Source organism: Pseudopodoces humilis, chromosome 5 (genome assembly GCF_049639895.1).
Source record: "Pseudopodoces humilis isolate 2021_Gansu_Grassland_sample_001 chromosome 5, ASM4963989v1, whole genome shotgun sequence".
NCBI classification, from domain to species: Eukaryota; Metazoa; Chordata; class Aves; order Passeriformes; family Paridae; genus Pseudopodoces; species Pseudopodoces humilis.
The window spans coordinates 51,912,484-51,984,572 of record NC_142204.1 but is presented as its reverse complement, the minus strand read 5'-3'; the positions used below and the strand labels follow the sequence as shown (position 1 = coordinate 51,984,572).

At 38.3% G+C, this 72,089-nt stretch overlaps 1 protein-coding gene across 3 annotated transcripts; it reads left to right on the top strand.

The window, feature by feature from the left end:
* The first annotated feature begins 14,502 nt into the window (after positions 1–14,502).
* WASL (WASP like actin nucleation promoting factor) lies at positions 14,503–71,306 on the top strand. 3 transcript variants are annotated; one of them, XM_014249052.2, is made up of 13 exons: positions 14,503–14,883; positions 40,934–41,068; positions 42,346–42,432; positions 42,944–43,040; positions 47,876–47,899; positions 52,722–52,890; positions 56,121–56,163; positions 56,550–56,703; positions 57,504–57,521; positions 59,794–60,314; positions 61,452–61,560; positions 63,033–63,121; positions 71,217–71,306. In XM_014249052.2, exons 1-12 carry the CDS (start codon positions 14,770–14,772, stop codon positions 63,092–63,094), a joined length of 1,533 nt encoding a protein of 510 aa, XP_014104527.1. In that variant the 5' UTR covers positions 14,503–14,769; the 3' UTR covers positions 63,095–63,121; positions 71,217–71,306. The 3 variants fall into 3 exon arrangements, with proteins under 3 accessions (XP_014104527.1, XP_014104526.1, XP_005519281.1); XM_014249051.2 differs by lacking the exon at positions 71,217–71,306 and having other exon boundaries at positions 63,033–65,833; XM_005519224.2 differs by lacking the exons at positions 57,504–57,521; positions 71,217–71,306 and having other exon boundaries at positions 14,504–14,883.
* The last annotated feature ends 783 nt before the right edge of the window (positions 71,307–72,089 follow it).

Sequence of the window (72,089 nt, the reverse complement as noted above, 5' to 3'; positions counted from 1 at the left end):
ACTCTTCCTCAGATATAAAGCTTTGAAATTTGCTAAATTGTTTTTGTGGTATACAGAAAGAAACAGAAACTCACTCAGATGGAGCATCATGACTTGCTGAGGAGCTGACAGTGACCATATGCACTAAAAGGCTATTTCTGTCACACCAATTAGCAAATATGTCCCTGAATTCAGGCAGAATGTATCCTAGTCTTCTGCAGAGGGCCAGCACAAGGACCATATGTCATTTAAATGCCATTTAAATGCTATTTTAAAGGCAGTAGTAGGACTTCTCTGCTCCTTCACTCTTTCCATAGGGATTAATTTGGCAAATATAATTTTTATAGTTTTCAAAATTGTATTTTAAACTGAGGAAGTAGCACCATCTTGTGGATGAAAATGAAAGTGTATTTTCTTTAGAAAAGTTGTTTTTCACTTTTCTTTCATTTCCCCCCTCTTTTTTTTTATTTTATGTTCTTATAATTCTACAGAACAGCCCTTTGAGTCTAAAAAATAATCATTGTTTCAGAACACTTCAGCACAAAGCTCAGATCTATTAAGCAAAATATGCACAATATTATGAATACCTACCATGCCTCACAGATTTCTGACACATTGGCTAATGTCACAGAATGATTTTAGAAAAATTCTTTTGAGCTCAGATCCATGAAATTAAAAGAAAAGCTCAGCTAAAACATCTTCATCAAGAAAATAATGCCTACATTTGCAGTGGCAATGTCTTACTCCAAGAAGTGAGTCAAAATTCTTCAAATCCACACGCAGAAGATTTGTTTACATATTTAAGCTTAAAATTTAAGCCTCAAATAAATTATCCAAACTGGATTTCAGCATAATGTGCGGATTTGCCTTGATTCACAGGTTTTCAGGACCATTAGTAAAGAACCTGAAAGTTAAAAGCTAATAATATAGCTAAATAGAAATTTACTTGAAAACTGATACCCCTGCCTTCGCTCTTAGAATTTCCAAGTTTCAGACTTTTTTCTTTTAATACCTAAATTTCTTCTTTCAAAGGACTAGTCAGAATTGTAAGCAATCTACTGTAAAGATAGGAATAAACGGATATTGTGGAAGCTGAGTATTATCAGATTGTTTAATATGCAAACAGCTGTACAGCTAAGAGTAAATGTATAGTGCTCAAGCTTGTTCAAAGGCATGCTCATAATCACTGCCTGTCGCCTCAGTGGGATTCACCTCTCTTTAGATATCATCAGTGCAAATGTCTATACTTAAACTGGTCACCAAAGCTGGTTTTGAAGTCTCTAGGGAGTAAGGTGCAATTCATCTCACCCTGTACCACATCTCAGAAGTAGTTCAGCTGACTCACACTTATTTCTCTTCTTTGGTTATAAAAGGAAAATGATGTGATTAGCATAGGTGCAGAGAACTCCTGCAGTGATCTGCACACAGTCAAATGAATCCAACCCCCTGTAGAAGTAACATTACCAAGATATTTTGAGCCCTGTGGATGATATTTACTTCAGAACTCCAAATGACTTTAAACAGAGAATCTTAAATACATATTTCAAGAACAACCTCTAAAAATAAAAAACAAATTAAGAGCCATTAAAATAGCTTAATATAAGACTACACATGCTGTGCCAGGAGGTTGGCATTATCCATTGTGGAGAACCTACAAGGGGAACTATGTATTATAGCACCAGCTACTTTACATTTAGAGGCAGTTTCCATTCATTTTTGCGTTTGCTAAGTATATGTAGAAAGTGGCATTAACAAAGGTTATTGTGTGAATTAACAATAAATGCTCTTTTTAATCACTGAAATACAATGACACCACTTAAAAATAAGGTAGGAAAAATATAAAGAGATTTAAATATAGATATAAAGATATACATGTAGATATGTATCAAGTTGTAAAGGCAAATCGTAAGAAAATGCTTCAACAAAAACCTATTTAGCAAGACCTTAATTACCTAGAAAGTAGACAACACAGATAAAAAGTGTGTATTGCAAATCAGCCTTATTATTTAACCAATGAGAAAAGATACCAGAACTGCACAATAAACATTACTTGGGAAGCTAAAATGTGTAATTACATGTCCAATGTTTAAGGAAATGATAATTCCTAGCCCAACACAAAGCCCTGTAAGAATTAAGGAGTTTGCCTAGGCTCCCTGGCTCCATGTTTGTATGGAAGCAATTGCACAGACCAAAACCATTATGGAAATACTGCCTTAGGCAAGGCAAGATTCTGGTTGACCCTTTGGCCAATTACTGAATTGAAACTCTTTTGATGTTACAAGCATTCTGGCTCATCTAAATGCCAGCCACTCCACCCACCTTTTTATCTCCTGCTGTGCTTCTTTGATAGAAAATGTCATCAAGATTAGAAACTGCTCCTGCAGCATCCCGGGCCTGACAGCAAGTGTGATGCCTTTCCCCAAATCTCTGCTCCTGCCATTGGCAGCCCATCCTCACAGAATTAAGACAAGGGCATAATTTCAGTGGAAAATCCTCTGAACATTAAACTTTGCCTCATCAATTTGAACAGAATTTTGAGAGAGTCTGAGAGAACCCAGAGCCAGGTTTGTAATTGCAGAAAGCATTGCCACCATCAGTTGGCATATTGATTGCCATGCTAATTGCCATGCTCTCTGCACTTCCTTGATGTATCTGTATTAGAATGACAATACCTTATTACAGTTCCTCTTTTCCAGTATTTTTGTTGGGGCAAAGTGAGAGATCACTAGACACTGGAAACAAACATATTATTATTAAAGGGAAGCCATCAGAAGATTTATCCAGATTTATTTTCAGCAATATTTGTCAATCAAGAAAGATTTTGTTAACATTATGATAAAAATATGGCACAAAGCAGAATAATTTGAAATTTCATCATTTAATAATCATATATTTAAAAAATCTTAATACTGATTATCAAGTCTCTGAACCTTCACTGTCTGCCATTAAAGTCAAGAGAGGGGTAAGTCTTCTTGATAACAAACTAAAAAGAGATTTCACAGAATGATTTAGAATTTTAAGTCAGCAGTGGCTGAAAAGAAAGAGCTGTGTACTGAGCTATGGCTGTTTTCAGGTCTGGAAATATTCCCACACCTTTTCTTAGTAAAAATATCAACTACCTCACTGCAGGCAAGGCTACACACTGGAGAACGAGTCATGTTTGCAGTGCCTTTAAAGTCTCATACATCTGTTGAAATGCACATGCACCCACTACAGATCTCTTTGATTCACTGTAAATGTTTACCATAGGAAGAGACATTTATAGGCCAACTGCTTACAAAACTCACAAATACATCAGGACTTTGAGAGTGGGAGGTTTTCCACATGACTTTGGATTCAAATAACCTTGCATGACCAGTAGTGATTTCAAAAATCAATGTGAAGAAGCAGAGCTATTCAAAGCTTTCCAATAAATTGCACCTTGGAAATCCTGCCTGTCCTGAGGCCCCGGGCTATAAAACCTCATCCAGACAGTAAAGCCACATTAAAAGTTCAGTTACAGCCTTTGCTGCTGCAGATGTTCCAGTATAAAATGCATTGGAAAGGCCAAAGACAAGTGATGCTCTACAAGATTGTTGAAAGTAAATGGTTCTCTCATGAGAGTTTTCCTTTACCCAAGTGGACAGGATGCATCCTTGTTGGAACAGAAATGCAGGACAAAACAAATCAGTGATTATATTTGTACAAATGATACATACATATATACATATAATACATACATACATATACATGCACAAATGCTCCAATCTCTGCAATACATGGCAATTTTAATGAAACCAACTGTAAATAGCTGTGCTGCTCTCTGGATTGTGGGCTGGCATGGGACATGGAGTGATACAGACCTGTAAAGTGCCTGTTTTGCTGGAGGGAGAGAGGTTATGGCTGGTGGGAAATTACTGCTAATCTTAGGGAGTATATTATGGCTGATTAATTTTATGGACTACATTGGTTAATGGATTGTTTTGTTTCCAAATACTTTAAATCTCAGATTGCTGACTCAGAAGAATGTGTGGTAACACAACTCACTTCTGAGATTCTTTACTGGGTTTTGTTCATTTGCTTGTTCAAACTTTTGGCATAACTTTAGCTATTCAGTTTTACCAAGAAAAAAACATATGTACAGCAAAGCACAAACTTTGATGTTTTATTAGTAGCTGTTTTTGAGGGAGAAGAGAAAGTTAGAGCAGCTGATCACTAGAAATAAATAATAATTTGTTTTAACAAACAAGAAGTAACATGTAGATGTTGACAGAAATTATTGCTACAAGACAGAAAATGTTATTAGCAACACTCTTGAACAGTGGCAGGGCCTCACTGCATTTCTTCTGACACTCCTGTCTTCTGAGAAACACAGTGCCAAGCTGCATGGGGTTTGTGTTCACATGTAGCTTGCAATCACCTTGCCATGTCCTTCCCCAGGAAGATACCACCAGTGCCAGATCTTAAGTGATCTAGAGGTTGTGATAGCAGAAGGGTGAAAACAAGAAATAACTTGCATAGCACCATGTGTCTGACATGATATCAGAAGGGATTATATTGGAAGTGGTGTTTTTTAAGCTCATGTAGCTGTGAAGACTTTGAGAACTGCTCTGAGAGTTGCCGCCACCAAGAAGCATCCATGTTTAAAAACATCACCACGAGCCCAGCCCAGCAACCATGGCAGCTTCACAAAACTGTGGCCACACACTGGCATTTATGAGTGCTTGGATTCAATCAAAACAGGGATGTTATGCATTCCCAAAATACCTGCTGGGGATGATTTCTCTATTGTTCCAGAAAGCTGTCCAGCATCTTCATATATCCTCTTCTCAGCATTCTTCCTGTGCATCATTACAGCATCACCTATGATCTGTAGTCTTCTCCTTCATGTGTGTGCTCAGCATGCCAAGTGGGTTGACTGGCATTACATTTGCCAGTTATTGTAAATATGGGAAACAGTAATTTCCCCTATGCCTTATTGTTTTTGTGACAGGAGTGATGTTTGAAATTTTTAATAATTTTTGCACACATTTAAATTTTTCACTTATAGGTTACCCAGAGTTTATAGGGGAAAACCCAAAATTAAGCCAAACTAATATTTACGGGAGACAAAGTTGAAGAAACCACAAAATAAGTTTAGAGGACCTTTTTTTTTCTAAATTTTGTACATTCAAAATGCAGATCAGGAAGCATTGTGATAGTTATTTTCATTTTACTGAAATACTTGTTTCAAGTGATGTTTACAAGAGCAATATCCATCCCTAATATGATACTGAAAGAAACCCAACTATTTTTTATTTATGTGGCTGTTGCTTTATTCCTGTAGGCAAATACCATTTAGATAATTGCTGCTGGCTGATGGGCTCTGAACCATTAGATATCCTGTTCTCCTGATGGGATACTATATGTGTTCCAGCCAGGCAGATCCCAACCTTATTGCTTCTCATAGCTACATAAACTCTCTACAAGCCATTCTCTCAGATACTGCACCTTCGTGCCCCCCCCACTCAGTGAAAGAAATTTATCCCTCAGCATTTATTGAAGTGTATTGTTTAAAAGGATTGCATTTAAATTTCTATAAAGGTTGTCAATCCTATGCTTATGACTCACAGTGGAAAATTCCTCCCAGAGAGACTTTATTTAACCAGTGACTTCTAGATTCAGAGAATGAGCAATATACTGCAAAGAGAGGTAATAAACTTCCCTTTCTTTTAAATTAACCAGCAATCAGTTCTGGCTTCAGAAGTTTTATTACTCTTTATTAAATGCAGTGAAGATTGTCTGTTATTGGAAAACGTGAAATAGAATGAAAAAGCTTTTTGACAAGATCCATTACACATATTTTATCATGTATTTTCTATTCAAAGCAATTTCACTGCTGTAGACTAAACAGAGACTTAAATTAGTATTTGACAGATTTGTTTAGAAGCTACTGTTCTTCAACAGACCCCCAAATCATTATTAGTTTCAGAAAACTTCAGACAGAAGGATTTAAAATTCTTTCCATAACAGTGATTTGGTTTATTATTACTTTTTAGATGGCAAGATATCTAAAAGACAAAGATGAACAGAAAAACTAAAGGGATTTTCTGAACTGAGTCCTGTCCTTTGGTGTTAAAAGCAACACTGTATAGAATCACTTTGTCTTGAGCTCCAGCTTTAAAGCAGGAAAATCTTTTTGTCTCCGCTTAATTTGGCTGGAGACATGTTATAGACTGTCCTCAGAATTAGGAATCTGTACATTTCTCTAGAAATGTATCTGTTATTAATTTCTAAACACTTTTCTGGAACTAACATCATCTTTTACTTAAAAAAAAAAAAAGCATTTCCTCCCTGTTGCTCATAAAAATCTGAAAAATCACAGTGCAGCCAGTGTTGATTGTTATGAAATTACATATAGGAACAGGAATTATATCAAGTGAACAGAAATTATACCTATTCATTGATCAGGAAGTATACTATACTTATAACTTTTATATCTTTTCTTTCATCTTATGTCATTTTGTTTTGCCATACCTCATCTCCTCTTTCCTATTCTCACAGACATATGCTATCTGTTCTCTGAACCTGTTCAAATCTAAATTCACTTCTAGAAAATGGACCGAGAGAATCACACACATTATTCCTAATAAGGTGCTTTAGGGCCTTGCATAATGGCACTAGTGCCTCCCTGGCTTTAGCAGGAATCTCTCACCAGAAGGCCCAGGGACCTGCATGCACCTTTCCAAGGCCACATTGCCAGGGCAACTCCAAACGCTCCTGGATCTCCCCTTCAGTCATTCTCAATCCAGACACTTAAGCACTGCTGTTTTTCTACTCAGTTTCATCTCGTTTTTACAACTCATCCTCAATGCCATTGTGCTCCTTCTAATATTTTGATCCTCCTCATATTTGAACACAATAAATAATGGATAAAGACAGCTCATACTGCAAAATTAAGCAGAATGCAGGTTAGGGGTTGTATCACATTTGAAATAAACCATACATGGTTATATCGGCAAATATCCAGTATATTCGAGAACAGTATTAAGAACTGAGTAAGTTATTAGTTAATTTTTTAAAAACCCAACAGTATAAATATGAATTGATTTCTGTCTTCTCTTTTGAAAGTTTAGAGTTTGTGCATTTATCTTAGTCCATCTGCTTTATACCGTTCCTTAGGCAAACACTGGGTTATTTCAGTGTGAAGGAAGACTCTGCATGACACAGGCCCAGGAAATACTCTCTTTTCATCCTTGACCTTGCACCTGGAGAGAGCCAGAGAAAGGAGAAGTATAGATTCAGTGCAGCAGTTGAATACACCTAAACCTGCTCTGGAGATTGGAACTATGATTCAGTCATACTTGCACAGAGATTCTGGGTTACAGAACACCATAAAACTTAGACCATTCATATTCCCACAGACTTATGTAACATGTATAACAATAAGCAACCTAGAAAAGCAAGTTAATTTATTTCCTATTACATGCTGGCAATCTAGATGGCATTCACAAGCAGGAGAACATAGCTAAAGGCTGCCTCTTCTGCCACTAAATGTTTCTCATGTTTTCTTGTTCTGATAACTCAAACTAGTAGAAATAAAATCACCTATCAAAAATAATTGTCATAATGTATCTTTATGGGAATAACCTTATATTGCTTATATATGAAATACACCTCAGCCTAACACAATGTGTAGGCAGAATTAAAATAACATAAAACTCTTATGGAGCCTTATTCCATTTGAATTGAACAAATTACTTTCTACTACAGTTAAAAATGGCTTAGCTTTTAGGAAGTTTAGTGAAAAATTAACACCCCCCCCCCACCTTAAGCAAGCACTGCAGGCTATGCTTATGGAAAATTATCCTCACGTTAATCAGCTATACATGCTGACAAACTTGTTCTTTTCTGGTTGCCTAGCTGTCTACCAACCTCCTCTGGCTCCCCGCCACGACCTCTGTGAAAGAGCTGCTACAGCAGTAGCAAGTATGCTCTCAGAAAACCTTATTAGCTGTGCTGTAGCTTTTCTAGTTATTGAACAGAAACTTGTTGTACTTTAGTTATTGTGACAGTATTTTAAATAAAAGTGCTGGGTTTCATCTTTTAAATAGACATGAGAAAAATCAAGGTCAAGAAAGCTAACAGGTCAGTGTTACATGTTACACTGTAGCAACAATCTACATTTCAAAATGGTAGGTCTGAAGCTGTCATATATATATAATGTCATAAATATATATATTTAACACATGTAATGATAGACTTGAAGAATGACAATATCAATTAATAAAAAAGTTACACATCTTCCAAAATTTATTTGTCATGAAGTATAGAAACTGAACTAAATTTCACTACTTCAGGATGTTTTATTAATTTTATTTATTAAATAAATATTTATTTAATATTTACTAAAGGCTGGTTAGTTTTAGGAGGGGGACTGCTGTGGATGTTCTCCAAGTTTAACAGCTCCTCCCCAGATCAGCCACTGGGCTCTCATATGTACTTAAAAGGCAGCTGGGCACTAAAACAATACAGGGCTTCAAGAAGTGCTATGCTACACATATACCAGCATTTTAGTTATAAAAAGTCAGGTAGGCATTTTCTTACTGCACAACTTCTCCTTCAGGAAGAGTGGTGAGCATGAGCCAAGTAGATATCCACATAAAGCACTGACACAATTTGTATGTGCCATCCTAACACACCATGGGAAAAGTCCTTAATTGAAAATAATAATAGGGGAGCCAGGAATGTACCAATTAAAATAACCTGGCTGTCTGTACTAAATTCCAGATATTCCTAAGGTCTTTAAGGAAATTTAACTGTATTTACTTACTAGAACGCACTCAAAACCAAAAAAGTACTTTTAGACTTAATTATCTCAGAAGTGAAACAACTGCACAAACTACAGATTTTCTTATCGATGGATCATATGCACTAAGCAACATAGTAGTTTTGAAAAAAAATTGATAGTTTTCATCCATCTTCTCAAGCCAGTTTGAAGCATGTTCAATTTTGTTTTGTTTACATATATTAAAACTCCTACAATATACATCTAAGCTTTTAGATTTTTAAAGTATATTCTCTTTTCCCTATAAAAACAATATAATTCACTGTACCAGTTGCTGTAGTTGGCCTGCAGCTTATATAAGTAACCTCCCCAAACACAAAAATCAGGCTGATCAAGATATGCATGTTCTCAGTCTTGCTTTATGAGGTGGAGCCATACACCTGCAAGAACACTGATGCATAAAGACTGCTCTCTCTTTTCCCCCTCCTCCCCAAATATTTGCATCAACTGGCAAAACCCACATGTAAGCAAAAAAATTGAAGTATCAGAGACAGTATGATGCAACAGAGAAACCCCATGTCTGGACCCAAATCTGCCCTTTGACAGAATCTCAGTCTTTGACCTCTTGAAGAGCAGCAGCAGCAGAGCAGGACTGCCAGGACATGGCCAGCCCTGACACATCACAGGGCTGCAGCAAGGATCTGCTGGTCTGAGCTGCAGCACAAACTCAACAAAGTAGCTCATGCCTATTCCTTAATGTTGTTATGTGCCAGATAAAGAACTAAAGAAAAGAAGAAAATTTAAAAAAAAGAAATAAAAACTGTATAAAAGTTATTAAGTCATCCATCAGGATCCAAAAAGCAATTGTTGCTGAGTTGCATTACATATTTGCCAGTTGTTCATTGACCTGTTGGGAGTAAACTATGGACCTGAAGGCAGATTTTAGAGGGCAAGTACATACTTTGTTCTTAGCACTTACAGTAAAAAGAGTGGGTTTTCCATGCACTTGCCTGTGCTTCCCTCCTCTCAGTAAAGACGAGGCTTCCTGGTCAGAACCATGCTGATCAGGGTGGGAGGTCAGTCACGCTGCAAATAAGAACTGACGTTTCAAAGCCAGAGCAAGATTTTTGTTGTTAAGAAAATGTGCTCTAACAACAGATTTGCAGATCACAGTAAGGAAAGAACATGTTTCTTTCTTGTTTTTTTTAACTGGTGAAGTTCTTGAGCTCCATGGTGGCTGACTAATGGCTAAAGGGGAATTTAATTACATTGAATTCAAAAATTGTCAGGAAACTTACAGGAAGGAATAAATATTCCCATTAATACCTGCAAATAAAACAAGATTAACTTATTTACTCCACTCATGGTTATTGCTGAGTGTAAAATTCAAGAAGTCATACCTTTGCTGAGTTATAGACCAAGCAAAGAGAATAAGAAGAGTGTTTCAACAAACCCTGTGCCAATGAGCTCTAACACAAGGCCAGATGCTACCTGGGCTGGGGAAAGAAAAATGTTTTCCTCTGATTTACAGAGCAGCTATAGAACTGTTGCTGCAGGCAATGATCAGTAACTAAGAGGAGAGAGAGGACACCTCAAATTCCAGTATGTTTTTGGTCCATCTTCCCCAGAGTCTTGAAAAGGAGAGCAATATAGTCTGATGCTTTAGGCCAAAAAAAAAACTGCTGAAGAGCTCTTGAAAAGATCTGGATATCCCCATAACTTGAAAGTACAATTCTATATCCAAAGTAAAACCAACCTTATCCTTTGTTGAGTAAACTGGAAGGGCACAAATTGTTTTTCTTCAAGTAAGTTGTCTGATATCAAAAATGAGAGCTAGAAAAGATACAAATTACATATACAATGGGCAATACAGGAAAAGCTGGCACCTAAGACAGGATTCGTGCAAGAAATGAAAGAACTTATTGTACCACAGCACTGGTTCTCAGGCTGCAGCCTGCTCACTCTTGCGGCAAGGACACTCCGCTGCACAGACTGCCCACCAAGGGGGAGGCTGCTTCCTACTGACACATTTCCACATCCACATGGAATCAGCAGAGGCTTTACTGACCAATTAAAATAAAACTTAATCGTTGTCTTTGGCAACATTTGTTGCTAAATCATGTCATTTTTTTATTGAAACCTACAGCATACCAATTCAGTATAGAGAAAATAAAACACCACAGGTTTGATCCACACCTGAAACAGATAATGCAAAATTTCTGAGAAAGGAAATACTGTGACTGAGTCAAAAATGAACCCTAACTTAATAGATGATTCAGTCACCTCCAGGGGGTACCTCTCAGGGCTGCGATTCCTCAGCTTTTAAAGGTTCAGAACACAGAGTGAAAGTGAATAAGGCTGTTATCAGTCAAATAACTAATAGGTTATCTGACATCAATTCAATAACAGCACAAATCAATCCTCTTCAACAGGGTCTCTGTTGAGAAAAATATGATTTACTCAAAAAAGAGAACTTGTGTCTTCACAGCTGCAAACCCACTTCCAGCCACAAAGACAGTTCCTCATTTTCAGTTACCACATGCGGTTTTGCAGTGAGCAGACTGGTGTTTTCTACAGGCCCAACCAAAAAGGGTAAGGCAGCCTGCTTCACTTTTGTTCATTCCCAGTCTGCCCTGTTGACATACCCCTCCTGTGTGGTCACAGCAATCATACGCTCTCACTCCTGATCTCCCCCAGCTATGCTCTTGTGGTCACTGCAGTGAGGTTTGCACTTGTCCCAGACTGTTCCACTTGGCACTGAAAATAACATGAGATGGAAGAGATGGTAGGAATTTTTTTTTTTCCCCATGGGAAGGCATATTCTCTGTTACCCTTGCTTCTTCTTTGGTGTAATCAACTATCTCTTCATTTTATGGAAAACCAGAAAACCAAACCGTGACCTAAAACCAGAACTGTGACAAGACAAAGACTTGGGAAATGCAGTGATGATACTAAAAAAATAATAAATCCTTGGATAACTATTTTTTTTCACTTATATAGTTCAATCATTAATAAAATATTTAAGGTATGATTCATAGCACTAGAAAAATGAACTTTAGGTAGAAAGTTTTCCTCACATTCCATTTTCAATTGTAGAATGTTACTTCTGAAACTGTGTGAATATTTAAACTGTGAAACTCAAAGTATGAACTATTACTGTAGAGGTTCACATTTAAAGACAAAATTCAATTTTCTGTCAAAGGTAACTCTGATAAGGATAATAAAATCTATTTATAAAATAAATATTTATAATATAGAGCTTTAAAATCACGACACTTACTTATTTTGATACACATTATGCAATTTCCAATGTATTTCAGTACCTTAGTGCTATTAGCTGGCATCCTGATATGGAAAAAATATGAAAGAGCAGCTTCCCAAGAAGCTCATAAACATCAGCAATGGGTAACACAATTTGAACCCTAAGGATTGCAGTGAGAAATTCAGAACACAGCCTCCAATAAACAGCAACTGCCGTAAGTCAACAAGAGCACTCCTACATCTTCAAAATACAGACAGGTAACTCTACTTGGTGGCTTTCCTTGAGAGAACTTTGCGTCAAATTGCATGTTTTATGCAGAAACAGCAGGTTTTTGCTGAAATTACTGCAAACATATAGAAGGCAAAAATATTTTTTCAGTGGTTCCCTTGGATGTATTGACAGATATTGGTATTTCCCCTTCCCTTCAGGACTCACTGCTTAGCCATGGTATAAAAACAGAAACAGCTTTTGAATAATTAATGAAACACAGGCACTGAAAATAGACCTTTTCTTCCCTTTCCTGCCTCCCCTTATTAAAAAAGCAAACAAAATCCTAACAATAGAGCCTGAAGGTTAAAAGGCCCTTAAGAATAACCACCAGACAGCTGGTCTGAAAAGAGCAGTATGAAGCAAAATGCATCGCCTGTAACATCCAGGCAGTATGGCGAGATCTACACATGAACAAACATCAGAAGTTTTTAAAAAGAAAAAATAATCAAGGAATACAAGTGATTAGAAGATGAGGACAGTACCAGCATATAGCCATTGGACATGTACTATATTTCTTGTTATTTACACCACCCACAAGGGAGGCATGTAAATTTCCCCAAGATGGCTTCAGGATACAATAATTGTCTGGTCTACAAAATAAAAAAAAACAAAAACATACAAACAAACCTCAGAAAATAAAACCCACAAAAAATCCCACAAAATGCCATCTTGTAAAGTGCTTCCAAGTGTTTTATCTTTTTACATATGTTTGCAAGGAAAGAAATGCTGCCAGTACTCTATAGTTTAAGCATTTCCCATTTCACTAAAATACACACATACTTACAAAGAAAGTGTGTACAGAAAGTGCGTAAAACTGAAGAACCTAGGATTGCTGAGGACTTTGGAAGCACTTGGTTCCTACTGGTTTTCCTTTACAGTAAGACTCAAGTCACTTCTGAGAGATCTGCAGATTGAGGAGTCTTGTATATGCATGCATTTAAAACTATTTTTATGGTGTAAAATCAGGATTTTCTTCTGTATTCTCCCTTCCTTACACTTTTAGACACAGTTACAAGCTCTTAAGTAGAGGCAAGACCTGTAAGTAGAGCAGAAGGGGTTGCCATCTTGTCCCCACCCGATATTTTGGAAGATACTAAGTCAGTACAGCATCATATAAACACTTGTGTTCCCAGGTTTTTCTCCTGTCTTCCCTGGTTTGTTTCCTCTTGTACTTCTTCAGTTCTTTACAATGTACAGTAAATGATAGTGTGGGACTTTCCACCTTTCACCTAGCACCTTCCACACAATTAATTTATCAGTGGATGAGACACACTCTTCACCTAAAACCACAGTAAACTAGCAAGGTGCTTACTTTGATATCTCTTTTTCACCTTTGCACGTGAGAAACATGAACAATTCTTTTGTGCAGCTGAAAGCTGAGTATAAGCACCAGTGCTTTGGGTCTTTGGTTTTAGAAATGTCTTCAACCTTCATCGCAGCTGGTTGCTGTCACATAGAAACAAGCAGGCGGAAGAGAAATCTGGCTGACAAAGGCTGTTGATTGTATACGTGATTTCTCCTCAGCAGCTGGCCCCGGAGAGTGAAATACCTACTATTCACCTCAGACTATGGCAGGCAGCGTTCGGCCGGGGGTGGGTGACACCCCCGCCCGGCCTCCCCGCTGGCTGCGCACAGTGACACCGCGGCTGGGCGAACTGCGCGGGCAACAAGCTTCCTTTCTGCCACAAAACGAGAAAAGACTTTTGGGTTACAAATTACACCGGGTTCCACTGACAGCTGAAGGGCTTCCAGCACACGCTGGTTCCCGCATCGCCGCGGGCGGCCCGGATACTCGTGCTCATGCGATGTTGTCCGGGCCCCTTCGCGCTCCGGGCGATTCCCCCACGAACCCGGGCTTCCCATGACCTCAGTCCGGAGCACCGGGCGGCACTGCCCCTCACGGCGCCCCGGAGGTTCCCACGGCTGCGGGACAGCGGCCGCGTCCCTACGGCGGCGACCGCTCCTTCTTTTCGTCTTCTTCTTGTCTTTCTTCTTCTTCGTGCTCTGTTCACCCTCCTCCTCCTCCCGCCCCCGCCGCCCCCCAGTGCCCAGCACAGCCCGGCCCGGCAGGTACCGAGGGGGCGGGCGCGGAAGGCGACGCCCTCTCCTTCCCCCCGCACGGCGCATGGTCGCGGCGGGCGCGCGCTCGCCGGGCTCCCCCTTGGCTGCCGCGCGCCGTGGTCTCGCCCGCCCCCGCTGCCATGTTGGATCGCGCGGCCGCCGGGGGCGGGCCGGGGGTGGAAGGTTAGGGGGGGGGGGGGTCGGGATCGGCCCCGGCGCGGAGCGGCTCCGGCGGGGCTGTACCGCTGCCCGGCACCCCGTTTCACGGCTGCCCACCTCCCCGGCACCCTCCCCGCCGCCCCTCTTCTCCTCCCTCCTTGCCCGGCCCCGTGAGGGAGGCTCCGCGATGCGGCTGCTGTGAGGCCCCGGCGGCGGCGGAGGAAGGGGAGGAAGGGGCCGCGGGCGCCATCGGTCGCAGGGCGGCGAGGGCAGCGCCGGGCCGGCCCCGGCCATGAGCGGCGCCCCGCAGCAGCAGCCCCCGCGGCGGGTCACCAACGTGGGCTCGCTGCTGCTCACCCCGCAGGAGAACGAGAGCCTCTTCGGCTTCCTCGGCAAGAAATGCGTGGTAAGTCCCGACCGGGGGGCGAGGGGACTGGGGCACCCCCAGCCGCCCCACTAGGGCGCGGCGGGTCGGAGCCCGGGGCGGGCGGGGGCGTGTGAGGACAGCCCGGCCGGGCGCTGGGAAGTTGAGGCTGCGGAAGTTTCATCCCGCTCCACTGCCCCGTCCCGGCGTCGGGAGGGGGGCGGCCCTCGCAGGCCTCGCTGCCCACCCGGCTCGCCCGCAGCGCCGGGCGGGGAGCGATGAACGGCGGCGGCAGCGGCCCCTCGGCCGGCCCGGTCCGGCGGGGCTGCCGGCCCTGAGCGCAGGGCCCGGCCTCGCTCCCTTCGAAGCCGGGCGCGCCGGGTGGCTCCGAAACCGCCTCGGGCACCGGTGTGGGCGCCGTCTTTCTGCGCCTCGCTGTCCACCGGCATATTGGAGCTCCCGGGGGCCGGCGGGGCTCCTCCTGCCCTGCAGCCGACTCGTACGCTGCAGGGGGAACCGGCTGCAAAGAAGCAGCCTCGGGGCTTGGGGGGTAAAAGTTCCATTGCTCGACAAGGCTGGGACGGACCCCAGGTGCACCAGCGGTACAACAAAGCAGTGTTGGACGAAGTTGTAGGAAGGCTCGTATCAGTGCTAGGCCTGCCTTGGTTTAGGCTGTACTTTCTTAGCCTAAACAGCAGCTTCGTGTACTCAAATACTGCATATTTTTCTATTTCTATATCAGTAAGTTCGATTTCAGAATACCTTCTTGCATGTAACATGAAACTGTACTAAAACTACTTAGCTGTATTAAAGAACTGTTTGAAAGCTTCAAAAGATAACCACTTCCATTGAAAAAGAAGCTGCTTTTAAAAAAATCATATTTTTTAAAACAATGACTATTCAGGTGCATTGTGTCCGGTACCTAAAATACTGTTGGGCACTTGCTGTAGAGCTATGGAGGGTTTTCATGAGCTTAAAACTGTGACTTAAAGCAGGATATCCGTGTAGTCATTCTGATTCCACATAACTTTGGACTTTGAAATGGTATTGTTGATCAAACTGACTGTTGCAAGGAAAACGTAAGATGCAGCAACTGAACAGGAAGTAGAGAATATTTATGTTGGAGTGGGTTAGATAAGATGCTGTCACAGTAACTAAGTTGTGTGTCCGAAGGTATGTTTTAAAAAGTATAGATTTGTAGAAATGCCTCAGTTACTTTGAGGCAACATTTCATATTTTCAGCTTCTTTGCTGAGAAAGAAAAAAAAAAAAAAAAACAATGTCAACTTTAAATATAAAAAATAGTGCACGTATTCATGTCTAAATTGATTTCCAGTTTTTGCTTTTCTATAACTTGATATTTTTCTTGTCAGGTGAATGAACTTTTGATTTCTATACTCAACTGTAAAACTCACCTAGTTAAGCTCCCAACTTTTCTGCATAAATAGTATATTGAAAGCAGACTGGAGGTAAATATCTTCACAGTATCTGGGTGTCATGGGATTGATGGCTTGCTTGAAATTACACATTCTTCTGATTTACAGTGAATATTTGATGACTTTCCGGTTGAGGTTCTTATAATTGTGGTCTGTTGTTTACCTTTTTCCCCAGCCCTTTATGCTCTCTTAGTTAATCATAGGCTTATTTTAGTACAGTTGAGGTTTTCTGTTCAATCTTGAGGACTTGAGCATTGAAGGTCTAGAGGTATTTAACCAGGCTTTTTTGGCTTACTGTGTAGCATTAGCCAGAAATTGAGAAACAAGTGAACAGATAAAATATTCTGTCCCTTGGAGGGCATTGTCTTAAGGAGAGAAGTGGAATGAGTACCTGGAGATGGTAACAGCCTCGGCTGTCTAACTTGAAACCGCAGTACCTGTTTGAGCCCAGTAGGACTCTTGGGACTCTTGTCCTTCTAGCTTGACTCAACATTAACTCAAAAAGGCTGATAAATGCCTTTTTGCTGTAATGCTTATGATACTTGATCTCATAATATCTATATTTGAATTATTCATTAGTGAAGTTTCAGACTGTAAGTGCTGCTTTTTAAGAAAGGAAAATTTTGTGAGTTCTGTAGGGTGCTGAATGCTTGGTCTTGCAATCACCTGAAATATCTGGGCTGCCTTGCTGCTGCAGGTGGTGTTTCTGTCACTCTGGGGCATGGAGAGGCTACTGGATATGATGTGTATCAGCCACATTGACATAATTTTGGGTTTTGTTTGATTAGACCTCGTGTTTAGATCACTACTGCAATGAACAGTAGAGGAAACACCAGAGGAAAATTGAGATATTAAACTATGCTCCTAGATACTCTTTGTAGTAATAATTTATAGAGTTCTTAATGGATGCCATCATGCTGCTATCAGGCCTGAAGGGCTTAGTTAAGAAAGTATGTGGTGCTCTGAATCTGATTTGTTTCAGTCTTTCCTTTGTTTCTGACTGGTAACAAGGCAGTTATTTTGAAATAACATTGAGGATTCAACTATCTGAATTTGTTCTATGGAAAAGCAAAGGAATTTATCAAGTAGTATAACTTCAATTGAGTACTCACAGTCTGTGAACTTGGAAATGGACATAGTTCCAATGGCATCTTAAGTAATGAAGCCTGATGGAAAAATTTCCTGTGAGTGGGGGAAATGGTAAAGAGCCATCACTCTGTGTGTTGCTGAGATTGATACCATTTTGCAGACTACTACCGGTACTTTGAGAAACTTACTACTAACCAAATGTACATACAGAGGGTAATTGACCTTTTTTTTCCTACTCTTTTTTTCACCTTCCACTTGCTGAGCTGTAAAATGTTTATCTGAATCTATAAGCAATTAAAATACCTTTGCCCATGACACATCAGGCTTTCAAAGCCAAGCCACTGGCTAATAGTCAAAGCTGTAGCTATAGTTAATTTGGTTGAAATATGAATCCAACTATAGCACTACTTACAGAATGTATCCAGGGTAAAGCCCTTTAGGACTTCCATTGTTTAGTCATGTAACTAATTTTCATTTGGGCTTGTGACCTTTGTTATCTAGGCCAGGTGTAAAATCGCTATCTGTAAAAAGCTTTCAATAACTTCTTAATAATACCATAGAAATAAAATTTATGTACACTTATGCTAAGAGGAGCTATGAGATTAGTTTTGTGCATATTAATGATTTTTTTTGTGTGTGATTATGCCCGACTTAGGTGTTTTTGTGAAAGTTCTGGTTAGTTATAGATCATTACTTTAAATAACAATGAGTTTTGTAAGAAAAAGTAAATGCTAGGTGTCCCTTTTATAATCTGTAATAAAGAAGTAGCTTTTATGATTTGCATGATTAATATTGGTCAGATATGTCAGTAATGAAAAACTAGTTTACTCTGTAGAAATAATTTTGAGAGGCCTTAGGAAACAAAAATACCCCATGAGAAATATGTATTTGGTAGCATTAGAAGTAGATAAAAATGGAGTATAGATATTTTATGCTGCTTAGAAGTAGGATTCAACACTTGGGTAAGTTTTAATGAATAAGGCTAGGAGTATGTTGTTCTTTGTAAGATCTTGCCATGGTTCATATGGTAAACAGGAAGGTTGCAGAAAGAGAAGTGACACAGCAGTAAGCTAACTAAGAAGACTGTTTTGGCTGTTTTTAAAAGTGCATGTGACCAGAATAAGTTTGTATATCAGAGCCAAAGAACAAATTGCAGTAATAGTTGAGATTAAACAAAATAGAAACTTGAATAGCAGTTATAGCTCTTAATTGATAAGAATTAAATGTTTTATCAGGAAGGGACTTGTAAGATTACTTGTGCTCATGAAAACAGCATGAACTAAGATTTGAAGGTAGACTACAGGTCTAAGTAATGGGCAACTTCATGTGTCTGAGAAGTGTTAGGACTCCAGTTTGAGTTCAGGCTGCAGTCCGTACATCCAGAAAACATTGACGTTGCAGTTTAAAAGACTTATCACCTGTACAAGTAGGGAGAACTGAGTCATTAATTCAGTGGTGGTTCTCTCATCCTTGCATTTATTTTTAAATGAGATGTAGAGGGAGAAGATACAGTGTAAAGGATGGGGTCTTGTCGAACAGGAGAGTATTGAGAATTACGCCTGGATTTCTTTTGAGATTCACCCTCTTCTATAAAAGACATGTAACATCTTTAGACACCTCACTAGTATCCACTAGAGAGTTCCCTGAACAATTTATCAATGATATCTTCCATTCTAGAGGGAATGACAGTGGGGTTTTGATGGCTCCTTTAAACCAAACCTGTGCCTATAAAACTGATCTTCACAGTAATGGATTGTATCAGACTCTATAGAGCAAGTGGTACAACCGTCATCCTTATCGTAGTGTGTTTCTTGTGCTCGTTTTCCTCACAGCTTGCTGTTGAAGTCTTTACAGCATAGTTCACTGCTGTAGCTTATTTACCCATGGATGATAAATGTTTTGAGACTGCTTGGGAACAGTCTAGAAGGCACTGTATCTCATAGTATGCGTTTGAGACAAAACATCAATTCACAAAGTGTGGGATATTATTAAGGAGTAAAAGACAGAAATGTAGGTGTTAAAATCCCATAATTTCAATAAACCTCACTGTCAGTTATCTGAATCTCCTATTAATCTGATTTTAGGATAGAAACTCAGTTAACAGAAGTTTTTATCTTTGCTTTAGTGACTGAAGTTACATATCTCCTGGCTGTTCTTGTACCTCATGTGCTAGACAAATTGTGTCTTGGTATGAGGAGTGAGTCCTGGTACAAGTTTGTCACTGTGTGTCTGTTGTGAAGCATTATGTATTGCTGAATGAAAGGTGATCTACTAAGATAGACCTGGAACCTGGACCTCACTCTGCTAAGGCTTCAGCATTATTACATTCTCTTCTGAGCATCTTTGTTGATATATTTTGTCTGTTTTGGAGGCAGTCAGGTGCTGAAAGTCTCTCAGCATCTCTGTGGTGAATCAGATGGTTAATTATGCTACTCATGCTCCTGATAAGTGCTCTGGAATCCTATGGTATACATAACACAACAGGATGAAAACAATTTGTAGTCACAAGCTGTTGTGTTGTAACACCTAAGACTCATATTAAGTAATTTAGAAGAGGGCAAAATTTTAATATAGGATTCAGATGAACAGTCAAGTTTTGACTGCAAGTTTTTCACCAAGATGTCTATATAGCCCTTGCTAAAGAGAATTCCCAAGGAAGAGGTCGGCTCGTGTTAGAAGATAAAAGATTGAGTTTGCTATTTCATGCGAATTTGTAAATTTAAAGACTACTTTCTTCTTCCTTTAATGGAAAAATGATGTGATTTCTTGGCATTATCTGCTTGTAAATACTGTTTTTATTTTTTTATAACTCGAATGTTTTTTCTCTCTGATTATTTCTTCTGGAGTTCTGAAAGTTGTAGTACTGGCTGAACTCGTCGCAAGTGAAGAGTGCAAGATCCATCTTGTAAGAACCATGCAGTTTCAGGCTAAAAACATAATAATGAGGAATGCTCTAGTTTTAAATCTTGAATTTCTTTTTTTGAAAGAGTTCTGGTACTTCTGCCTGAAAAATATCACCTGTTTTTTCCTTTAGAAGTTTCTATGACCCTTATTGCTCTACTTTTAATAGTGCCTGCATTAAGAGCTTGTGTATTGCTTTCACTGATAGCGGCTGCAGGTGCCAGCAGTGGCAGCAATTGCCACTGGCAGCTTCTAACTTAGTGCTGGAATGGGTGGAGTAAAGCATTGAAGGTATTTGTATGTGATAAGTGAGTGCCACCTAGGAACTCTGTACTAGTGTATTAACCAATGTGAAAAAAGGCCCAGTCCTGTCATTGACCTCTTATAGGCAGAACTGTCTGCAGAGTAGATGGGGTTTGTGGAGCTGTAAATGCTCAGTTTGCTGAGAAAATTTGCTGTTGACTTGAAGCTGTGTGCTAAGATTTATAGTATCCTCTCCTCCAGTGAGCATGTTTCATAGGCTTGTCTCTTGAGGAATCTTTGTAGTACAGAAATAAATCTTAGTATACAGGAGACTTATGGTTTCATTACCTAATACCTAAATAATAAAATACAGGAAGTAACGAAAATGTGTCACAGGCACTAGACAGAGTTGCTTATTGGTAGGTTAGGGTACAGTTTCCTGAAGAAAGGCTGACATTGTGTTCCTTATGCACAGATGGATTGTTTTTTATTGGCTGGTTTGTTTTCCTTGTAGCAGTAAATCTTGCAGAGTGGATTTAGTGGAACTAGAAGTGTGTCTTCATGGGTGGTTTTAAACAGCCCACTCTACTGGAACATGATTCAGATGCTGTCCAAGATACTTTCTCAGGGTATTTGCTTGGGTACACTGCCACCCTATCTTTTGTGGCTTCCAGACATGTTGTTGATGCCTGAATATCCAATAAAATGGGAACAGTATGTGTGCAGTTACCTTCAGGGGCAGTTGAAGTTAAATTTGAAGATCCTGAAGTGTATTGTGTTCATCACACGACAGGAGCAGTGTTCTAGAAGGTCCAAATAGAAAAAGAAAAGATGCAGTTCAAACAATCATAGGGACACTTCTTAGAAAGCTGCTCACTTGCTTAATTCTTAAAATTTAGTAGTGTTTTCTCAGACACTTCTCAGTTAAAGGTAGACAGTTTTGCTGACACCTCGTTGTACAGTAAATAACACTTAAGGCAACTCAGATTAGAATGTCTGTGTTAAGAATATATGATTCTGGAATAAGTTCATTAAATGAATTACTCAATTCCTGTAGACATAATGTTCTGTAGAGATGATCATTGCTGGCAAGGAAACTGTTGCTGCAGAGCTCCACAACACATTTGCAGATTGCTTCTCACTTTAGGCACTTGCTTTCATGCATCCCCACCTTGGTGAGGCTGTTTTCCCTCTACTGTTTATTTAGCTGTCCTTAAAATCCTCACTCTTAAGGCAGCATTTTCTTTTTAGGTTTTCTGAGAAATAGTGTTAATACGTTTTTCAGTTCTCCAGTGTGTCTAGCTTAAAGCTGAAAGATCACACTAAGGTTGTGTTTCAATTTCTGTAAGACAGTTTCACACACCATTTTCCCCTGCAGAACTTTGTGTAATTCAGAATTTCCCTGCATTCATGTCCTTTCCCTTCAATACAAATGTGTTATTTTGGCTTTATCTTCCCTTGTTCATGAACCACTATGCAGCATCAGGGTAGTGTATTTAGTGAGCACAGATACACTCCCATATAAGCATATTTTGCATGTGAAGGTACGGTGCCTGCAATTTGAGAAACATCAATCTAGCAAAAGAAAGTGTGACTTTTGCCTTTTTGAACAGTTTAGAAAACTGTTTTTCATTATTTGAACTTTAATTATGCAAAGATAACTCTTGCCTCTGAGATTGCAAATCCTTTTAAAAAATGCATTTACTTCAAGTATTACTGATGATAGTGGTTTTCCCAAAAGTTAGCCAGCACTTGCTGACATTAAGTAACAAGCCCTAGTATTTGTCTTGCTGTTTAGGCTGAAGAGCTAGAGTATTTGAAAGTGGGAATTCGGCAGTAAAAAAATCTCCCCTCTCAAGGCAACAACCAATTTATCTGTGTGTGATTTGTGGATAAGGAATGGTTATTAATTTGTTGTATTAATATTCTTCTGTGCTGGGGATAAAGGAAAGTAAGGGATCTTTTTACAACCTCCTTAGTACATTTTCTAACAGAAGCAGTAATTTATTGACTTTAAAAGAATTTTCTGTTTTAGCAATTAATTTAACCACTATTTCTTTTGTAAGCCCCATCCTGCTGATGTACCTTGTAGTCCTGCATAGTGACTCTGCCCTCGAAATCTCATGTCTCTGCTTTCATGATATTCTCCTTGTACTCTCTTAACACACGTGCTCTTTTTATGTTTTTACTAAGTTTTCTGTCCTGTCCCAGTAACAGGGTTTCCTCCTTTCCTGTTTCCCTCTTGCACCTCAAGTGCTTCCAGAATCTTCCTTTCTCCCTTCAGCTGCTCCTGCATGCATAATCTGCGCAAATATCTCCAGGTAGGACTGACTCTCCTCCTTGCCATTCTCCCCTCCACTCCCTTATACCCCCTCCTCAGTTCCTCAACTGTTTTGTTCTTGAGGATGAACAAAGGAGGACCTGATTTGTGTCTCATCAGATGTGTAGTCCTACCCATACGCAGTGCTGGGATAGACATGGCATGTATTGAAGCTCAGCAGAGTGCTGCACAAGGAGAGACATTAGGAGAGGAGTCAGTGTTTATGCCAGGCAGCTGTTAGCTGATGCAGACGTGAAGTGCACTTGAGCCTGAGACCTGGGCATTATACATTTCTCACCTATATTTATCTTCACTGGCCAAAGTCGTTGTTAATGTTGTTATAGGGAAGAGAACTTTTAGTGGATATGGGAAGGGTAGACAAAAACAGGAGTATGGTATTCCTCAGGCTTCTTGCACTGCTCCACCCTTCACTGCTGCTTCTCCAGGCAAGACCGGACTCTCCAGTTTGTAAGCTGCTATATTAAGAAACTGTATACTGAAAGATACAGCTTCAGCAACTCTGCAGGCCCAGATTTAAAACCACAGAATTGTTTAGTCCTGCTTTGACTGAACTGTAAGTTATTTCCTGCTCCTTGAACCATGTGACAGCTCTCTCTGAGCACAGCTAAGATGTGGTCATTCTTTCTAAGTAGACATTTTTTCCCTTTACTCCCCCTCAGTCAGACAAAGCAAACAGAAACATCACTTGGCTTATGACACTAAATATACACAAAGGCATCCAAATAAGCTCCTCTCTGTAAAACTGTGCTTGATTTTTGTGGTTAACTGAAAAGAGGAAGAAAGCTATGAACATCCTGTAGTGGTGTTTGTTCTGTGCAATACCACAGGCAAAAGCTTCCCCTTGCATTTGCAGAGAAGGAAGCAGTAGTTTCTAACAAATTAAATGCAGGGCTGTTTTCTTGTTTATTTGCTTTAGGTTTTAGTTAAGAGTACTTCAGGTATGAAATTTATTTTATAACTGGACATGCATTTGTTGGCATTTATATTTTTAGCAACCTGATAACAGTTTTAAAAATTTAGGGTTTGGGCTTAATTTTGTACAATGTTAAGTGAACCAGTATTTTTTAGCCATACAGTAGGTGGTGTAATTTTGACCTTTCTTAAACAATGTTGTTCTCTTTGTGTTACACTGTACTGTTAGACTCTGTTCGGTTTGTGTAGCTGGAACTTTAAAACCTGGTATAGCTTTAAATTTAAAGTGTGATTGCAACAGAAAATACTGGTTGCGCTTGGTGTCTAGAACTCAGTAGCAATTCAATACACCATTTCTTTATTTTAAAAAATAGTTTTGTCTTTAAGAGATTTGTCCCTTTCATATTCAGGTGCCAGTATTTCTATAACTGAGAGACTGATAATGCAACTTCTGTCTCTACTCAGGGCATGCCCTTCCTTGCCTTAGTTCAAGCATATAGATGCCTATAGTTGTGTTACCGTTTTGTCTGATAGGATGCATGGAGATGGATTTGGTGCTAAATGTTTTGCTGGGATATGTAGATCTCACTCCATGTCATGGCTCTAACTTCATCTTTTTGTGTCTGTTAGGAGCTCTTGCTTTGAATGCTTCAGTTCGTCATTGAGGCTTTTCCTTAGCAACCTCTTTGAACATCTCTGGTCTTTTCTACCTGTAAATGGCAAATCCTGTTTGTTTCTCTGTCCTCTTTTCATATTGTTTATGAAAATTGTTTGTTGAAAAATTAAGTATTCATGCTGCTACTCCAGGATTCACACAGTGTTACCAAGGAGTCCATCTCTCACAGTGGCCATACCTGTCTGGACCATACCTTTATGTCGCTGATAACATTTAAGCTTGGTGGCAGAAGGATGTATCTTGTCCTTTTTCTTACCTCTGGTCTGTCAGCCAGCTGTAGTAACATACTGATGGCTAAGAGACCTAAGTGGGGCAGTAGCATGAGCTCAGGCACTGTTCCGTGTCCGTCTGTGGTGTTCAATTTGTTGGCACACTTCCTGGCACAGATTTGAGTGCTAGCTTCTCAAATTAATATGTGTGGTTTTGAGATTAGAGTGGTGTAAATAGCTCCTTGTACATCATATGGGGTAGAGGCATCATTACCCAATTTGTGTTGTGTTGGGAAGAGAATTTGTTCCTCTATGCATATATGCATTCTGCACCATTTCCCATCATATCCAGAAAGTGGCCCAGGTCTTAGTAGCTCATATCTTCACAACCAGGGAAATCTGCGAGGGACAAAAGCAGTTCTGGGGATGGGGAGATACGAGTTGTCTATTGTCGTTGTCAGTAGCATGTAGATCAGAGAATAAGGGTCAGCTCTGCTGCTGTGCAGATGCCTGCTTTTACATTAAGTTCAAGTCAAACCTGGTTTTCCTGCCAGCAGCAAAATTCAGTATTGTCTTTCTCCTCCCAGAAATGGCTTTTGGAAACCTGAGAAAATGCAGGTGCCTAGAAGTTTACAGCAGATGAAAGTGTGCCTGTGCATGCAATCACCTGCTGCAGTGGACAAATTATCAAGTCTGTTTGATACTGATACTGTGAACACAAACTCAAGGTTTCTGATCTCTGATTTCAGGAGGGAAAAAAAATATTTTGCCTTCTGTAAGGAGATGTAGTTGACTTGTGGCTGTGCTTCTACAGAGTACATGAGGTGCAGGAGAGATGACTTCAAAGGATGCTGCATTTCTTTCACTTCGCTTCTCATTTGCAGAGGGATGGCCTACCAAGAAAATGTATCCTGTCTGAAAGTTTCTTTTCTGATGAGTACTTTGTGAGTAATTTAAGACAAGTTCTGTGCATCTTCAGAGCCTCCAGGGGTGTGCTTAATTCTCTTGGAATCTTACTTGGAGCTGCATTTTGGAGTGTTGTAGCAGTTTCCTGTAAGCATAGATGCAATAATTTGTTTCCTGGTTGAGCTCCAGAGACTGTTCTAGGGTGTGAAGTAGTGTAATTAGTGATAGTTAAATCATCACATACTCTGTCTGTTTTGGTATGTCACCTTAATCAATGGTTTGGTCGGGGGTATAAAAGTATGAGCTCAGGAGACTTTCAGGCCGAGGAAACTTTTTCAGTTCATTCTGTCTTCTGTGTCCACAAGATCTGCTAGATAGTGTTTGCATGCCTCAGTTTTGTAAACACTTCTTTCAAGTTTTTAGTTTATCATTTTTTCCCCCTTGAGTGTCTGGTTATTCCCTCTTTCCCTTCAGGCCATATTTTTTTCCCAATGTCACTTTTAAAAGTCAACACTGGCAGGAACAGGTCCTCTAGTGAGGCTTGGTGCTGTGCAAGCAGTTCGCTCCTACAACAGGTAGCATTTGGTTCAGAGCAGAAGGGAGATAACAATCTGTCATGGATTTAGAAACTGAGTGTTTTTAGGCTTTATTTCAGGATGGTGGCTTGCATGTCAATTCTGGCTGCAGTAATTGTTTTAGCAATGAAATGATGCAGTACCAATATCCATTTGACTGGAAATAACTTCTCCAAGGTCACCACATAAAAAAAATATCACTATGATGCAAGTCTGAATTAACAAAGGGTGTTGCATAGTTGGCTTACTCCAAATAAACAAATCAGCTGTGAATACAGATGTCTGCCATGCATCATCAAGGTTGTTCTTCAGTTCAGGTGCTCTGGGCGCTTGAAGTGCAGCATGGTGCCTGGTTTGTTAGAGTAACCTAGTCCTGGTATGAGCTGACTGACATGTCACTTCTTGAAGTCTGGAATTCTGCAGAGGACTGTTGGATTTGGTGCAGGACTGAAGCTTTTATGTAGGGATTGGTAGATTTAAAGATCTTAGTTCCACATAATCTAATAAAAAACTCTCAAGCTATGTATCATACTGCACATAACATGGTGGGTGGCAGTGGCCTTCTGAAGGATGCAGTTTTGTCTAACAGATGTTCAATGAGACACTTCCATTGGTGAAGCTGACTAGCCTTCAATTTATTCTGTAAATCTGCTCTGTGTGCCCAGGAATGGATACTAGATTATCGAAATCAAGATTTTTTATTTACCTCAGGCCCCCCACTTCCCCCTCCCAACAAGGCTTTCTCAAGATCCAGCTGTGTTACTCTCCATCACCATCTTCCTGTAGGAAACGTTTGTACCATGGTGTTAAAGCTTCTGGCAATTCATCTTACAGGTCTTTTGAGACCTAATTATACAGATTGTATGATGTGCATACAATCAACCATACTGAACTTCTAGCAATGTATTGCTATTACGTAGGTCCCACACCTGTGATAATTTACTCCAGGAAACTGGGAGAGGTACCCTATTTCTGTATTCATGTAAAGTCTCTTGAGTAGGCTGTAATTTTTCTTGAATTCTGTCTTAGTGTGGTAACCAGCTTGTTTTTTGTCTAAACTGTATACACATGGGAGTGTTATTATCTGTCATGCACTCAACATCAGGAGCTTTCTGTTTCTGTACTAACAGATTGAGGCTGTTAGGTGCTCAGAGCAATTGATGTAGTTCGTTGGTCACAAAGGAGGGGAGGGAGTATCCACACAAAACCTGGAAACCCAAAGTCTGCTTTGACAAGGCATACCTTCTTTCAGTCATTGCAATTTAAGGAACATCAGTGCCCTTACAGAGGAATGTCTTGTTTCCAAAAGTGTTACACATCTGAAAAAAATAATCACTATGTCACTAATAACTTCTATCTGTTCAATGATTATAAATAGCATAACATTTATTATGTACATTTTTATTATGTTAGTATGGTGTAACAATTTACTTGCTGATTTTATACTGTCGTAAAAGTAATGTAATTTATTGCATAAGTGGAGGTTTTCAGAATAGTGACAAACACTTCACGTGATAAGAAAGCAGTTGCCAGTTCTCCCAAGCAGCAGGAGCCAGTAACATTGAGCATGTTAGCTTCTCTCAGCTCCAGAACAGACTTGGAGACTTGCAGAAAAGTAGTTCAGAAACTGAAGCATGTAATGCTTCAAATATGATGCTTGATTAGGATAATAATACTGGCTAATTGGACTGCAATTAGTGCAAAAGATTGGTGATTGTCAGTGTTACAACTTCACTGTGATCACAAGCAAAGCTATCTTCATATCTTTTTCATTTAAGTTAAAATTCTGGCTCAACTTGTTGGATTTTATTAATTCAGATGATACTCACCAAAAAGATTAAAGATCAGTTTCAGATCAGATGTTTCTTTTAGCTATTCTTTGAAACAAATATTTTCTGTCCTAAGAGTTGTTAAAATATCTTTAATGTGTCCATGTTAATTATATTGGTGTGACTTTGTGCATTCTAAACTCCCATATTGGTCTAATAAATTTTGATTTTTATTGTAAGCTTTGTTTCTCACATGAGTCTAGTACTACTAGTACTGTTGTAAGTAGAGTGAAATAATTTTTATATTACTTGTAAGTTCAGGTGGGTACATGTAACTTTTCATGTAGCATATATGTTGCTACTATTGAACAATGTTCACAAGTTACAAACAGGAACACAGTAGTTATGGGGAGCTAACTATCTTCAAATGAAGATGAGGGTGATTTTGTTCTGATCATTCAGACATTAATATTAAAGAATTAAAAATTGAGAACAATATCACTGTATCTGTTCCTCCCCTTTTCTATGTGTACTACCACCTCTACCAGAAAGAAAAAATAAGTACTACGTGATATTTTAATTTTTTTCTTAAACTGGAAACTGGTGACTAGATTTGGACACTGAAGTGTTAAGTGCAGTGGAAAAATACATCTTGCTGCCTTCTTTCTACATTATTTTTCCTGTATAAATAAGGACTTTATCATTAACGTTAAATAAATAGATTCTTTACAGTTTTTGCTCTTCTAGGTGTGTTCAGTAGTGCAGGCAACTTCATTATAAGAAACATTCTGGCACTATAAGGAGTTACAGAAGAATTTTGGCTTCAGGAAGGAGCTTTCCCGTTCAGCAGCCCTCTTCATTTATTTTTAGATAGTGGGTAGCAAGTTCAGAAAGGAAATTGTCAACTCCACTGTTAATATCTGAATTTCAAAATAATTCTTAATCTGAACTTTTTATTAAGTCCTACCTTAGCAGAGATCAGTTTTATTAATTTCTTTTTTCACCCTGGAAATTGAATACTGCAAACTCAGCAATTCTTTCCTTAAGGCTGGGTGTTCTTTCCCTTTAATACACTACACTCAAATATTACCTTTGTTCTACTCATTTGGACAGTCAAGGGGGAAGAGTGTAACAAAAACACAAACTATTTTTTGTTAGGGACTTCTCTTCAGTAGTAGAAATTGAAGGTTTGTAATGCCTGACCTGAGAGTTTAAACACAAATCTTGAGCTGCAAAGGCCATGTTACAGTGGAGTTTTCAGTTCTCGGGGGAGTTTAGAGATCCAAGTAGCAATGCCAAAAGCTCAACTAAACTCTCCCTAGCATTTTTCAATGTAGCCTTAATCTTTTGTAAATGGACCTAGCTATATGGGGATGATGAGATTGCCCTTATTGAAGGGCTGTGACAGAACTAGGATAGAGTGCGTAGTTTTCAAAACAACTTTTTTTGTTGTTGTTGTTTTTTGGTGCATTGTCTTACATTTCTTTCAATGCTTACATGCTGAGACTTCCTGGATTATTACTGCTCAGAGGTTGTGGAACAGACCATTGAGAAATTCCAGGTACATAGGAAGTTTTGAGTTATACATCATGTGTGCTTTAGTCTTCCATCTTAAAAATCACAAGTTAAATGTACTGTGTAAAGAAGTGTGATGGTGACTTACCAAAAGCATTATAGTAAGTTTGTTGCTAAGAATTTGCAGTCATGATTTGTCTAGAATGGAAATAGATGATTTAAACTCTAAGCCTGTGATCTACATACATTTGGCCATCTAAGACCACCATTCTGTGACACTGCTTCCAAACCACTAAAGTTTGTTTACAGACGGGTGAATTTAAAGTGTCTTTTGGCCTCCACAGAACATTGGTAAATGTAGTGCAGGTACCTGCAAAGATGGGAGCCCCGTTGGGCAGTGATAATTGAAACTGTTAGCTGTAATAAATGTCATTAGACTCAAGGGGCATCCCTCATGGTAAAAGAATATCTCCATTTCCTGTCTAAAACAGATGTGAAAATTAGCCTGTCTTAACCTTTGCTGTTAGCAGAGACAATAATGTTGATACATATCCCACACCCTCCAAAAGTAATTTCTGTCTGTGACAGCATAATGCTTCTTCATCAGTAGTTATCAAAGCACTTTACAGAGGTAGAGGTCAGTGTCTACCTTCCATGTTATGGATAAGGAAACTGAGGCATGAGGGAGAAATAAACACTAGCATGCAACTTATTGTTGCCAGAACAAAATGAAAGCCAGCAGTCTCTTGGGCACTCAACTGGTATCTAATGTTTTATCCTGCAGTAAACTTTGAATATGGTAAGGGATCACAGAACTAACACATCTTCATGCCTTTTTTCCTTCCCCATACTGTATCTACTTTCTAAGACTTGTCACTGGGAATATCTATTCGTAGCAGACTCAGTTGTTGGTATATATTAAAAAAAAAAAACAACTTACATGCAGATACATTTTCTTCTGTCTGACTTGAATTGTCATAAATTCTATTCAAAAGGGAACTGCTTAAGGAGGAATTAATACATGTTGAATTGTGGCACGGTAAAAATGGGGGGGGGGGGTTTGCATCTCTAAGTACCTTTATGTAAGTGGATTGAGTCTGCTTTACAGGACAGGACACAAGTTGTATACACAATTGTGAGACCAGTTGCTGGCTATTATTCAAAGAGGTTTTACTTTTAATAGCCTTTTCTCACATTTCTTAATATTTTGAAGGGAGTTCTTTGTTTTATGTTGGCGTGTAATTAATGTACTCTTATAAAAGAGTTTTTAAAACAATTTAAGCTGTTTTATTTCAATCTTCCCTAAATATTGAAAGTCAAAATTCCATACTACTTTCTGTCTTCAAGTGTAAAGTTTGTAAATGAAGTTCACCTAAACATCATCTCTGCAAAGCAAATACTCATTTTTTAATCTGTTTTTTAACTCTGGACCTGAGAGTACCAAGTGGATGCTGAAAAGCATTTTCAAGGGTTCATTAATGAGTGTTCCAGAGCTGGGATAATTCATGAATTCCTGAGGTTTATGCTTCACATCCTTTCCTTAATCAATTTAACTGTTGTTCTACAGATTTTCACTTGTGAACTAAATGATACCTATTTCATTGAGTAGGTCAATAAGGAATGCAGTGGATCTAACTGAAAAAATGGGCCTGAATTCTAATGTCTTTTCTCAAAGCACTCTTATATCTTATATCTTTTATACTTGTATCTTTTATACTTGTATCTTTTATACTTGTATCTTTTATATCTTGTATCTTTTATATCTTGTATCTTTTATATCTTGTATCTCTTATATCTTGTATCTCTTATATCTTGTATCTCTTATATCTTGTATCTCTTATATCTTGTATCTCTTATATCTTGTATCTCTTATATCTTGTATCTCTTATATCTTGTATCTCTTATATCTTGTATCTCTTATATCTATCTCTCTTATATCTATCTCTCTTATATCTATCTCTCTTATATCTATCTCTCTTATATCTATCTCTCTTATATCTATCTCTCTTATATCTATCTCTCTTATATCTATCTCTCTTATATCTATCTCTCTTATATCTATCTCTCTTATATCTATCTCTCTTATATCTATCTCTCTTATATCTATCTCTTACATCTATCTCTCTTACATCTATCCTATCTTACATCTTACATCTATCTATCTTACATCTTACATCTATCTATCTTACATCTTACATCTATCTATCTTACATCTTACATCTATCTATCTTACATCTTACATCTATCTATCTTACATCTTACATCTATCTATCTTACATCTTACATCTATCTATCTTACATCTTACATCTATCTATCTTACATCTTACATCTATCTATCTTACATCTTACATCTATCTATCTTATCTAAGTGGGTTTGAGGATTTGCTTGTAAGAATCTGCATTTAATAAGGAACTAGCACCTACAAAATGTTACTGAGCAGAGAATGGAATGATTGGTGAGGGCTGGAGAAAGAGGACTTCAGTGCATGAAGGCAGTGAGTTACTGTAGAAGAGAAGGGGATGTTGTGGGAAGGAAGCTGGATTTTCTTGTAGCTGTATGGGCAGTGGAACAGGACAAAACAGGCAAACAATTTTATCCTGTGCGTTTCATGAAACTCTTGATTCTTGACTTGAATCTGCAATTTCTGTGTATGACCATGAAACACAGTTTTTAGAACTGGTTCGTCTATGTATCTTTACAATGGTCTGGTTGTAAAAGGTTCATCCTAGTCTTAGGAGTCTTGACAAATTTAAAATGGATCAAAATTGAAAAGTAGACCAGCATTTCGTCTAAAAATTCCCTAAGCTTTGGCAAGAACAGTCTTGCATGCTTTGAATCTGAGTGGTTCTAGGGAGAATGGAGAGGGAGTGGAACTGCAAGAGAAATATCTTTAATGAGAATTTCTGTTCCATGGCAGTAGACAGTGACAAATTTATGGAAAGCCCATAATGCAGCACATTCTCTATTTCTGTACGTAGCTATATGAACAACTTAAACTCCAGAACACAAGTAACTCTTTTGCTATGTGTGCTGTTTTGTGTCCAGCCAAGGTTTCAGCAGCACTAAGCAGTGAGGTGCAGCTCAGTGAGTGATGCTGTGCAGGTTAACAGGAAGTGATGGTTTTCAGTTTGCTCATTGCTGGAAGCCCCAGGTTGTGTACGTCAGCTGGTAAATGATCTGCTAAACTGAGATAGCTTGAAATATTATAATCCACAGCATTCTTACGGTTATGTCATACCTTATGAAGGCTGAAGTCTTCTGTGTGCTGAGGAAGACTTCTCTACATCTACAACTGAGGTTGTAGGATTTAAAAATATCTTCATGCTGTGTCCTATAAAAGAATGTCTCTCTTAATCATGTGCTGTTTGATTAGGCTTTATATGCTATGCTGTTTACCCACACCTTAATTGTTGGTCTTCTGTGATCTACCGTTGAACAATGTGAGCAATGTTTTGAAAAGGAGTTGGCCAGCTCTAACCGAACTGGGGGGTTGTGGGAGGTACTGGAAAGGCAAATGAATTTGTATCTGAAGACACTTGTTAAAGTGTGAGCTGTCTGTAACTGGCTGACTGAGGATTAGGAGTGAAGGATCTCTTTACTGGACAACAGCAGACTTAAGTTCAGACATGCAGTTTTATGGCTTAGATTTGTTAAACAGCAGTCCCTTGTTTTATCCCTTTTCTTGTTGTAACATTACTTAATGATCACTGATGCCTCCTTCACATCAGTAAACTTCATTAAGCAATATTGCAGCTGACTTGTCTGGTTTTCAGGGCACAAGCAAGACGGGGAATCTGTTCTTAGGTATTAATTTATTATTTTTTTTTTTAATTTTAGTCTCTTATTTCCTTGAATGTTTTGGCTATGTGTTAAGCAGAACTATCTTCTCATGTTTCAGAAGTGATAGAAAATACTTGAAGTGGTTTTGTTATTTCTAAAAAAAATTTTGTTCCTTCTGCTTTCAAATAAGAAAAAGTAGCATCTCTTGTACAGTGGCTTTATTTCTATATAGCCTAACTTTGTGTATAGGTGGAAATAAGTTACTGTTTTCTCAGCATCTATATATGCAGCATTTTTAAATCAGTGGGTAATCATGGGAAATTGAGATGAAAAGCAAGCTTTAAGCTTAAAACTGAACACTGTTGGTAATTGTTGCAAATAATTTCACAAGCAGTAGAACTGATGAGGCCTCTGTGTTTTCCACAAAATAAAATTTTACTCATGTGATTGGATATTTACAAAATGCTTTCTTTTGTCAGTTCCATCAAATAATGTGGAGTCTTGCTTTAGTTTTCCTGTCTTTGGAGCAATCAGTTGGTCTTTGGAAAACAGTGTCCTATAAATGGCATAAAAATTAGAAGATTGTTTCTAGCTGCTTAGCTTACTGAAATCTGCCAGCAAACTTCTGAAGTTCTGTGTATCTTCTTTCTATGTGAAGCTAGTTTAAAATAGTGTTGTTAACATCTGAAGGTATCTTTTTTGCAATACACAATTGTCTTTAAAGAAGAGATTCTTAATAATTTGCTAAATATATCTTTAGAAGCTGTAACAGCTTGTCCAGAATAAAAATTAGGTAGTAGTCAAATCCCCAGTGGATGAATGCTGTCACATTTAGATTCAGTTGTGATGATTCTGGAGGCAACCTGCTGTGAAAACATAAACTATGTCTGAGAGTTGCAAAATCTGACTGAGGAAAATCTAATTTTATAGTCAAAATGTTGTGGAGTCCTTGAAGAATATTTTTAGCACACATGTATGTGTGTGTGTGCATGCTATCAAGACAGCATCATCACACTTTCTTTGTACAAGATGCAGTAACCTAAATACACTGGTTTTAGAGCAGAACAGCCTAAAAAGACAGTTAGATACATCTATTGTACTTACTCTCTTGTCTGGTGCCCTAATCCTTGCAGTCCTTCAGTTGAAGGTGTCAGCAGTAAGCAAGAGTAGCCTGTCTTCAGCATCACCAGTCCTTTCTCTCCAATTTCTTCAAATCTCAATCCTTTCCCACCCGTAACTGAAAAGTAATTACAAATTGACATTTATGAACACTTCCTGAGCTTTTTAAAATTTGGTGTTGATGTTAATTTGTATTCATATTTTTCTGTTTGGCCTGAATTGCACCTGTATCATCATACTAGACACCCACGCTTGAGAAGTTTGGCTTACCTACTCTACAGGGCTAATAAATATTGTAGGATTCTGAATCTAATTAAACTCTCCTAAGTTTCTTTGAAAGTGCTAGGAAATCTTTCTGTCAACTTTAGCAAATGCCTCTCTAACTTAAAATGTTGCAATTGTTAGGGAAGCATATTTGCATGTTTTTTATGTGGCCTAATTAGTTGGGGGTAATTTCAACAGTGGCAGTCTTAGTCAATTTTTTTAAAATTGCCATTGGAGGAGGTTGCAGTGCATGCCTTCTGTAGGAGCGCATGGTGGAGAGAACGTTCTCCCTGGAAGTGGGTTATCAACCCTTTCTAGCTGGAAGGGAACATACTGTTCCCACATGATAGACTCCTCAATGCCAAGAAAAAAAGCTACATTTTTTCTTGAAACAGGACCACTGTGCAGAAGGAAAATTAAACTGCCAGAAAAAGCAAGTAGGGCTTGATTGTGTAGGGCACAAGTTTTCCCTTGAGAAAGAGGTGCAAGTTTTGGTGCCTGGTCCCTGCAGCAGGTTTTATGTTTCTGTATTGAGCGATGAGATAAAATGCATAGCTGTATTGAGCACTGCAGAAACATTTTTGGAAGCTCCATCCATATATTTATGACGCTGAAGATAAGGCAATTGCAAAACAACAGGGAGTTATTATCTCTGTCTAACTGCAATTTTGTTTGCATTGAATAACGTGAATTTATTAAAGCACCAACATTTAAAAGTGTAATTGCTAAAACCTAAGCTTATTTTGGATAAAAACCTGAGATTTCAAGTGCTGTCTCTGCTAGATTAGTCAGTGCTATATTTTGGTTGTTTTTTTCCTTCAGAATATTTGTCATCTGGAGAAAAAATGTCAGCCACTGAATTCTATCTAATTGCCTAATTTTCTGTCTGTTTTCTATAGAACATGGTCTCACTTCTGCTTCTTGTCTTTCTCATTCATGAGTCTTAATGATATTGTTCCCATATGTTCCTTCGTGACTCAGCCAATGCTAGGCTATTAGAGATTGCTTTGGTACTGAAGCTCCCTGCTGTTCTTGTGGTCAGGATTAAAGCTGGACCTTACCAAGCATTTCTACAGTGAAGTGGTACTTGATGTTAGCATGCCTCTGTTCCGGAACCCTTCACTCTGAGGAAAACGGTTACCACTGTTGTAGTGTCTGTGAATAGCAACAGACCTTTATTTTTGAACAGTTTCCCTAGAAGTGAACTGTGGGTTATCTTCCTGGTTTTGTACCAAAGAAGAAATGTGGGACCTAGGAGCACCCAGCATCATCGTCTGGTCAGGCTGACCATAGCATGTCTTAAAAATACCTGCCATAGGTGCCTTCACACCAGCTCTAGTATTGGTTAGGACAATGTTTCCAGATACCTGCTTTATGGAAAAGAGAATAGAAATACTGATTTCTGTTCTTACGGGGTTTGGATTGCACACAACTATTCACCATAGCTTGCTTTTTCCCGCAGAAATGTAAAAGTAACTAATTGAGCTGAAAGTCCTCAGACTGACTTAGTGAAGAAGCTATAACCATTGTATAAACATGGGTGTTTTCAAGAGGTTACTCTGCTTGGAAGCTACTGCTACTACTTGCATTCTGGCATCACAGGACAGTCTTCTTTTTTTAAATCTTTTTTTCCTGGTTTTATCTGTAAGACACTTTCAGGGGCTGGGAATGGTAATTTCAGAAAAGCAAGCCCTATCAGCTGTGATCAGCTTATGTGTGTATGCAGGGTTTTGCACCTTTATGAGAAGAAAAACATCACTCTTAGAATTGGGAAAAGGTTAAAAGTTAATGCTAGTGTGTCTTCAGTTGTATTGTCAACATGTGACACAACAATACTGAGCCATTAGAGAAATTAATGAAACCTAGATACATTTCTACAAGCACCCAGGTGGGAGTGATTAAGCACAGAGGTGATTTTCTAGCCCTTGAACTTAACTGGACTGCAAAATGAACAAATGAACTCTAGGCTTTCCATTACCCATTTTGGAACAGGAGCTTGGCCTGGAAGACTTACAGAGGTCACATCCAACCAAAGTTGTTTTATGAGTCTTTGATCTTTGCACCACAGCCTGTTGTCAACTGTATGTAAGCACTGCAGAAAACCATCCCAATGGGTCTTGCTTTCTGTTCTGGTGTATACTGAGGTGGCTGAATATCTTGCAGTTTTAATCTTGCTTGCCACTCTTTGTTGTGACTTTCAGCCTGCTATGTTTTAATGTCTGTCAGCCATAAGCCATGCATTGTAATGATTCTTTCTTGTAATGAGATGTGCCACCGTCTGTGTTGGCTTGCTTCACTGTTTTTTGAGAAACACTTGAGTTACAGCTAGTCATTAACTTGACAGGCCACTGTAGCAAATGTTCACACCAGAAGCCAATCAAAGTACACAGCTATCTACTGCCCAGTCAGAAACTATCAGTGGCTGCTGTGATCACATTCTGCAAATGTGTGATGAGTGGTTGTGGCTAAGTTTTGCAGGCAGAAGGTGTTTTTGTGAGCTCTTTGTTGATACCACATATCCTGTGGTATGGGTCAAAGGGTGGGACCAGCTCTTCCAGTGAGACAACCAGGGCACTGTTGACAGCACTGACTTACTGCTTCATGGCTCATCAGCTTGAAGGGTGTGTGACAGGTTCCTGGAATCAATGGTATGTCCTCCAGGTGGAGGTTGACTGTGGAAAAAGTAAAGGGAACTGAGCAGGATTGTTTTTCACCACCATGGCCATCAGTTTTTGGTGAACTACCTTATTTCTTTCCCCTATGCACCTTTTCTAAATATACAGCTATGTAAAAAGGACAAGGTCCTCACCAAAATGCTTAAAAAAAAGAAGTAGCGACAGCTTCAAAATCCTCCTCCTGAAAATACAGTAGTAACAAAGTAACCTACTACATGTCATAAAAAAATACAATCATTATAATGAATCTGTGGTCCGACCTACTCTGAAGAAATATTTACATATAAAAGAACCCATACTTTCAAATGCAAGATTCTCTTCAAGAATTCTGTGAGAAACTGAGCTGAGTATATTATTTGGCTTCAAAATAGACAGTGAATACTCAGTAAATACTGTAGAATACTCAAATTATGATATTTGTGTAGATGTTCTCTGATGCTGCAATTATGCAATTAAATTTTAACTTTAAAAATTGAATTTATGTGGCTAGGATTCATACTGAATAGTGGTAGATGAATTTTATTTTCTCAAGTTTTAAATTTCACTGTGAGTCTGTAAATTTCCAAATGGTGTGTATGATTACTTTTACCATCTTTGTTCCAGAAGCTGAACAGCAGAAAGCGTGACACCACTGCTCCACATAATGAAAATGAATAGGGGATGAAATAAAAGGAGCTGGATTTTATTGTCCTACTCCCTCTGCCCCTGGAAATACACTTTGTATTTTTTTCCTGTATTGCTCTTTTAACAAAAAAACCTGAGTGGTACAACAGCAGAATTTGTAACTTTATATTCTAACAAGCAAATCTTCAGTACAGCTTGTCGACACTAGGAATTTGTACAAAACTTATGAGAACTCTAAACTTGGTAGACCTCAAAACAAAACCTGTTTTAGATTCAGTGAAATTGTTTCCTAACTTGTAAATCAAACTCTAGTCATAGGGCAACCAAGTATACATTAAATATATTATGATTATGCAGAATGAGGACACACTGTGTGTAACATTCTTCTTTGTACTCATGATGTAGGTGTTGGTTCGAGGTTTTATAAGCAACTATTGAGTTACGACAGTTACTGGTTTACCCACATAATCCAGTTGGTTCTTTTGCAGTTAGATATGATAATGAGCAATGCATAGGGAGCTGTGTCTTGACACAGGTCACTGTGTCCTGTGCCTTGAATTTCAGTTGTATAATTCCTGCCAAGACCATTCATTTATGTGAGAAGTCCTGTTGGGTAGAGGTTAGTGGAGCTAACTCCAACACTTTTCTTGGAGTGTTAAGAAGGTTTCTTGCGGGGTGGTGAGATAGTTGCTGTGGTTAAATGTGAACTGTAGAATGGCCCATTTTGTTCCTGTGTGTGGTCTTGTGTCTACAAGGTTACCAATTTAACAATTAGACAATACTGGAGAAATGAGGGGAACTAGGTTTTTAGAGAAGCAGAGATTTTGAACAAAATCTGCCTGGCTGTGCCCAAAATTAGGTCATTGCCTGTTTGCAACATAGAGGGGAAAATGGCATCTCCTGGATGGCACAGAGTTGCAGATATAACTGTTTTGTTATGGTAGTATAGCTAATTCTTAGGTCCCTTTTTACTCATCTGACAAGTGCAGTTATGATTCAATTACTCATATTACTCTGTAGATTATAGGGAGAGAAGTTGTACTCCACACATAGTTGTAGAGCATTTGAGGAAGCAAATACAAAGCACTCTTTTCATCAAACAATCATGCTCTAACTTCTTCTGTAGGTTACCAGCAAGATAAGTCGTCAGTCTGGCAACTTCTGACGAGGTGGCTGCAAAGAGAAACAGAATTATATCTTGACTTGTGAAAGTTAGCATCACAGTGCTTGGGCAAAGTTTATGTAGCTTCCCTAAGGTGTAGCTGTCAATCTGACTATATTATGTTGACTCTATTTTAACAAAACTGAAGGTTTTTTGATTAAAAAAAACCCAGTGAAACTTAGGCTGTTTTAAGGGGTTTTAAGCCATTTGAAAAGTATGACCATGGTCACAGTGATATTTAGTAGATAATTTTATAATGCAAGAAGACATGCCTGCATTCTAGATGTCTACTGTTTTGGCAAGTAGTCCGTGTTGATGAAGGCAAAGTAATCCTTGTTGAGCAGGTAGGGAAAATGTAACAGGGAGTCCATTACTCAGATTAGGTATAAATCATCCAGAAAGGCCTTGGAATTATAACAGATCTAAGAAAACATCTGCTTAATATTTCATAGTGATAAAGGAAATGCAGCTTTTTGACTGATAATGAAATAAGTAGAGAACAAAGCAGGAAGCTATTATTGTGACCCTATGTTCAAAGGGCTAACAAACTGTATTCATATAGCATAAGTCTCATCCCCACTCAAAGGACATAGTAGGACTAGTTAATATCCATGTAAGAGTGACAAGGATGATGTGTAGTGTGATTTTTTTTTTTTCTTGGTACAAGAACGACACAAAACTAGTGTTGCTTCCTAAACTTCCTAAAGAGAGCATAGAGGCAAAAAAAGTGTGGCAAATATATATAAAAGCATGTGCAGCATGAAGAAATAACTGTGAAGCCATCAATACTATCTCTTAGTGTAATAATAACAAGGGATAATCAACTGAAACTAGCAGGTGGCAAAAGTCTAGATAAAAGGAGCTAATTATTGGCCCAGTGCATAAGAAAACTCTGAAACACAATCCTGTGTTGTTATGCTCAGAATTTCACATGGGTCTGAAGAGTGAATAGACAAATTCACAAAGGAAAAACACAGTATGTGCTGCTGTCCTGGGAAGCTTTGAGCTCCAACCTGGCATTTCGTGGGGATATGCTTCCATAGTTGTAATGGTATATTCTTGTATTCTTACCTCCTTTTGGCATCTGGTGCTGCTGGAATGTAGAACCTAGGCTAGATAGCCTCTGGTCTGGCCCATTACAGATCATTTAAGCTTTGTGTCCTTATGACTTTGCTTCTAAACAAACATTCTTCAAGGGCTTCCATTTTCCTTTCCTTATGGGACTCTTAAGGTAAAAGACACATACATACTAGAAAATATGCTCAAGAATGTTCTAGGTACTGAAGCAATCTGTGGAATAATCTTCATCTCTTACTAAAATCTCTCAGTTTGAAAGCAGGACAATTTCTGATTGCCAGCTGGGAATGAGCCTAGCTCATGTGAATTCTCAAACCATGCCCAGAAATTTTCGGAGTTCTCTAGTTGGCATAGGTTAAAATTGTGCCAGAGATCACTTAAACAATTAAGCAATGTATTCCAATTGCATTCCAGTACCCAGGAGTATGTCCAGGCACTGTGCAATTTACAGTTTCATCTTGAATATTGTGTTTGTATTGAGTTTGAAGTACTAAACAGATATTTCCTTGCACTGTAGAGCTACTCTGTGTTATAGACTGTTATAGTTACTGGTCTACTTCTTACAGGCAAAATCTCTTTGCTAAAACCTTATTTTCATGAAAAAGGATGAAAAGTTAATTTGGGTCCATAAGGTGAGTGAAAATCTAAAGCACAGGACTGATTTGGGGTCATTTAAACCTTACGGTGTTATCTACCTGGGAAATCAGCAAAATTGCTGCTTAGAACAAGGGACAAAACCAAGAGATGCTTTGAGAAAGGATCAGTTATAGAATTTATTATTTTTTTCCTTAAAAGTAATAGCTACCTTTTCTTTTCAGACGATGTCTTCAGCAGTTGTTCAGATATATGCAGCAGATCGCAATGCCATGTGGTCAAAGAAGTGTTGTGGTGTAGCTTGCCTTGTAAAGGACAATCCGCAGAGGTCGTATTTTATCAGAATATTTGACATAAAGGTAAGCATCTTTTTTCTTTTTCAGAGCCTTTACATTTGGTTGTATTAATTCTCCATTTTGAATTCAATGAGTATAGGTTGTTGGATATGCATTCATAGACATTCTCAAGTAAGTGGTTGTGCTTTAAGCAGTGCAGATGTTATCAATAGGCAATTGCACTTCTTCAGGTACTCAAAACAATTTCATATATGTCATCTGTAATGGATGAAATAAATATCTTTTTTTTTTACGGCTCTCAGAAGTTGTCCTCTACAGATCTGATTAATCACATTAGTGGAAATTAGTATAGTGTCACTGATAAGGATAGCTGTCTAAATTCTAGCAGGTGTCACTACTTTGGATGGTTTAAGAAAATAGATGCTGTCTTATGTATGGGTGGAAACAATCTTTTTGATCAGTGTGGTGGTGCATGTGAAAACTGCAGGATAAACAAGTTGTGAGTTCTGACTTTCGGGTGGGGTGGGTGGCTTTTTCTTTCATTCCCCCCTCCACAAAAAATACTCACACTGAAGATCTTTGTCCTATTATAATATTCCACTCGAGAATGGGAACTGAGAGACAAAGTGTCCAAGATGTGTTTTCATAACAAAAATGATGCTGAGAAACCTAAGCCCTACTGAATGTGCTGAGACTTTGGAAAGCTTCCCATTATCTCTGCAGCCAGGAAACAGCTCCTTATCTGTCAGCATTCAGTGCTTGGAGTCTCTCAGATTTGTTCGTGTTTGCCAGGTGGCCCTTGCATTTGACTTTGTGATTTGGTCACTTGATTATCAAGACTGTCAGAAATCTCTTCCTTGGGTGCTGAACTATAGTGTCATTTAAATACATGAGACTTCTTAAAAAGATGAGATTTTTGTTCTCTTTAAGTTAACTGTTTTCAAGTTAAGCCTGAGATAGGAGATTGGAAGCCTCCTTTATTGCTGTTGCTGTTTTATTGCTATATTCCTGTGACTGGTCACTATTACTGCTCTCAGTATCAGTGTTGCAGGGTTGTAGAACTTGAAAGAAGTTTTTGGAGACATCCAGGATTTTGAACCAACTACAGTGACCCAATGGAATAGACTTTCACAGCTCTTCCACAAGCTCTGGTGTACTTTGGTTTTGATACAGCTTATCCATTGGGTTAATAGCAAGGCAGATGTTAAACACTATGCTGTGTCCAATTCTTAATAGGTTCTATTGTAAAATTAGTTAAACTCTGCAATTTCATCTCTTTTTTTGCTTGTTTGTTTTCATCATATCTTCATTTCTTTTTTTGTTTGTTTTCTTCTTTTCAGGATGGGAAATTATTGTGGGAGCAGGAGCTGTACAATAACTTTGTATATAATAGTCCTAGAGGATATTTTCATACCTTTGCTGGAGATGTGAGTCTCAATGTCTTTGAATACCTGTTTTAAAATGCCTTTGGTTTGAACAGTATCTTCTTTTAATGTAACTGAGGTTATTAATTAATTCTGTGAATTATTTGTAAAAGCTTATTTATTGAAGGAATTTTTGTGATATCTCAACAAGAAAATTTAACATACAGTACAGGAGTATAAAGCATGGTTCTTAATTTTCAACTTTCTTTAATGAAACTAATTTCTGACTTGGAGATAATATTTATGACATATCATGTCAAATTAAAACACAAATTTTCCTTTCCTTTCCCCTCTTTGATTTGAAGCTACAAGATGTTGCTCATATCTGTTAGCCATGATCTTTAGAAACTTGATTAATAAACAGACATTCCTAAGATACATGTCACTAAGACTTGGTTCCAAATTTGCAGTGATTTTTTTCTTGTTATATCTTTAGAAGGGCATAAGACAATATTTAAGAAAGCCTTTAAAACATTATCTTAGTCATGGGGGGGGAAATATTAATGTTTTTCAGACATGTCAAGTTGGTCTTAATTTTGCTAATGAAGAAGAAGCTAAACTATTCCGCAAAACAGTAACAGATTTACTTGGACGACGGCAGAGAAAATCTGGTAAATATTCAAATTAATCTTAACTTCAGGCTTGTTTATGTTGTTTTGGGGGGGAGGCAGGAAGACACTGCTATGTCTGAAAGCTTCTGGAGGCACTACTGCCATATTTATATTTTGAAGTAATTATGCTATTAAACTGTGCTTCTTTCTCTATTGTGGAACTTTCCTGAAACAACCCACCTTGATGTTCTGTTCTATAAGTCTGTGTGTAAGCTGAGATCCCAAGGTTGTGATTTGAAAATACAGATTGGGGGAAACAAAAATTGTAAGCTGACATTGGGAAAACTAGAAATCTTTTTCTAAGTTGTTTTCATATTTGAATAAACCCTCTTTTAGCCCTGGGCTGTTTATAACTGGTCAGTTAAATTCAGCCCAAACGGGTTGTAACAAAAAATTTACCATCTGGTATGTTCCGTAGTTCATGAATTTTTGGCATTGATCCAACAGTTAGTAGAGAAATATCTTTTATTCAGAACTAGTGATCTTGGCTCAGGCCAAGAACAGAAGACATAATGTGCCTATACTGTCCTTAGCAGCACAGGACAGTCAGTGAAGCACAGCATGCTTTTTGCCAGCTGCAAGATGCCTTGGAAACGTGGTTAGTGCTTTAAAGGCAGCTCAGACTTCCTACAGATCTGGTCTTGGTCATTTTCCAGGGAACCCATTAACAACTTTCCTGTCTTGACAGCCATATGTCCATGAAGGGTAGTGATACAAAATACAGGCTTGGAACAAGCAGATGTGATCAGGCTTGCTGTAAGATGTAGTGTGGACTTGTGTGCAAGCTACAGGATGCATTTTTGTAATCCATTCTGGAATCGTACTAGCAATGCAGTGAGACTACTGAAAAAGGAGCAAGCCTTCATCCTGGAGACCTGCCCTTGCAAGTACTCTTGCAAATGTGCATTACCTGGATGTATTCACTTGGATTTCACCAAAGCATGGTGACTCAGGAGCAGAACACTTGATCCTCCAGCTTAAATGACTTCTTTAAGATTCCCTCAGCTCAGAATAAGTTCATAAAGTTTTATGAGAAGTTGGATCATTAAGAAGTGGCAGTTATGAAATTTCTCATACTCACATTGCAAAAGTAATTTCGCATCTACTGTTCCTGAAGTTTTACTCTATTACGTGTCTGAAACACAGTGCTACAATGCACAGACATGATGTGGGAAGTAGTATGTTTGCATTATTGGCCATAGCAAACTTGGAAAATAATGGTTCACTCAAACCTTCTGTTTGCAGTTTTTCTTCCACATAGTGATTTTTTTTTCCACAGGACCACATTAAGTTTTTCTTGTTTAGTCTCTGAACTAATATCTTGGTTTGTGTGGTAAAGGTCACGTTACTTCGGATATTGTTTTAACACTTCCACCTCCCCAAACACTTCCAACTTCAAGATAGCTTTCATTTAAAAAAGAAAATTAAATGGAAAACAGATAATAACCCTCAAAACAAAACGTTTCAGATTTTTCCTTGTTAACAGCTGCAAACCAAGAATTTAAAACAGTTACGAGATTCCTTAGTCAAGCCACCAGATGGAGTTCTGTATTTGTCCTTGTGACTAATTGCGCTTCTAAAATAACAGGCTTTACACTGTTCAAATCAGAGCTGATTTGCTGTTGGTGTTTATGCTTTGTTTTTTTACAAATGCTTATATAAAATCTATATTATATATAGATTTATATGATACCAGAGTTGTATGTAATTTATAATATTAATACATCTTAATTTCTTACTGAGGTAACAGTCTCATAATTTTGATGCTTTTCTGTTTTAATGGGATTTTTACGTTAATACTTTCCAAACGGTGTTTCATTTCATAGCAGTGCCACTTGAGATGCTTTCAACTCAGCTAAGTATCCCATGTGATCATTTAGCTGCCTGTTATGCCATTCAGGGCTTGCTCGGAGACTTCTCCAAGAGTTTTATGGAAAACTTAGGTTGTTGAAAGGTAGCAGTAACAGCAGTTCTGGCTCACAAAGCTATGACTTGGTGCTGAGGATAGTATATAAAACACTGTCTGACAGCTAAGAGGAGACACAACAGTGTTCTGCTCTTCCTCACTCAACATGAGATGCACTCCAGTATACAGACAACCCCTGAGTAAGTGCATCTGGAGTTCCAGAGAGGTGAAAGTTTGGCTCCAAGCAGAAAATGTATAAAAGCTTGTAAATATCAAGTAGAGAACAGAATGAGGAACAAAGGTAGAGAGAAAATTCTTTATCTGTTGTCCTAATCTTTGTAATAGTGCAGGGTTTAATCTAGATAAACTCTGGTTTGGGTTGGCCTTTTGATTTTGAGGCTTTGGAGGTTTTGTGTTTTCAGTTTTGAGTTGTTGTTTTTTTTTTCTTTAGTCAATTAAATTCTTAACCTTAGGTTAGAAAAAAATTACTGTAATACATTAATTTGTCTGTAGATTTACTTAAATAATCTCTCCATTTACTTCTTAAACCAATCCCAAATAGGTTCCCCAGTAAACAGGATGAACACAATGTGTGTTTTCTCAGGGCTTGTCACTGTAGTACACGCTCGGTTCAGGTAGTGCACATAGATATCATTAGTTTTTATTTTCATTATCTTGCCTCAAAAATGTTAATGTGTGTAGCAGAGACAAGTGCCTTCTCCCCATGCTGAGCACTCATCCTTGAAAGGGAAACAGACATTTGTTCTTAACTGCAAGTAGTTCTTTCTGAAATAGGAGGCTTCTTGACTAATTTTTGTGTACTGCTTGTAGCTCATGGACGGGAGCTCTGTTAACCTTCCATGAAACTGCTTCTTTCTTTCACAAGCTTTTAGCTCCTGAGTACCTTCATAATGGACTAAATAAGTTTCAAGGTAGATACTTCATTTGGAGAGGGATTTGCTCTGGTTTTTTTCTCTCATCTTTGGTCACAGCTTCTATTTTTGTTGCCTGGGTGACAAGGACATTTCTAACCTGCTCAGCGTGCATTGGATTCAAGTCTTGGCAGAGATTATTCTCATTTCCAGGAATGCTCATTGAAGGGAGCTGTGTTTTTTGTACATAGGCAGCTGCTGATATTCATCTGTTTTAGATCAGTAGGCATGTTCATCTTCAAAAACCGGAAAATCTTCCACTCTGGTCAGGTCATCTGCACTTCAGGAACAAAAGTTCGTACTTTCTTGTCAACAGTGGTAACCACAGAAAAGCAGAACTAGTCTCTTTGGGCCACAAATTAATCTAGCCAGTAAAAATTACAGGAAGTGTATATATATTTTGTTCTGTTTCCCACTATTTTTTCTCTAGAGCTATTTATTATAATGAATATTGTAAAGGATTCCCATGACTTGACTCAAGGCCACCTAACACTTCCTATGAATGCCTCTTGCTTTTGCCATCTTCCCATGCTATGACAGATGACTTGCAACCAGTCCTGCAGTCTCCTTTGCCATCTCTGTGTTGCTGACTAGAACTAGATTATGGTCCAAAGGTTGAATTTGGGGTTGATTTTTTTCTTTTTTAATTTATTTCTGGGGAACAGTACCAGATGTAGTTTCTCAAACTGAATCTTGTAGGAAGAGAGAACACAGTACTTAGCCAAAAAGTCTTTTATCTTTTTCTCACCTCAGACCCTCTACCTTATCCTGAGGCACCCTTGCAGAGGTTCTCCATCTCTATCCCTGAAACTAACTTGCTGTGACCTAAAAATCAACTGTCTTTGGAAGGCTTGTTCATCAAAAGTTGATCCTTAACAGGTTTTGGTCACTTCCCATGAAGGTTTTATAATCTTGACAGATTCCTTTATTCCTACCTAAAGATCAGCAGACTGGCATGAGACTGACTTGCATACTTAAGATTGTATTTTTTTGGTTTTAAGTATTCCTAGGACAAGGTCAGCACCATCTGTGGAGGTACTCTCTCCCTTCTTATGTTAGTGAGTCTGGAAAAATATAACAAGTTAACAGTTTTTGGGGCTTGCTGGAAAGTGAAGTGCCTGTTACAAATTCTGATTATACAACTCTTGGGATCCCCTGTTATTAAACTACAGATACAGATCCTTACAGAGCTGTGGCTTTTGTGGTAGTGAGATGATAAACTGCTTGCCTTTATGGCTGCTGCTGAATCCAAAGGTCTTTAGAGTGTGTGTATAGATACACAAATAGTGTAAATGTATACTGGGGGTGGATAGAATTAATAGTAACTGAGAAATTTTAAAGGGGAATTTATAAGCTGAGAATATTGAATATTACATTTTAAATCATTTAGCCAGATTCTTCACAGCCTGTGAAACACTGTGGTGCTGTGCATAGAATATCATAATATCAAGGAGATTCTAGTTCTTTCCATTTTGTTCAGTTACCTTGAATATCATAGGTAAAGTGTTTGCCCCTCTGTGTTCTGTTTTTTATGCATAAAGCAAAAATTAATTAAACTTTAGGTTCTGTGAGGAAACAATACTCTATAAAAGTGCTAATTACATTTCATTAAAATGAAAGAACAGTTTCATTCAGTCGACATCAGAAAGTATAATGCTTCAGAAATCTTACTATGGTAGGTTGTATTTAAAACAGACACTTTTTGAATATTTCACTCTACTTCATAGTTGAAGTGCCCGAAACCAAGTCAGTAACTATTACCTTGTGCTCCTGCTCAGTTTGTACGCTTGAAATCAGAGTCTATTATCTAAGATTGGCGTTTTTTTTATTCTGTAATACTTCTTTTCAACTGCACTAGTGGACTCTTAAGGATATTAATAGATTCTTAAGTTTGAGGTCAAGGTCATAGAAAGAAAGCTTCACGAGAGACTAAAATTTAGAATTAATTTTTCCTGTGATACCTGTGATTAAAAGGGTTTTTTTTTCTTTTTCAACAGAGAAAAGACGAGACCCACCAAATGGTAAGCTTTTTGCATGAATCGCTGCATTTTATTTTTTCCTTCTGCTTTCATTTATTGTTTATGTATAGCTTTGTTTCAGATTTGTTCAGGACAGTCATGTAGTGACAAAGCAGTAAACTGGAGGTTACAGTATTCTTTTTGTTTCTGTTCTTTGGTATTTGTTTAGTTGTGGCTTGAAAACTTTGTGGCTTAGCTGGCATTTGTAAAGAATGTTTCTGGAGGAACATATTTTGTTGCAAGTGGGAGAGAGGGCCCTTCAGTTTAAACTGAGATGAAAACTTTGTACCTTGCATTTGCTGCTTGATCTTCAGAATATGCCATGCACAAAGTTTGTCCATTTGTCTTAATGGCAGGCATAATAATGATGGATTTAATAGAATATAATATTTCAATTTTAGTGTATCTGGCTAAATATGTAACATGGTCTTTTGGGTTTATGTCATATGTTCATCAAGAATTATTTGAATCTCCTTGCCTCTCAGGATCATGTCTCACTAGCATGAAGATACAGGTTCCTCAGGAGATCCTCTTATTAAATTGTGTATCAGTTTGATACAGAACTTTTTTACCGTCCATTCTAAAATCGTGAAAAAGGCACATCAATGAATATCAAGTTTGGTGGTTTTGATTTCTGAATTCACACTGAAGTTAAAAAGGGATTTCGCCTGTCATATTTCTGTCAGTGATCTAGATCATAGGTCATAGTATGTATCTGTGAGTGTGCTGCTTGAGCAAGGGTAGAGTTGACTGGTCTTCTGAAATCTGCTTATGGCTTGAGGTCATAGCCTAAAAATTTGTTCTAACCAAGTCATTCAGGCGTTTCTCTGTCGATCACCAAAATAGGTAATTCATAACTAATCCTGAATTATGATAACTAATGATTCCTTCTATATACACAGATAAAACTTACCTCATATGAAATCCTCCTCAAAAAATTGCTTTTTTTTTTTCATAAACGCGCTTAAGTTTTGAGGAATGTCAGGTAATCATCAATTCAGGTCAGTCATTTTTAGTATAGATTAAACTTTGACTGAGCTGTTAAGTTTTGAAACACTTATAGTAATACCATATGTGAAGCTTTCTGAGCTTTCAGAAGGTTTTGACTGCTCTGTTCACCTAAACAGCACATCCCTGATAGCAATGTCTGCAGAGCAGATGAGAATTACATCAGTAGTGGTGATCATGTAGTAACACCTCCCACAAAAGATTTAGCCTTTGTCTCTGTTATAACACAAACAATTTATTGGTCTAGTTTTCTATCCTTGAGCAGAGTGAGATTTAAGAAAACTAAGGCTGGAAAAACTTTTGTGCTTAAAATGCTCTCCATAACTCATGCTAGAAGACCTTGGGAAATTTTTCTGAGAAAAATTCTCTCATGCTAAACTTAGAGTCATTGTCCCTGTGCTGAATTTATCCCGAGTGTTCTGTGGAAGGCAGAGTTTATACTCAGTGTTTCAGATTTATAATCACTTAAAAGGTTTCAGCATCTGTTTTTTAATAAACTGTTTCCCTGGGACATCCACATACTCTTTCAAAACCTGTCAAAACCTTTTCTGATTTTATCAAATTCTTTAATGCCTGGCTTCTATGCTGATGAAAAGCTGTGTGGCTGTGTCCTCAGTAGTCACAGATAAGATGTGGTCAGGGCATGGGTTATAGCCTCAGGTTGTTACACCCTACACACAGACTTCACATTTCAGTATTTGGAATTAAGACTAGAGCAGATACATAACTATCAGCATGTAACCAGAAGAAAAAAAAATGCACCTGTTGTAATAAAAGCTAGCTTTTATTTTACTCTCTATATGCAGTTTCTTTTCAGAAATTCTGTTCAGGAGAAAAACTAAAGCACCTCTTTCTTTCTTTCTTTCTTTCTTTTTTTTTTTTTTTTTTGTGCTGGGTCTTAATCCATTAATTGCTCTAAAACTGAAAAACAAGAACAGTCACATTTCTGTACTCACATGACCCATAGCTGAAATACTGTGAGGAATTTGGTTTTACTGGGGTTTGTTAGTCTGGGTTTTCTGCATACATTGAAGCTGCATGGAAAAAGCACTTGGTGTTTTGTATGACATTTTCAATGGTAGGGATTTAAGTGTTTTTTTTTGTTTTTTTGTTTTTTTTTTTTAGAATTGCAGGATTAAACTCAAATTGGCATTAACAGTTATGTAAAATGTTTTAGTCTGTAATTTCCTGGGATTTGTGTTCTACTCATTTGTAATAGCTAGGTCTCTTTATGCAAATAAAGAAGAATTATTGTGGTTGAGCTGACCTCATAGTGAAGTGCTGGATGAAATGAGGATTTGTCAGAGTATTAGGTTTTAAGGGAATCTTGAAGAACCATGTGGCAGAATTTTGTTTCAGCTGTTAACTAGAACAGTTTGCATTTCTTGTAGGGCTGTCTGTAGTCTGGGACAGATACCTAGAGAGGCTCTAAATAAAATACAGACTAGAGTTAACATCTCAAAATGTTCTGTACAACATTTTCTGGAGCCCCTTCTGAAGATGTCACAGATATTGATAACAGTGGATGCTTAAAGCCACTGTACTGTCAGGTACTTCCTAATGATGAGCTCTATATGCCTCTCTCATCTTCGTTTATTGAGCTGTCTACACCTGCTGGGGAAGGTGCATGTTTAATGATGGGAAAAATTTTACTGGATATAAATATGGCAGTTCTAGAGGAGTACAATTCTTTCCAAGGTTCTTTTATCCCTCGTGGACAGCTAAGGTCTAAACCAGACGGTAAGAAAAATTTTCATCTTTAAATTTTCAGTGACCTCGTGTATGAATATTATTGTTAAGGAATCAGGCTATCAGTCCTTGATTTTAGCTCAGCTGAATAAAATTTCTGTTTGCAAATTGCTGCTGCTTTACATACAACTGACCATGTTCAGTTAGTTCAGGATTTTATATACAAAAAGATGCATTTCAAAGACTATTAGAATTTGAGAGAAGAGTATCACCAACTTATTAACGTTATAAAGGTACCTGTTTCTTTTTTGAATGTCAGTACAGCTATTGAAACTGTAAATACCAATATAATAGGTGAAAATGGGCAGAATGTAACAGAAAATGTAATAGGTGATTAAAGTCAAGGTTAACTCCTAGTGGTTTTGTTCTGTACCAAGGAAATTAAGACTTTAATTGTCAATTAATTCTGAAGATTTTACTGAACTTTATTATTAAGTTTAGAGTTGATAATACTTGATGATTATTCAATTCTAATAATTTTAAGTGAAACACTAACAATGCAAATAGTTTTGTGTAGACTTCTGTTGTCCATTTATGTTTTGGTATTCTCAAAGGGCAGTTGTCTAGATCAAAACATTTCTAGATAAAAGCATTTCAGCTTAGCAGGAAACATTTTAGAATTTTTTTTTCATGCAGTTTCAATGCAGTTTTAATATTGTTCTTTAAGATTCCTACAGGAGTGTTGGAATTTTTATGATGTTTTAGATGTGTTTTGTCTAGCCCAGAGTCATGTTTCTGTTCTTGTTTCTTGTCGTAGCCAGTACTAGGTGCTTCCCACTGAGATGTGTAGCAGGTGTCAGCTATGTTATCTGTTGTGTTGTCTACTTGTCCTTTCTGGTTTTTTATATTGGACTGTGAACATAAGGCTTGTTGGTTCTTTCTGAATACACTTATGAAAAAATAGTGTCAAAACAAGGTTCAGGTTTATCGAAGTCTAATGAGACATTTTTTTATCATCTGCCCAGTAAGACTGTGTCTTACTTTAGTTGATTTGCTAACCACTGGGTCCTAACTCCACAGGGAGGTAGGGAATGTTTTCAAACTGTTTCTTGCCAAACTATTTTTAAATGACCTGCTTAATCTCATTCTTCCAAAACTGAAATTACTTACCATTTTTGTCGGTTTCTTTAAAAATACACCTGTGTGTATATGTATGTATATATATATGATAAATGCATAAATTGGCCCTTAGTATTTAAGTACTTCTATCACTTGCTTAAGATTAAGTTATCTTCTATCAAAGCCAAAAACCTGAGTGGAACATGTGCTAGATATGTTCATTTGCTGGTATTACACAAGTAACATGATATTAAAATGCTAAAATTGGCAGGAGTACAATTCAGATGCATTTAAAATAACTAGAATAATAATTCAGAATTATTTTAATTAAGAACAAAGTTTGAGAACATAAATGAAACACACAAATTACGAATTGTATTTCTATTGCTCTTTTTACTGTCTCTGAAAGCTGTTTCTTATCTGGGACTTTACTGTTTTGAAAACCTGTCAAAGAGTAAGACAAGAAATCCTGAGTAGTTCCACAGATATTGTCCTATATTTGAAGATAGTAGTGTGTCCAGAGCAGCCTTCTGAAGCTGTTGTGATGTTCAGGTTCTGTGTGTGCTAGCAGAGGGCATTCCCACTTGGGGCTTATTAGATGAAGATTCTGTCTCCTGAAAGATCAGTTTTATGTGCTACCCAGGTAATGGCCTGCTGGCTCTTTGGGTTTAACTGTTTATGAAAGTCACATCTTTGATCCTATCTAGGATGCAGCCATGTTGTATCTTACTTAATGTATCTCATCATTCCATGTGTTCTGTGCATGTGGCAAAAAAAGTTGTAGTTCAGAAAATATTCCTGTTGCTCTGCTCTAGCAACTTTTTTTTTTTTTCATCAAATATCTTAGTTTATGCATCTGACATTCAGAACCCTTCTGGATGCATGTGGCATGTAGAGCTACACCTAGAGTACAGGTATTCTACAGCTCAAAAACAACTCCCAAAGTTTGTGGATTGAGCATGGCATTGGTAAAACACAGCAGTAAAAATCCTGTACTTGACTTCCACAGGTCCAAATCTACCAATGGCAACTGTTGATATCAAAAACCCAGAAATTACAACTAACAGATTTTATACTCCACAAGTCAACAATATTTCATATACCAAAGAAAAAAAGAAAGGAAAAACTAAAAAGAGAAGATTGACGAAGGCAGATATTGGAACTCCATCTAATTTCCAGTAAGTATTTTCTTGAGTTAGAGTTTGGTTTTGAATGGGTGGGATTTTTTTTTGTCTGAGGTGGTGGGCTGGGGTGATGTTGGCATTTTGCTTTTCTGATTTTTTTTTTTTTTTTTGTGTCAGTTACGCTTGAAAGTGGCCAGCTCTTAAATCTGTGTAACCAGAACTAAGTAAATGCTAGCTTATGCACAGATGAAGATTTTCCTGCAGCTGTAAACAAAAAGTAACTTGCTATCCAAAATCAGCTTAGAAAACGCTTTTGCTGCATAGAGGTGCCTTATTGAAGTTATCAGCTCAGTGGACACACACATTCACCCTCAGTGGTCAACTCTTCAACACTGTGATTCTTACACCTGTGCATATTTAGCTGTGCATTGTCATGTGAAATACATATTTGGGTCCTGACTTGTCATAATTGCTGAAATTACTTGCCATCATTTCATCTTTGGCTTTCTGTTTACAAACTTTTTCTGATGTGTAGACTGGGACCTGTATCTTGTGATGAAAGTACAGCATACACCCTTCAGGAATTTTTCCTGTTGTCATTTCTTATGTATCTTTAATCTTTTGGAGTAGTTAGAGTGTATCACTTTAAGCTTCACTTTCATGAAACTTGGTTTTGATCACTTTACTCAATTAACTTTTGCTTTCATGAACATTAATTGACATAATAATCTTCTGCCTTTTAAAATAAATGTACTTTATTTGCTGAAGCAACAGGAATTTGAAGAGCTTGGGTTAGTTACAGGAGAGATCCATTTCTTTGAAGCATGAGAAAACCAGTGTGATGCTTACATGCCAAGTTAACGTCTTATTCTTTTGAACTGGTGTGATGCATCATTGCACTGATGTGTTTTCCCAGAATAAAATTCCATTAAAATAATATTGACATTACTAGTTACAGTAACATTACTGCAGAGTGTTTTGAGACAGTGCTCTGTGGAATGGGATAGTGGATGGAACATAAGAGGTGGGCTAAAACACTTCCCTAAACAGACTCAGCGTAGAAAATTCAGGCATCAGGCTTTTTCTTACTGATCTGAGTATCAGTGAAGTGCTGCACATGTGTCACACTAACACATTAGTCACATTATTGAATGGAAAAATACAGGAAAAGAAGGAAAAGGAAAACAAAAATGAAGAGTGCTTAGTAGCTGGTCACTGCTGTGATGATGTCTACTGATGCAGACTTGAGCATATGCAGACAAAATTTGCATTACCCTGTCAAAACCTCTGTTTGGAATTTGTGGAAGGGGTTGTGCAGCAGCATAGATAAAAAATTATTTTGAGACATTGTTTATGTATCAGATTGTGACCTAGAGAAGCTGAGAGTAAGATGATAAAATATTTAATGATATTAAAACAAAAGATGCATTTCAGTATCATTAAATGTAACATTAAATTGTAAATTTATTGTTACAAAAGAAGTCTGTTGAAAGTCTTTGTGGCTTAAGGTCTATTTAAGTTTCCTGTAGAGTGCAGCAGCTATGTGTCATCTTATTATGTAAGATACTTTAATTGCTGGTTTTGTACAAACATATGGAAACTGGTACTTGGTATTGTTGGGCAAATAAGCCAGTAGGATAACTTGTATCACTTGTGCTGTGATATGCTGTGATACTTGTGAAGACCAACATGGTCACTGTTTATGCCAGATCAAAGTTGCAATTGGTGGATAAAATTTTTAAATGCCTTCTATTAGACAGATGTAGAGTTTCAATGTTTTGAGAAAAAAAGCAACAATCTGTACTCAGCATGAATGTAATTTATTACTGTATACATTCTTCTAAGTAGCATAAGACTTGGGTTACCTGGTAGGTGTATTTGCACTGAAAAGATCTGAAAAAGTGTGTTACAGTCAGTGTGTACAAGTAATTTATCATTCTAAAAGGGTGAAAAATAAATGAAAAATAATGCTAAAACTATGGCATATAAAACTTTAGTGGCAATTAGGTGCACTAAATTCTGATTTGTACATTCACAGCCTCTTAAAAGAGCATCCCAAGTTGCATAGATGTGTGTAAGATTATATTATATATTTATATGTGGGTAAGATTATATTATTGGTAAACTAATGTCAACTTACATATGTCAGGTTAATACATTGTGATCAGCTGTGAGACCCTGTTGGGAAATGCATGTCTAATTTATGTGAAGCAAGCTGTAGTTTAGCATTCAAAATCCTGTAATTAACAAATCATCCCATATTCTGGTAATTTGGTAAAAACATTTAAGTAATTGGCAAAATGGGGACTTTGGTTTCCTTTTTAATGGCTTAATGTCACTTTAAACCAGGTCTTTTACTTTTCTTGCTTCTTAAAATTAGCTAACTAGTCATAGTTATACCAAAACCTAAACTGATAGTTTTACTTCAGTATTTTAATGAAGAAAACTTGTGCTGTTGATAAAAACAGACCCAAGCAAGAATAGAAGGTCTGTTGTGCAAGGCACTGTTTAACAGCAGCCAAACAGTCTTTGTAATTTAGCAAGCTAAGCCTAGACTTCATTGGCTACTAACATCTCACCTGGTATTTTTTGTAACTCTGAGTTGTACTTCCTGAAAACTGTATCTTGCTTCTAAAAGTCACTGTATGTGAAAAGAATCACAAAACATGGAGTCCTGGTAACATGATGGCCCTCTTTTCCATATCCAGTGGCAGTATTATGATGTAACTTGGAGGGGCACAAAACTCGTCTGTGTTCTAGCTGGTTATAGCATCACATAAAATATTATTTTAGTAGCCACATGAAATAGCTACTAGATGCTTAGAAAGATGGCAGCTGAAAACAGTCCTGACTTACCTTTGAGAGATGTGAGTGGGAAAGGGCTGATAGGAGAACACCCAGTGGTGATAGGGAGGAGGAGGTTTTCCAGTTGCATGGCACTGAAAAATTTGGCAGTAGGTCAAGGTCCAGTTGCTATGTAAAGTCTAAACTTCTTGATTTCTGTGCAGTCCTTCCATCATTATCTGTATGCACCACAGGGTAGCATGAAGCCCTCATGTTTTGCCACAGATTGTAACCTAAGGAGAGAAATTATCTACTTGGTCTTCTGGACATGAGACAAAAAGTGAAAGTAAAGAGGTTTTACTATTCCATTCTCAAGTGGGGCACTGACAAATAAGAATTGCTTAGAAGCTGGTAGTCATCTCTGGTTGTCTTGGTGTCCTCATATTTTAGTTAACAAGATCTTTTCTATGCTGATTAAATGGACTTTTTTGCTTTTTTAGGCACATTGGACATGTTGGTTGGGATCCAAACACAGGTTTTGATGTAAGTAATTTAATAAGTTACTGAAGATTTAAACTTTAGAGACTTTTTGCATTAAAGATTTGCATTAAGAAAAAGTTAACTGTACAATTACATAGTTGTAAATTGGGATTTTTTATGATGTGATGTAAACAGATGTTGGAGTAGAAGGGAATAGGCAGGAGGAGTGAGGGGGAAAAGATTCAAAACTTTCAGTTTTTCATGCAGGGTACTTACCCCTCCTAAAGTAGTACTTTCTGACTTGAAAAGTTGATTCAGAGACAGATAGGTCACCCTGCTGTTCCTTTTAACTATATGGTTTGTGGGCATTTTTTTCCCCTAATACAAATGATATTTTAAAAATATCTCCACATTCCAAGCTACTTAAAACTAATCTATCTGACTTGCAGGTGAACAACTTAGACCCAGAACTGAAAAATCTGTTTGATCTGTGTGGGATTTCAGAGGCTCAACTAAAAGACAAAGAAACTTCAAAGGTCATATACGATTTCATTGAAAAAACAGGAGGTGTGGAGGCTGTTAAAAATGAACTGCGCAGACAAGGTGGGATTCTTTTTATTTCCACATAAAAATTAACAGGGTATTTTTTACCTTAAGGATTAAAGTAGAAACTGTTGATGGTGAGCAGTTTTTGATTCTCATCTCTGGGCTTCATGTCACTGCAGTTGCACTGGATCATGTTTCCACACTATACACTATGTAAAAACATTCTGGCATGATCCATGAGAGTACTTGTCCCTGAGGAGTAAGGACATTTATGCCATTAAGTAATTTCCAGTGGCACTTAGTCTGAATGCAAAGCTACCCAGTATGTTTGATACAGATTTTTCAGACTGTGTACATTAAATATTTATTTATAATCTCAATCTTATAAGTAAATTAAAATACTGGAAGCCATAATGCTATTGTCAGCTTTAGTGGTAGTAAATAGATGGCTGGCACGTACATATGCTGCCTGTTTACCCTGGCAGCACTCTGTAGAGAGACTTGAAACAGCTACAGACCTGCAATTTTTATATTTTTTAAAGTTAGGGTTTTTTCTAATTTGAAATTTAAAAAACTAGTTTTGAACTAGTTTTGCCTCTGCTGCAAAAAAATTCTCAAATACTCTGCTGCCTGCCTCACCTTTAAATGTGACCCCAGCTGATGCATTATCTAGTGGAAGACAGCAAGTCAGTTTAAAATTACACTGCCAGTATCAAACTTTCAAAAATTTGCCTAGAGCTCTTCTTAAGAATGTATTTAAGGTGAAATTATAGCAGTTTGAAAGCAGTGAGTAAATTGTTCAGTGACTGAAGAGATACAGAATCAGGGTACAATGACTTGTTACATTTATTCCTTAGGTCCCCCTCGGTGGAGTGGTATGTACTTGAGCTGGTGTCTAAGCATATGCTTCAAAGTATTCATGCTGTTGTGTGATTTCTTTCCTAGATGATACCTTAGTCTGCACCTGTTTGAATGCAATACTAAAAATTATGTTCCAACTTCCTAGTTAAACTTCAAGCAAAACTCCCAATTACAAATTTTTTGCTCAGTAAGAAATCTGTCAGCTTCTATATAGAATCTTAACTCTGTTTGAAATGTTTACAGGGTTGTTGATCCCAGATTGCTAACTTTAAAACTAGATTGAGGAGACTTGCCTTGGAGTCTTATGACAAGCTTAAAATATTTTTTAAATGCCTATTTTTCTATTTTGTATGTGTTAACTTCACATTATGGCCATTTGCATGTATGCAATTAAAAGAAAAACTGCCTCATCTATAATATGCATGATGATAATCTACCTCTGTGCTTTTTGATAGAGGTAGGTAAAATACTCCAGTATTTCAGCGGGTTTATCCACAATTGTGTTATTTGATGTATGGGTTTCACTGCTGTTTGAAGTGTTCTTTTTCAACTGAAAAACATTTTTCTGTGTTTATTGCAAGAATTTCTGTGCTTACATATTCACCCTGCTAGGATGCTGACTAGAGAGTTGCAGACAAGCCATTCTCCTGAGATGGAAATTATTTTCCTGTTTTCTCTGCCCTTTCCTTAGTTTTGGTACTGGTGCTTGTTTTTTTGGTGTCACTACCATCTATAGACAATTATACAAACTTTATGGTTAATAGCAGTGTATGGGTTATTGTGCATTTATAAAAAAACCTAAAATTATTTTCTTGCTTTGTTTGTACCACCTGTTTTAGGGGGAAGGGACAGAGGATAAGTTAATGGTGCTCTTCCTTGCTGCTCCTCCCTCATTTCACTACACTTGAGTGCAGACAGGCAGAATGCTGGTTCTGCAGATTGGATGTGGCATATCTCTCTAGTTATAATGTGAATAAACAATTTCCCCACTGGAAAACCTAAACCTTGTGTTCAAAATCTAGGAACTGCTGAGGCTCTGGAGCCGTGACCACACAGACTATCTCCTCAGTATCACAAAAACCCATCTGTAGCGCTTGGCAGGTTGTTACACCTGATAATGCCGCCCTCCAGTGGCCTTGAACTACAGCCACGTCAGCCAAAAATGGCAGGTTTTAAAATCAAGAATGTTGGCAGTATATCTCTTGGAAAATACATGGCATTTCAGAGGCAATTTTCTCTGTGGTGCTCTTTTGAAGGGGTAGGAAAAAAACCCAGCAGCTCGTGAACCTTAAGAGCATAATACATGATTTAGAGTAATATCTTTCTTTAAAGATGAGTAGGGAAGGAGGCATTGAAGTACTAATGACTCCCGCTTCCCCACAATCCCATTTTTATGGATGTTCCCTTCTCTATGCCAGTGCAGCCAGCCTGCTTTCTTTGCAAATAACGTGAAGGGGATAATAGAAGGGGTAAAGAACTATCTTCTTGAGTGTAATACCCTTTTATAAAGGCATGTGAAATCAAACATGAATTTTCTTAGTTATATGACGGCACCTGGATTATTAAGTAATTATGTATAGCAACCACACAACCTCAAGTACCATGAGCCATTAGATGCTTAATGGAAGAGGAAATGAAACAGTGCTATTCAAAATGCCATTAGCAGAGCAAGTACATTTCAAGGCCACTTCACAGAGAAATGATCCTGTGTGTAGCCCTAAAGTTGTTTCCTTTTGACAGCCCCTACCATAAAGACATTGTTGTAAGTAATTTTCAGTAGGAGACTTAAGAGTCAGTTTGTGCTGCATTATAATGCATTAGTTGGAGGAGATTTTTACTAGAAGATACTGCTTCAAAAACTGCTTGCTTCTTTAATTACCTAATAAAATAATGGATAGATTAGAAAGTGGAAATTCTATATTTCACTTTAAGTGTATTTTCTGAAAAGTTTTTCTATTTTGTTCTGTCCTAGCTCAACAAAATTTTACAAGATTCTTACGAATTTTAATCAGTCATTTTATGTATTGCACCTGCTTCCTGCAGTGGTTGACTCTTTTACAAAATACACAACTGATATGATACACAACTATGTTTAGCTTGATTTGCCCTATAGGCATAGCTTATATTCAGCTGTATCCAATTTAATCCAGAATTGGTAAAATTTGCACAGGCACAGAGATCCTTGCAAAAGGCAAGGCCACAGCCTGTGTTCTTTTTCTGCTGGTGTCTGAAAGACTTAGAGGTGTTGAGCAGCAGGTAATTCAAAGTTGTTCTGTTTCATTTCAGCTCCACCTCCGCCACCACCGTGCAGAGGAGGACCCCCTCCACCTCCACCTCCCCCTCCCCATAGCTCGGGCCCTCCTCCTCCCCCTGCTAGGGGCCGAGGGGCACCACCTCCACCTCCTTCAAGAGCTCCCACAGCGGCACCTCCACCCCCACCTCCATCTAGACCTGGTGCAACAGTGCCCCCGCCTCCTCCCAACCGGATGTATCCTCCACCACCTCCAGTGCATTCCTCATCTGCACCATCCGGCCCTCCTCCGCCCCCACCGCCACCAGCAAGTGGGTCATCTGTTCCTCCACCCCCTCCGCCTCCTCCACCCCCTCCTGGTCCTCCTCCACCACCAGGCCTTCCTTCGGAGGTTGATCACCAGCTTCCAGTTCCTGCGGGAAACAAAGCAGCACTCTTGGATCAAATCAGAGAAGGAGCTCAGTTAAAGAAGGTAGAACAGAACAGTCGACCGGTGTCCTGCTCAGGAAGAGATGCACTGCTAGACCAGATACGACAGGGTATACAGTTGAAATCTGTGAGTAAAAGCTGTTTCTCATCCAGGTCCCCTTGGGACTTGCAAATGCAGTATGAACAGTAAAGTGTGGCTCTGCTTTGGGGGCTGGACTGTAAGTTTTAGAGTTTTTGAAGCAGTCCCTTAACAGTAGTACCAAGAAAATGCAAAGAACACACATCTGCTACAGATGAGTCTTGGTGCAAGAAATTACCCTTTCAAACTCATTTCTCACTTTTGAGTAAAATCTGTAAATCCTACAATTTGTACAGTCTACAATTTCTACAATCCACAAATGGTGATGCCATAGTGTCATGGCTGTACAGAATTTTTGCAAGAATTATGAAAGATTGCTGCTTTCCTGACTATACAGTAAAATAATCTAAACTGCAGGGGATGAGTTTAGGAGTAATGGTAGTGGAAGGCAAACACTAGATTTATTAGTTTGTTTTTATTTTCATCCTAAAATGGACCTGTATTCTGCAAATACTGAGTCTTGTGAGAAGGTGGCTGCTTGTGTTGCTACAAGTGCTGCCCATAAGAGATGCCATAGCTGTCCCTGCTGCAGCACAGGCTATTACTGTTTCTTACTGATGCCACTGATTATCTTAAAAATAATTTCTTAAAAACTATATTGCCTGCTATGCTTATTTTTTACCACTCCTCTGCACTCAAGGCTTTGGCTGTAAAAAGTGTAAGGGTGTGTTCATATTTATTTGCCATTAGAGGTAGGCATTATCCAAGTTAATTACTTCAGAAGGGATTATCGGCCCAAAGCAGTCTCAGTTTACAAATCCAAACAATGAAAAATATTTTGTGGTATATACATACCAAAGATAAAATAAATAATGGTTACGCAGCCACACAAGTCATGTACAGCCATATTACGAAGCTTTCCTTTAGATGAGTACTCACTTCATCAGAGCTGAAATATTTAACCTTTGGTATAGCTAACTACTGTTCAGCTATATGGTAAAAAAGTTGACTTTTCTTAATAAAGATTTTGCAGTTTGAGCTAAAGGAACAAACTGTTCCAAAACACTGTTCCACACTTTCTTCTGGTGGAAAATAAGCTCATTAATCATAAAGGAAGTTTGTCTCAAAATACAGGGGTTCTGTTTTGCTAATTGCATCTTTCTGTTGTAACCTTTTTGTTCCAAGGTATCTGATGGTCAGGAGAGTGCACCACCTACCCCTGCACCCACCTCAGGAATTGTGGGTGCGTTAATGGAAGTTATGCAGAAAAGGAGCAAAGCCATTCATTCTTCAGGTGTGTCTGATGGAATTTTTCTGACCTCATGGTGTCAAGTTTTCAAGACTTAACACTTGTGTTTATCACAAAATACTCCTGGAGAAAAGCATGAATTCCAGCAGGTAGTGCAGGGTAGAATGCTCTTGGCAGTGCCCTGGCAATGGGCTGAATGATTCCTTCATGCTACTTTGAACTGCTGGGGTATAGCAATTTGCAGTAATCCTCGATTAAGTTACTAAGCAGGGTTAATATACTGCTTATATCTGTATATAAAGATATATAAGATAATAATATAAGATAAAACATATATGCTTTATCTTATAAAGGTTTTGTTGTTGTTGCAACTGACTTGTTTTAATTTACTAGCTATCTGATGAAATAAGCTGTCAAAATATTTTGGAAGAAAGTTTTTGATGTTTTCTGTTTGTTGATGCTAAACCTCTTGCCAGTGTTCAGTTCCTGTGCTGTGGTTCCCAGTGGGCTTTGGCTGCCACCTCCTGGATAAGGAGCAGATATTCAGTGTTACTTGACTAGGCTTCTATCGGGACCGAACCAACTTTCCATGCTAAAGAGCTGAGAGAAATTAGGGCTGCAAGAGGATTTGCATTTCTCAAACACCAGCTTGTAATAAATTTAGTTCAGTAGCTGCAGTGCAGCTGTTTGGGTACATTTCTTCTGTCTAGGCTTTGATACATTTCTAGAGCTTGCCTTGATATCAAAATTGGGTATTCAGTCTGCAGAGCATGTCACCAAGTGCAGTATGGTTTGTTGATATGCTGCCCTATGTAATAATTGACAATTTTGGTACTTTATATAAACTAAATACCTGAAGGGAGCTAAATACAATGTTTTCTTATGGGAAGGAAATGCTCTTGTCCAACAAATAAGTAGTTTAATTTTAACAGGCTACATTTTTTTAAGTATGATGTATATAAAAAAAGTGGAAGGCTGAATAAAGTCAACAAACATTGACTTTGAAGTTGATATTCATTACACAGCTTTGAATATTCCGGTATCCATGATGGTCTTTACCTCACCAGACCTTTTTTGGGGGACTGTTTTTATCTGCTTGTAAAGTAAACAAATTCCATTATGTAGTAAAGCTGGGGAAGCAGTTCTTACATTCCAGGAATTAATCTGTTCCTGAAGTTTAACAGCCAGTCTGGAACATGCTGGCTACTTGCACATTCTTTAAGAGTAATAAGTAGTAACTGTTAAATGAGAGCTTCTGATTCTTTTTCTCTAGAACAACACACTTTTTTCCCACATGAGGAAAAGAGTAAGAGAAGAAAATTAGATTTTAACTTCCAGCTAGCAACTGTCTGAACTGGATGTCATGTCTAGCAATCTTAAAATGGGTATTACTAAACATATTGTCATGACGACCTTGAACTGATCGTTCTCTTTTCAGAAAATTGTGACAGAAATCAGTAATACTTTTATCATGTTAATTCTGTGCATGCAAGTGACTTCCTTTTCCTATCTTGCAGATGAAGATGAGGATGAAGACGATGAAGAAGACTTTGAGGATGATGACGAATGGGATGATTGATCATATATTATATATATATTTTTTAAGGTGAATGATATACTAAACACTGCTTTCTGTCTATGGATTCTGTAAAATTATCATGTAAATGTTCTACCAATTTTGCTGTATATTTTTGTTGCCTTTTGCTTTTTTATTAATCTGTGCAATACCTCATTTAATCTGTAAAGGTTTGTCATAATCCTCTACAAAGCTACTCCCTGTTAATGTGTGCAAGTTTACACCTGGATGATCATGTACATGTGAATACTTTCCATTCCATCAATAAGGGAGTTTAAATGTAATATGTGAGACTGACAAAAACCTTAATGTAATTTAGTTATAATGCAAGAAGGAAAACACTATTTTCATACCCTACTTTTTCTGTATCTAAATTTTCTTATTAAAGCCTAGTATAGCACTATGTTCTTTAAGTGATGCAGCTCTTAGTTTATTTAGCCCCTTGATTTCAAATGCAATGCTATATGAATGTTGAGGCTGGTTTATACGATTGCATGGTTTCAAATACATCAAAACATTGCAGTTCAAATCTTAGCAGTGTGCTTTACATAACAGAAAAGCACTACAGAAATGCACAGGTAGTTGTGAAAATTACCTTGCCCTGACTATAGTACTGACTGCTGTGAACAGCAGTAGTAATTAAATTCTTCAATTGGGGACCTCTATCTAAGTTAAACAGGGTGGCTTTATATTGTCATAGTGGTAATGGCAACTTTGATGCAGACAGGTTCAACTTTTGGTTGGTTTGTTTTGTTTTTGGGACGGGTTTCTTGGGGATTTTTGGGTGGTTGGGTTCTGTTGGTTGGCTTTTTGTTTGGTGGATTTTTTGTTTATGGTGGTTTGGGGTGGTTTTTTTGTTTGTTTTTGTTTATTTGGTTTTTTTCTTCCCCGCTCTTACTTTCAGAATGAAAATATCTAAATTACTGGGGGCTGTACTGGAGGCTGGCAACTGATTTTTAAAATCAGTTTTTTGTGTTTTTCTTAGGCTGAAGGGCTGCATTTAAGGCTTGCTTCAATAGCATTTAACTACTTTTTAAAATTTGTAGGACATTGGTGTACTAATAAACACAAGTGGTATTACTTTGCAGTCTTTGCTTTATGGTACACAGCAGATGCTGAAACACCAATCCTACATCCTGTAGGTTGGAAAGTCATTAACTCAGAATTACACACTTTGGATAAGTACTGAACTCTATGGCATTATTTTGTCTTCATATGTTGGCTTTAAGACCGAGAGTTGTGATGAAGATCAAGAACCTGATTCACAAGAGTAGTATTTGAATAAGTAGACAGAAAATGGGATTTTCATTTCACAGCTTGCACATTTATATACATTGTACTTTGTAGTGCAGTAAACATTGGCACATCTGCCTATTATGAAATACTAATCTATGCTATGTGGGTATTTAATATCTGCAGCATTAATTACTGTACTTACTGTAATTTTCAGGTAGAAAATCTTTTTAAAAACCACATTATCTGACACAGAATGTTTAGTTAAGTCAGTTACATTTGGAGTGTAGTTAATACATAGTGTCCTGGGTCTTTGACTGTAGTCAGGGTATCAAACGAAATTTAAGTTATCAGAAAAGTATTGACTGAAACCCAGTATTGACCTGATCTTGACAGGCTGGACCTGCATGATATGGCTTGGATTTCTAACCCAATTATAACCTAGTCTTTAGCAAAATTAATTTAGTTGTAGGAGGAGAAAAGAAAGTTGCTGAAAAGTAGTGGGAGAGGTAAGGTTGTAGTTAAATTATTCAGAGGATGCTAACTTCCTTCCAAGAGTAATTTAAGCACATAACTTGAGAAAAAATTTGCCAAGTGGTCTCACTTTCTTGCAGTAACTTTCACATTGGCCTCCGCTGCTGGAAACACTTCCTGCTAGCTTTGCTGCTGTAATAGCTTGAGCTTTGGATCAAGTGCAAGTGCAGCCTGGTGTAGCTAATGGCAGTGGAGTTAAGGAAAATATTTGTATGGCTTTCATATAACTTCTGGCACTGCACTCTTACTTTTATTGCATATAGGGCGTTCTAAAATTAAGCAGATGAGGCCTAGAGGTTTTCCTAACGTGCTACTTACTAGATATGTTTAGCTGTTTTGTTCCCAGAATTGGAATTTCTGTAATATAGTTCATAATTAAGCATCACAGTTCATTAATCAAATTTCTATTCTGGATTTTAGGAGCTCTGAAGTTGCATTATTGAATAAAACTTTGATTTGTAGATACTGGCCAAAGAAAGTTTTTGGGTTTTCTATTTCTTCATACAAAAAGTACACTCACACCTGTGGTGTCCAGGTTAATATTTACTTTAAAGTAGTGTTTGTTCATGATTAATTTCAGGCATAAAGACTGTGACGACAGTTAAGTTAGTCATAGCTGCATGCTTCAGCACTCTGCCACTTGCACTCCGAGCAGAAGATAGCATTTCATGATACTGGTGCATTGTTGCTAAACATTGTAATGAAGGCCTCCTATATATTCTGGTTAATTGACTGTCCAGATAGCCTTAGCAATTAACAAACTAGCATGAGGCTTTTGTATCTCAACACTCTATGTGCATAGACAATATCAGCTAGCCACTTGTACGTATGAAATTCGTAAGAACTTCTCAATCATTCAGTTTTCCATTTATCAAACTGAAATTTTTAGTATGTGAATTTTTGAAATGTACAGTGAATAGGATGTTGCACTGGTGGCAATTCATCATGAAGCATAATAAAATTAATTTGACCCAACTAGTGTAAAACTGTGTGGTTTTTAAGTGCTGATTGCGGCACAGGTTTTAAAATAGATCTGTAGATTTATTACACGCTTTAAAAGTGACTTTGGTCACCTGGCCAAGTTCACAAAGCAGTAAATAGCCACTGTCAAATCGCAGTAGTTTCATGTCTCTGGAAAGTTGGATTGTGCTGTTGAGTAAACACAATGAGTAAGAATGTGACACCCCATCCTCCTGGCAGATCTCTCCGCTGCTAAGCAGCTTCCTTGGAAACGGCTACTGCTGCAGGCAAGTGCAATAAACCAGCAACATTTCAAGGTCAAACAAACGGGATCATTAATAAACATTCTAGAAGTTCTAAATAATTAACTCTAGTCAGTGAATGCTCTAACTTAACCTGGGTTATACAGATGTAAATCCTTGTCCTGCATGTTACAGAGTTTGAGTTCAGGATACTTCAGAAGTTTGCTTCTCTCTCCTAAAGCATCTGAAGAATCCAGCATTTCAAGCTGTCACCTGGTGTACACTAGGTTTTGAGGTTTAGTGCTTATCTGATTTCTAGGCCTTAAGTGTGAGGCAAAGTTGGAATTGTTAATTGCAGGATGAGCTGAGGCATATAATAATTTCCTTTCCACTTCATAAGCAGAAGGTTAAAATATGCTTTTGAAAAGAGGCTTTTTTTTACTTGACAGTAGTCACTTTCCCAAGTAAGTTTCTTGTAAAGAGGAAAAAGGAGGAAAGTTCCTATTGCTTTTAAGACTGTTAGCATTCAACTGCAACAGCCTTTATCTAATCATTAGAGGAATTCTTGGTCTAATTAAAGTTCCTGAAGCTTAAGTACAGTGATAAGCAGCTTTATTTATAGAAAAGTGAAAATGGTTTAGGGGAGCTTAGTAGATACTCAGCCTTTGTCTCTCAAAGGACCAGTGTTACCCTCTAGCGCTGCAGTAAGGACTCCTGTTGCTATGTATTTGTTTACTGCCTGGAATTTTCTTGTGAGTGAGAAGGTGGAAAGGATGGGGTAGTAAGAGCTAGAATGTGAGCTGGGGAAGTTTCATATCCGTGTTCTAACTACCTTGTCAGTGACTCTAGCCTGTCATGTCTAAGACAGTCTTTGAAAGTTGGAGGATGTTCATCCAGTTGTGAAGGAGCCTTTTTGGTTTGTTTTTTTTTAATTGCCAAATTGCTGTGGCTTGTCTGCTATATTGAGCTTGAAAAATAAAAAAAAAATAATTGGTTGCTTGAAATCACAGGTTTGAAAACAATTCAGATACATGTTGAGAAATAGAATCATTGCCCAAACATAATTAGTGGGATGTTTTTCTGACAAAATTTTATGCTGAATTTTACAGAATTTGCAGGTGTGACCTACTGAAATTAATTAGACTAGTAATTTATCAGTTACTCAAATTTTTCTCTAACATACTTTTAAGTAATAACTTCAGGACTTACCCATCTATAAGCAATGCCTGAAATTAAGAAGTTTTATATGTTACATTTATTGTGGGTTTTGGTTGTTTTTTCCATCTATTAGTATTAAGAAATTTACTTTAAGGCCTTTTTCTTGTGCTCTAAAGGGTTTTTGGAGACTCTCCGGAGTGAAATTCTTGAGCCATTACTTCATGTGCATGCTTTTTCCTCCCTGAAGCTTAATCATCTTGAGTTTGGTTACTTGTGCAGTATGAATTCTGAATTTATTACCTAAGGACTAAATGAGGGAGTGCAAGTTTTGCTTAAAAAACACCCATTAGCAGCATTATATTTTTGTATATACCACTTGGGAACACGAAATCTGGTGTTTAAAGCTTAAGAAATAGGATAATGGTTGTATCATATATCAGTCACAAAGTATTTGCTTAAATGGCATTGGCAGGAGCACAGAATTGTGGATTGGTTCTTCTGGATGTTGATGTCAAAAAGCAGGGAACTGCTGGAGCATCTGAGCTGGATTTGGAGCACTTTATTGGTAGATGGGTCATTCCCAGATGCTCAGGATACAAGGAACATGGACGGACAAACTGTTGAAAAGCTTGCACATTTTCTGTTCTCTTTCTTTCTGGATAATACTACAGAGCAGTAGTCCTTTGGACCAAAACAGTGTTTATTTAATAATCGAGAAGAAATAATCCTCAGAATATAGTCATTCAGACTATGGCTCTCCAACTGTCAGCAGAGAATCTGGCTTTATTTTTAAATTCAAAATGAAATGGGAAAAGCAGACTACACCAAATTAACATAAAAAATGTTTTCTGTGGTTCATCTCCTGTGCATGAATGTGAAAGGCCCATAGTTAAAGCAGAAACCTGCTAGATAGTAGTAGTCTTTTTCACCTGTAGTAGCTGCTAGTATCTAATCCCTAGAGAATATGTTACTGAAACTCACCTGCTGTCTCCAAGACAGGTAAGAAGTGTAGGAATTTTTGGAGAGCAAAGCTCTCTCATGCCAGTTGTGTTCACAGTGCTCAGGCCTGCAGCTAGTAGAATAAAAAGAGTATGGAATAATTCTGTAATGTTAAAAGATCCCTTTTGTGCTGTAGTATCTTCTGTGCTTGCCCTATAGGAGCTGGGATACTCTCCTGACTCAGACTCATGTCCTGCCTGGATAACCCAGATGTTACCACATCTCAGCCCTTGCTACTTAACCATTCTTGTCTTCATTAACAATGCCCCTAAACTTCTGGATAGAAATACAGCTTAACAGCACACAGCTATTGTTTAGCACATTTCAAAGGAACAGTTGTCCTGATTTGGATTCTTTGGGAAAAAAAATTATCTTATCTATGTACCAAGGTGAAGGACAGCAGAGATCCTAAATGATCAGTTGGGAAGACACTGTGCTGGTTGCTCTCATGAGCACTGTGAGAAGTGGGTGGAAAACAAAAAGTCTACAGTCTTTCTTTGGTACTGGGCACATTGCCTGGTTCATTGTGTGTGCTCACTCTCCTGGCTACAAACCTCAGGAAGCCATGCACACCTTGGCAGCAACCAAGGCTAATCATCATCATTCCAACATTTCATATATAGGATATGCATATATTTATTTATATATAGGATATGCATCCTTGGTCAAGCTGCCTGTTCAGTCTAGAGATGGTACCTGGATTGGGAACGAGCTCAGAGCAGATTCCTTGTACTTTGTACCCTGGATGATAGGTTTTACCTGAGTTGCCTTCAACTACGCTGCAGTGGGGAGGATTTGATGAGTCCTGTGTATTCTGCCAAGCAGAAGTGAAATGTCACAGTGCTCCCTTGTAGACACAAGGTATCTTTGTTTTCTAAAAGGCTGTAATTTCAACCTCCTGACTGAAATCAAATACTGTGGTAGATCAAGTTGTTAGTTGCATCCCTTGTGTTTTCAGTCAGAACAGCCTTTCTGTTGCTTTTAAAATCCTCCAGAAGAGTGATGGAATATGAAATCATTACAGTATGGAAGCATTACAGATCTTCATAGTTCCTGACTTTGCACCTAAACTAGATTATATGCTGCCTCCTGTCCTTCCCCAAGCCATTTTCAGCCTCTTAGGGCTTGTGATCAAATATTCCTTCTCTGCCTAGGTAGAACTAGTGCCTTCTGAAAGACAGAGAAGAGTCAAGCTGTCAGTACATTTGCTGTCTTGTCCATTCTTTGCCATAAAACAAATTCAGGTTGCTAGCAGGAGGACAGAGTCCTGAATGAAACTGCTGCTGTGTGTGACAGAAGCATCTTGTGTAACCTCAAGGAGATTCTCTGTTGGTGCTCATTTGAAGGTGACTCCACAGAGTCACCAGGCCATCAGGGCAGATTGTCTGCACAGGGCATCTTGGCAGTGTGTACTGAAAGTATAGAGAACAGTGTGGGGATTGTGTCCCCTACACCAGGCCCCATGGCCCAGCGCTCAGGAGGGGTAGCTGTGCTCTCTCAGAAACGTGTGATGTGCAACTGAGCAATAGGGGATTCAGCTCAAAGTGGAATCCTGCATTTGTCCAACTCAGTCACTCTTCTGACCCTTACTCATCTCCACCCGCTGCAATGAGCGTGTAGACGCTGAGCAGGTGCCATCCTGTACTCCAGACACTTCGATGCAGGTGTTTTAACTGAAACCAAATCTGTCTTGCTCTGTGCCTCAGTTGCTCGTTTGTCTAACAGTGCTAATAGCACAATGTATATAAATACATCTAGTCCAGACATGTACTGCAGTCCAGACGTGTGACACTTAAAATATTTTTAAATGCCATTTCCATGTTCAAATTTAGTTATCTCAGTTCTCAGAACAAAAACATTAGGTAAGACTTCTTCATTTCCACAAGGTCTGGTTTTCAGAAACAGAAGCCATTTTTAAGCTCTCAAAATGAAAATCAAAACAACACGAATCATGTCTGTAGAGCAGTTAATCTGAGCAGTTTGATTACTTGTAGGTGCAAATATTGGGTCATGCTCTAGTGTTGCATCAAACTGGTTTTCAATTTAATATTTTGGAAACCCAGCCACAGCATGCAGTTCCCCATGGATTTAGTTTTAATAAACTAAAACTGTTTTAATATACTGTGTGAAAGACAGGAGGGTTGGGACCTACAGACTAGTTGCTAATCCCTTGGTTTACAAGCCAGGTTTGCAGCACAGCTCACATCAGGAGTACTTCACTGTGAGTGACGGTGTCAGAAGCTTAACTGATCCCGAACAGGGAGTCCTGCAGCACTGTGTGGGCAGCCCTATCGTATGGCTGTGCCCAGGCTGCACCAGGCTGCCTCCCTGGCTGCCCACCAACAGCCACACGTTCCTCCCCAAACAGGTGAAAATCGAGTTTCATGGGCCTGAGTCATTTTAAAATCACTAGAATCGTTGCTTCTTTGACTGCCTGTAGGTCTGCAAGGTCAGAGGTGCAGCAGTGCTGCTGCTGTGCTTTCAGAAAGTGCAGGGCCCTTGGAAGATTGGAAGTACAGAAGGCATTCTGTTTATGGCTTAGATTAACTGCAGCTCTGTGTGTGCTGGCTTCTGCTGGTTTCATCTTACTGCCTCGTCTGTCTCTGTCACCTCGGTTTGAAAGGGGCCATCCTGTTTTCATCAGGGTGCTCGTTACAGCTCTGACTTTGTTAGAGGAAAGGCAGCCAGTAGCTTTGAAGCGTGTGATAATATTTTTGCTGCTGGATGATAGTCACATTATATTCCCCAGCCTCCTGGATCATCATGAGACATTAGGAGAAATTGTGACAGGATGTGGCTGAAGTCAGATTGATTTACTTTCCTCTATTAAATTTCTTTTTTTACAATTTGCACTTGATAACTACTACAGCCATAAGGTAAAAATGTGTCAGCTATTGCATCTGAGCAACATGATCCTTGCTTACTTAAAAAACTTTAGGACTTGCATACATTTTTAGATTCCAGCTAAGATTTTGTTAATCTTTCTGCATAATTTTCAGTGGACAGCTGCACTGTCAACATGGAGACAGAGAAGGCTTCTAAGAAACACAAGGGCAAGCTCAGCTCTTTAAATCTGACCTCCTGTTTTATCCCTATGAAGACGGGCGCTTATTTAGCAGCATCTATGTTGTTGCATTAAAGAAGGAAAAAAGAAACAAAACCTTTGTCCATTGTGTTGCTAATTTGAGTGAAACTAGCAAAATGTTTCTGCCCTACACAATTTCTTAAGGTCTTACTGAGCAAAAGCTCATAGAGGTACTAACACCAAGTTCTTTTACTTAGTTTAACTATTGGTTGTTCTGTGCATGCATGTGCATGCTGTTGGGATGTCCTGGAAACAGCCAGGATGGGGGCCCTGCAGCAGCAAGTGCAGAGGTACAGTTGTACTTCCCTAGCAGTAGTCTCAGTCCCAGAGAAGAATATGTGTTTAATTGGTTTGATATTTCAACCACAGGAATAGAGTTAACAATCTGCAGAGAGTGAGTCCCTGTAGGATTCATAATGGCCACTATGCCTTAGCTAGCTGTGCTGTCAGGTTGTCTCTGCATCTCATCCCTGCTTCTCTCAAGTGTGAGCTAGCTCAGAGCACATAGCTGATGCACAAGGTACAAGCTTACACTGCAGATGGGAGCATCTGAAGCAATCTGCACAGTGTTTACAAAGCCCTGTTCTCTCTGCTGTGGATTGGCAGAATTCACAGGGCAAAACAAAGGCAGGAGTTAGAGTTCGGAAAGGATTTTCCAGGCGATCTGAAGCAGTGCCCCATTACACAGAAGGATATCAGTGGGTATCAAGAGTTCCACAAGTTCTTGCTACAGTTTTGGTGGTTCTTGCATACTGGCGAAACATTGCATAGTATCAGGGGTCATTGT

Excerpts from the sequence above, each read along its gene's own strand:
- WASL (XM_014249052.2), top strand. The coding sequence starts at position 14,770 with ATGAGCGGCGCCCCGCAGCAGCAGCCCCCGCGGCGGGTCACCAACGTG. Across the intron at positions 14,884-40,933 it reads TCCTCGGCAAGAAATGCGTG|ACGATGTCTTCAGCAGTTGT; the intron begins GTAAGTCCCGAC and ends TTTTCTTTTCAG. Across the intron at positions 61,561-63,032 it reads CAAAGCCATTCATTCTTCAG|ATGAAGATGAGGATGAAGAC; the intron begins GTGTGTCTGATG and ends CCTATCTTGCAG.